The 69,697-nt window shown below is 35.6% G+C and overlaps 3 protein-coding genes across 4 annotated transcripts; 1 reads left to right on the top strand and 2 right to left on the bottom strand.

The window, feature by feature from the left end:
• Positions 1 to 11,672: 11,672 nt before the first annotated feature.
• LOC123535195 (cytochrome P450 4A24-like) lies at positions 11,673 to 28,763 on the top strand. The gene is made up of 12 exons (XM_053519003.1): positions 11,673 to 12,009; positions 14,590 to 14,794; positions 20,350 to 20,477; positions 21,660 to 21,784; positions 22,247 to 22,306; positions 22,916 to 23,039; positions 24,141 to 24,273; positions 25,206 to 25,329; positions 26,037 to 26,232; positions 27,691 to 27,773; positions 28,135 to 28,200; positions 28,522 to 28,763. The coding sequence occupies exons 1-12, from the start codon at positions 11,845 to 11,847 to the stop codon at positions 28,619 to 28,621; spliced, it is 1,509 nt and encodes a 502-aa protein (XP_053374978.1). The 5' UTR covers positions 11,673 to 11,844; the 3' UTR covers positions 28,622 to 28,763.
• A 912-nt stretch (positions 28,764 to 29,675) lies between these two features.
• On the bottom strand, positions 29,676 to 32,779 carry LOC123534513 (acanthoscurrin-2-like). The gene is made up of 4 exons (XM_053518909.1): positions 32,722 to 32,779; positions 31,050 to 31,265; positions 30,120 to 30,260; positions 29,676 to 29,823 (listed from the first exon to the last, which is right to left on the bottom strand). The coding sequence occupies exons 1-4, from the start codon at positions 32,777 to 32,779 to the stop codon at positions 29,813 to 29,815; spliced, it is 426 nt and encodes a 141-aa protein (XP_053374884.1). The 3' UTR covers positions 29,676 to 29,812.
• A 5,384-nt stretch (positions 32,780 to 38,163) lies between these two features.
• On the bottom strand, positions 38,164 to 68,148 carry LOC123533678 (zinc finger and BTB domain-containing protein 24-like). Of its 2 annotated transcripts, none has more exons than XM_045315437.2 (8): positions 68,028 to 68,148; positions 54,206 to 55,324; positions 52,779 to 52,988; positions 52,021 to 52,163; positions 48,151 to 48,224; positions 45,804 to 45,887; positions 44,762 to 44,856; positions 38,164 to 44,115 (listed from the first exon to the last, which is right to left on the bottom strand). In XM_045315437.2, the coding sequence occupies exons 2-8, from the start codon at positions 55,313 to 55,315 to the stop codon at positions 43,504 to 43,506; spliced, it is 2,328 nt and encodes a 775-aa protein (XP_045171372.2). In that variant the 5' UTR covers positions 55,316 to 55,324; positions 68,028 to 68,148; the 3' UTR covers positions 38,164 to 43,503. The 2 variants fall into 2 exon arrangements, with proteins under 2 accessions (XP_045171372.2, XP_045171373.2); XM_045315438.2 differs by having other exon boundaries at positions 68,054 to 68,133.
• Positions 68,149 to 69,697: the final 1,549 nt, after the last annotated feature.

Genomic DNA, 69,697 nt, shown 5'->3' with positions numbered 1-69,697 from the left:
CTCGGCCTCTGTCCTCTCAAACTCTATATGATTGCCCTGACTCCTGGATGCTCAGCGCCTATATGCTATTATATGTAGCATTCAACTACCATATAGGTATTATCCCCGATGCCTTGGCTGTACTTCGCCAATAATGCTGAACCGTCTATAAGCTGGAACTCTCCTACTATCTCAGTAGATTATCAAACTCTGGGTCTCTGTCTCAGCTTCCCGATGCTCAGCCTATATATGCTATCGCCTATAGCATTCAATTACCTTTAAGGTAAAGCTCCTATGCGCTGGCCCTATAGCTCGAAACCTTATCGAAATTCTGCTACTCTTCTTTAGTCTAAGAACTTCCAAAGTCTTCTTTTTAATAATTTATCCGCCCTGACAGGGTGACTGCAATAGTCTCCTTCTCAAGGTACTGGGATAAATTATTAGTTGAATCCTCGATGTGTCTTCTTCTACCGCTGGATACCGAATGAGCTCTCTATCATTCATCTACCTATTTATACCCCAGCAGACGTGCTATTTTTAGAACTTGTTTCTGATTGGTCCAAATTTATACATTGTGTCTTACAACGAGTACCTGCTCTATCAAATATCTGGTTCCCTTTAATTTTTGTATATGGTATAATGTGCGAAGCTGGGACCCAGTCATTCACATAATGAACCCAAATCAGCCACAAATGACCCAAATTCTATTAATTACAGCAATTCAACAATAATTATAGCAACGACAACATGGAAAGGGAGTCAATCACTATCTGTGCTTATGTGTTACGTTATCAATATATCAGATATACAAATTATTCTGACAATCTGCAAGCAAGAATTTTTTATCAGAACTCACTTGCTTTTTGATACTTTTTTACGTATCCACGTGTTTACAGCTAGTTATATAACGTGACAAGTGGCATTTAATGCTTCTGTGTCGTACTGATACTTTAACCAGACACCGGAGTTGAAAACCGAGACTCGGCACCACTAAGTCTGACAGTTTAACTGTGCAAGTGCGTACGCCGTCACACGTAATAATATCTTAAGTTTATCAGACTTTTTTCAGACTGTCTCATGTGTGGGTAGCAAAAACCGCACTTCGCGTACATTTTGAATGTTGCCTAAGTGCAATTTGTAGTTTATTATAACATATACATACTGTGGTCTTTGGTGATTTGAAACATTACAAGGATTTTTAAATACTTTATTGTAGTTTTTCTCTCCAAGTTTCAAGGAGCCGAAATATTTTTTCAATATAGTAGCGATAGAAGAATTATCTGAAAAAGACATTTTTGGTGGCGGGTTTACCCCGCTACAAAAGTTACAAGTGTATTTCTGACAATCGTATAGAATCTTTATTTTATTTCTAATCACATCAAAAGGATGTTCATGTGCTATACCAAATAGTCCCATTCATGAACATTGCGAATTATCAATGATCAAGCTGTTCTAATTTAACATGTATCCATTCACACTGCCCATTTAGATTATACAAGATCTATCAATGATTAGGTATTCCAGCAAATGCTTACATCACTGATTTCCAGCTGGCAATTTAGATAAGTTCATGTAAGGTCAGACAGAGTTCATCTCAGATTTGAGGCACATTTGTATTTGTTTCTCATACATGTATATTTATAGTTTGTCATTTGCTTTGTTACCAATAGATCAGGGATGTTATTAACAGCCCAATTTATAAGTGAGATATTTATAAAGAAAAGGTGCTGAATGCTAACACTAGTATTTCACAGTTTTCTTTTTGAATTGAATGTAAACTGTTTGCTGTCTTTGTTATGCTCCCCAAAGAGGAAACATATAGTCGCCGCTTCGTCTGTCCGTCATCCGTCTGTCTGTCCCGCAATTCTTGCCTGGAGTATTTCTAAGTAACCACTAGTTGGAATATAGCGAAACTTCATTGGAAGCTTCACTATCAAGCGGAGGTGCGCATGATTTTTCACAGAGTTAGTACCATTTAATTATTTAACAGTAGTATACTATAGTACAGTTTTGGTTCTCAGCAACTAATGGTTGGAATTTAGCTATACTTCATAGGAAGGTTTATCATCAAGAGGAGATGCACACATTATCTTCGTGTTCAGGTTGGCTAATTTTTACAAAGTTATTGCCCTTTGATTATTCAATTGTAGTATACTATAGTAGAATTCTTGTCCGGAGTATTTCCCAGCAACCAGAAGATGGAGTTTAGCCATACTTCATAGAATGATTTATCATAAAGTGAGGATATGCATATTGTCTTCATGTTCCAGTCGGGTCGGATGATCTTTTACCGAGAGATTGTCCTTTGATTATTCAACAGAATTATTTACTATTCTTGTTCAGCGTACTTCTCAGCATCCACTGTTTAGAATTCAGCCATACTTTATAGGAAGGTTCATCATCAAGAGGAGATGCGCATATTGTCTTCGTGTTCTTTTTTTCCAGCTTTGATGGTGGAGGAAGACCCCAGGTGCCCCTCCGTGCATTATTTCATCACGAGCGGGCACCTGTGTAGAACCACCGACCTTCCGTAAGCCAGCTGGGTGGCTTCCTCACATGAAGAATTCAACACCCCTAGTGAGGCTCGAACCCACATCGGTAAGGGGTAAGTGTTATGAAGGCAGCGACCTTAACCACTCGGCCACGGAGGACCCCCGTGTTTGTGTTCTGATTGGATTATTTTTCAAAGACTCATTGCCCTTTGATTCTTCAAAAGTACTATACTATAGTACAATTGTTGTACAGAATATTTCTTAGCAACCACTGGTTGGAATTTAGCAAAACTTCATAGGAAGCTTTACTATTAAGAGGAGATGCGCTTATTATCTTTGTGATTCAGTCGGATGATTTTTCACAGAGTTATTGCCCTTTGATTATCAACCATTATAACACGACCAGCAAATAACCTACATACACATAGAAGAAAATCAATCCACGGTTATTTTGCGATAGCACATGCGCGTGCAAAGGATTGTTTTGGCTGTTCCGTATACCGCCAAACCCCCGCGTGCAATTCGTTTTATGAATGAAAGTCACGTGACGTTTGTAAATACTAGCGTAAAAATCACGGTATCCTCGTACAACAACAACAACAAAGTTCGGCTGCAAAATGGAACAAACAACTAATCTGTTGCATAAGGGAACAATCTGAGAGATTCGCCGTAGTTTTGGGGACTGGGGGGTAATTGATGTAAGGTTTGATGGGCATGTTACAGAATATTTGTTGTAATCCTTAAGCCATGGGGAGAATACATGGAGGAAATTGCAACAGCCAAATCCAGGTGCGTAGCACAAAGGGTAGTTCATGTCGTAAAAAGTAGTTACACAGTTGTTTCAAGTATGTCGTGTTAGAATCGAAGTAACAAGTTCCCAAGTGTGATTTATCGTAGAATAACCCGAGTTTTTCGTCCTTATGCGACACAATATATCACTCAGGCCTACGGCATTCGTGATATATTCTTACGCATAAGAACTCAAAACAAGGGTAATTCTACGATAAACCACACTTGGGAACTTATTATTTCTTAATTAGTATACTATAGTACAATTTCTTGTGCAGAGTATTCCTCAGCAACCACTTTCTGGAAGGCATCAAAACTTCATGAGAAGCTTAAATCACGAAAGGAGATGCGCATATTGTCTTTATGCTCTAGTCGGAATATTTTTCACTGAGTTACTGCCTTTTTAGTATTGAACATAATATACTATAGTACAATGTCTTGTCCGGAGTATTCCCCAGCAACCACTGGCTGGAATGCATTGAAACTTCATCTTCATGATTCGTTCAGATGATTTTCACTGAGTTATTATGTCTCCCACCACACAGTGGTGTGGAAGACATATTGATTTACTCCAGTCTGTCTGTGTGTCTGTGTGTCTGTCTGTCTGTCTGTCACAAAGCTTGTCCGCACTCTAAGTCGAACATTTCTCATCCGATCTTCACCAAACTTCAACAAAATGTGTCTGCTAATAAGTGCTCGGCCATGTCGATAACTAGCCAAATCGGCCTAGGCACTTCGGAATTATGGCCCTTGAATTACCAAAAGCACTCAGATTTCTTGCGTAGTTTTGCCCCCAAACCGGCGCTTATACTACTAGTAGTATAGGCGTCCTTTTGATGTCAAGAAAGCGCATGCACATGTGGATTAAGTAAACAGTATATAAAGACTGACTTACTATTTAGATGATTAGGCAGTTGTGGGAGACATGCGCTTTTCTCAAAAGCATCTCTAGTTGCCCATTGATTATTCAACATAAGTAATCTATAGCGCCATCATCGTCAGTGAATTCCACTTTTGTTCTTTTAATATGTAATAATGCATATTTCGGGGAGCATCTTTCGGTTTTATAAAATTACATTTTGTACAAGTGACATGATCTATTTAATAGACAAAATGTAAATTAAGATGCCCTTTGCTTTATCCTACCTGTTAATGAAAGGCATTGAGGTACACAACAGAAAATAAATCTACCAAAACCCGCCACCACCAGACGTCTCAAGGCTTTGATTTGATCATGGCAGTCTTATAGAATAGAATACAGTAAGTGTATAAGCGTCCATGCAGGGTACATGGTTTTAATGATTAAAACCGCAACACTACTGACACGAACATGACCGCCCAAAAATAATTTGCAAAACATTGTACCATTTTCATACTTTACTTTATAACACTGAAATGCACAATGGGTTTTCAATCTTAGCTAAATGTCCTTCACGATATTTAAATGAGTAAATGTCACATTTCAATTAAATATCAAATTTAGATGTGATAACACTTAACACACGAGGGGTGTTCGAAAACTTTTGCAAATGACACGTTTTCTCCGAGCTATTAATTAAAAGTATAGTTACCTTCAAAATACTCCCCTTCAGCCATAAGAAACAGGTGAACTGCGGACACCAATGCACTTCTGGACCTATATCTCCTACCAGATGGGTGTTTTTTTTTTATTTTCGGAAAGAGGAAAAAATCGCACGGGGACGTACTTTTCCCATTTTTGTTCGCAATTTTTCAGAACCACATTCTTATAGAAGCTGCCAGACACACCCCTACCTATTGGATTAGCAATTTGCATGATTGGCCCACAATTTCTAAGAAAATGGCGTATAACACCTTCTTTGTTGTCAGTGTTTGTTTAGCAATACTTGGTCTTTTGGCATGTTTCAGAGTCCATATCCTGTTATCAACTTTCCGCTTGGGCTCCTAAAAATGGACCCATGTCTCATCACCAGTTATGACACTATCAAACACTTTTTTTCTGTTATTTTGGCTACTTCTTCAGCAGATGTTTTGCCATTTGCACCCTTGTACGTTTCTGCTCATCGGTGAGCAAATGGGGGATCCAGCGAGCACTTATCTTCCTAACCTTAAGAATTTTCTTCAGAATGCAGTGAACAGATGCTAAACCCGGGTTTGACATTTGTGCCAACTGTCTGACAGTGAAACGCGCATCTTTCTCAATGATGGACTTGATCTTATAAATGTTAGATTTGGTAACTGCAGACCTGGATCTTCCTGAATAAGGGGCATCTTTGACTGATTCCTGACCAGAATTGAAATTTGTAAATTATTGTATAAAAGTCGTGCTGAACGGTCTGAGAACACTTGTGCGAAATTTTGTTCTGTAATGCATTGAAATAATCTCACCACTGTTTTACTAGTATTTAATCACGTATCGAAACACATGGTAAGTAGCTCCTTAGCTCAGTAGGGAGAGCGTTGGTCTACGGATCGCGGGGTCGCGTGTTCGATCCTCGGGCGGGGCGTATGTTCTCCGTGACGATCTGATGGAAGACATTGTGTCTGAAATCATTCGTCTTCCACCTCTGATAATTCATGTGGGGAAGTTGGCAGTTACTTGCGGAAAACAGGTTTGTACTGTTACAGAATCCAGGAACACTGGTTAGGTTAACTGCCCGCCGTTACATGACTGAAGTACTGTTGAAAAATGGGGTTAAACCCAAAACAAACAAACAAACAAGCTCCTTTCGACATACTCATACAAACCCCGTGTTTATATTTAATTCAGCAATTACAATGAAACTGAATAGAAATAAAATTATCTCACCGCGCCTGCTAAGCTTATTATTTGACTGATTCAATACACATGACAAGTTGTACACATACAATTTCCGGTTTTTTATGAACGTGTTTGTCCGATAACTTTTGTCACATTTGGTGTTTCGTGTATTCTAGTTTACGAATATGTCGGATATTATGAGAAAATGGCTACATAAAGGGAAGTGCGGTATTAAAAGGCCGCCTTTAATAATTTTTTCCGGATCCAACGAAATTAAATAATCATGATGTACAATAAAAATGAAAACCCAGAGGAGAGTTTTTGTAATTTTCCATCAGAAATTGTGCATATGGATAAAATGCATGATAGCTTGCATGTATGTGAAAACATTGAAGCCAACACTTCTATAATTGTTTAAAAAAACTACTGTAACTCCAACACCTGGTGCAATTTTAGCTAAAAACTATTGTCAGCAGTGTGAGAATTTGGCTGAAAGTTTGAGTGTAGAGGATCATGTACAAATATCAAGTGATGAAATGAGAAGTGCAGTTAAAACATACACTGAGCTTGATACCATTGATTGTGATACAATAGTTAATGTCGAAAATGAAACAAACAAAAACAAACAGTCTGTGATTTGGTCAGGTCACGGTCACACTTAGAGGCCAAAGGTCAGATACAAGAATGACTTTGTCTTGAGCATTAATTTCTTCATGCATGGAGGGATTTTAATGTAACTTGGCAAAATTGATCACCATCATGAGACAGAGTGACATGCGCAAGAACCATGTCCCTAGGTCTAAGGTCAAGGTCGCACTTAGAGGTCAAAGCTCAAATATAAGAATGAAATTTTCTTGTATGGTCTTTCAGTAGGTTTCTACCTATTGTCTTTATATGCAGGTCACCCATGACATTCATTTTAGGTCAAGGTCAATAGGTCAAATGTTAAGGTCACTGTGACTTCTTTTAGTAAAATGCATATGAAAAGTGAACGATTCCACCTATTAACTTCAAAGTTCATTTTTAGGTCACCAATGACACTCATTTGAATGTCAAGGTCAATAGGTAAAATGTCAAGGTCACTGTGACATTTTTTATAAAAATGCATATGAAAGGTGAATGCTTCGACAAGCGCTCGACGGGCGTATTTTGTGACTATGGCACCCTTGCTTAACTTTGCTTTCCTTGTTGGATATTCATCAATGTCTTTTATCTTCACGTAAGTATACACAGGTATATAATAATCTGGTGCTAATTTTATGAATAAAGACGTTTAATCAGACCAAGAAATAGTGTCTATTACAAGATATTTGATGAGTGTATGTGTTTTTCAACAATTTTTCAGTCATATAAACGACGGTGTCTACCTGTAGCAGTGAGCACAATGCCCAACTTTATAGTGCTGCCTCACTGGAATATCACGCCGTAGACACGTGGCATGATACCCCACCCAGTCACATTATACTGACACCGGGCTGACCAGTCCTAGCACTATCCCCTTAATGCTGAGCGCCAAGCGAGGAAGCTGCTAGTACCATTTTTTACGTCTTTGGTATGACGCGGCCGGGGATCGAACCCACGACCTCCCGCACTCGAAGCGGACGCTCTACCACTAGGCTACCGAGGCGGTTTTATATTTTGATGAAACAATAATGTTTTGCCCGTAAGTCAAATTACGAGGTCATTTTTAAAGTAAACAATATTATGATAGCCCTGTTAAAATGTATTTATTACACTTACAGTAATGACCATTATAACTACTGGAATACATATTTGAAAATTTTTTGCGTGTTTTGGAAGAATATAGCTTTATAATGTACTTTAAATCATTAAACCTGAATTTTGTTTAAATCTAAAAGTTTTTTTAACTTATTGACATACAATTTTTAAAGGTATAGGCCTACTGTAAATATGTAAAGCAAAAAAAAAACAACAATATTTCGAAAGGAGAAAAATCATTTTGAGGACAAACTCAAATGTGAGAACAAATCCGGTTAATATATTCAGCGTGTATTCTTGCCAATATCCTTTCCGCGCCAGTAACGAAACAAAACATATTAGCGTCTGATGGCCCTTCCTGCGAACAAGTTGCTGTTCCTTAGAATCAACATTTATTAAACGAAATTCATTTTGAAACTAATAAGTTCTGAAATATCTAGGTCTGCAGCTCTCAAATACGGAAATATCTAACATCCGGGGCATATACTGACACTTTTAGACAACATCAAAAAGGACCTTTTGAACGATTTGATGAAGTTCCAAAAATCTCCATATACCCTTTTCTCCGTTACGGACCCCTGTGGGATTTTTGTTTATTCCGAGTTCAAATATTTTTTCGTAGATGAAAAGCTGCATGACATGTCGTGCTAAAGCCCATGTATTTTCAAATCGTTAGAAAGTTCTGAAAATTGACTCACCATTAGCAAAAAGAAAAAAAAAAGAAGTTCACGCGCATACATTTAGATCCCTGCGCGTGACCCCTGACTTTAGACCAATGAAAATGCGACTTTCGTTTTCAAGTTTAGCCTGTCTTTACTTCCGGAAAAAGCTGAAGGTCGTCTGACGTCACTTTCTGTGTTGTCAAAAACATACGTACTACTCTCGCACGGTATTTTCTAACATTCTAACTGACTCGGTTTGATTTCCAGTTAAGACGCGCGGACCGGTAAGAGAGCACTATGACGTCAGTTATGACGTCAAATTGCCACATGACGTCCGGTACATTACTCCTCGGGTAAATGAAGTCCAGCATAATATTTATTAAAACATATCAATGAGCATGTCAGAATGAAAACAATCAAGGCATTCTTGTAATTTATCGTCTAATTTACCACGGTTCATCGTTCAGATGCTTCAGTATTTAACCACGAGGGCGTTATGCATCGGAACTCTGAACCGTGGTAAATCAGACGATAAACCACTCGAAGGCCTTGATTATTTGTTAAATAACATGTTAAATGTTACTAATCGGGTAGTGAAACCATTATCCGTGACAAAATAGTTGTACTACTTTTGAATCGTATTGACTATAAGTATAGGTTATAGATCATTTATTGAAATTCTAATGCAATTAAGTTTGCCGAAACGGAGCGTAGCGTAGTGAAGGCAAAACTTAATGCGTTAGAAGTGCAATAAGTGTATCTATAACCTATTTATAGTTTAAACGCCCCATTTCATTTAACTGACAGGTAAAAGAAACAGAAAGCTCTCTCTCAAGTAAACTAAACCACGCCTTCTTCAGTCTCTTGGAATTCATTGAATAGTCTTATCTTCACTCATGATGGAGAAGTACATGTTTACCACAACTTTGTACAAAGTCATTTTAGTGCCAACCTTTCGCAAAACAGCGGTTGATCCAGTGCTGGAAAATTTTAATTTAGTTTAGATCTATATCATAAATACATAGTAGACGACTAAGTCTTATCGAGTAGTTTGTGGAATACAATTTATGTTCTTATTCAATTGAAATATAATATGCAAGTTTAACTCGTAATGATCTAACAGTACAATTTAAGCAACTACATGTATAAATAAAACAAGACAAAGTAGAATCTAAGTGCACCCTGGTTTATTTTTAGACCGGTAGAGATAGTGAAAGGTGCAGAAAGGTCAAACTTGAACTATGAAAGTACAGCTTGCATGAAAATGAAACTAAAAACATAATTTGTTATTTGAGCCGCGCCATGAGAAAACCAACATAGTGGGTTTGCGACCAGCATGGTTCCAGACGTCTGGTCAGGATCCATGCTGTTCGCTTTCAAAGCCTATTGGAATTAGAGAAACTGTTAGCGAACAGCATGGATCCTGACCAGACTGTGCGGATGCGCAGGCTGGTCTGGATCCATGCTGGTCGCAAACCCACTATGTTGGTTTTCTCATGGCACGGCTCATTTATCTATTTGGTCCGTTTATTACATAGACACATTATTTCTTGTATGCAGTCCCTGCTTTGGTAATTGCTCCGCCTCCTAGAATGTGGGAAATCCGTAGTAGGCGGAACAATGAATACTCATTAATTTTGAACTACTTCATGATTAAGTAGATCAGATTCTTCAGTTATGAAACAATATGAAAATAAGTTGGTTACTTTTTTGAAAATCCCTCGCTTGTCATTGGATAAAAACGATGTTTGAACTATAAAGAAAACTCTGATTTACCATGAAGTAAACCTGAATTACCAATAACAAGAAATATCTTTAAAAATGATGGTCGGCGAATTGTAATAAGAAAAGAAATTTATGAATTTTTTCATCTAACATTTTTCAAATTGCAAAACTAAACACCGCACTTTAACAATTTAGATATTTCTCTTTTAATTTTTCGCAAAGGTTTCGTAGGGTTGCAAACAGCAGTAGTTTAATGAAGATTCATGAAGCGGTTCATGAACGTGTTTATATTTTTAGCTAAATCGGTCCCTATCCTCATTTGTAACAAAATAGCAGAAGACCTTACGATATTGTTACACATCGAGTTTGATAAAAACCCATTACATTGTAATGGTTAATGCGAAGAAAGGCATATCTACTTTTAGCTATAGTGGTCCCTAATAGGGCCCAAGTTCTTATATAAATAAATTTGGAAGAGGACCTTATAATGATGCTCCAGACCAAGTATGACAAAGATCCACTAAGCTGTTCATGAGACGCTGTATAAAGGCAGGTATATTTCTAGTTTTAGCTCTAGCAGCCCCTAAAAGGGGTCAAACGTCCCAGCTGAACAAAGTTGGCTGCGGGCCTAATAAAGATTCTACAAATCAAGTTTGATTAGAATACATGAGAAAAAATCAATTAAAGGATTTTTTATTTATTATTTTTATTTATTTCTAAAATAGGCCAACTGATCCCGCTTTAACAAATAGCATATTCGCTATTCATGAATCTTTGGACAATGACGTCACACCTATAAAAAAGTGAAGGTCAAGCAAAACATACAATTGTAATTATTTCAATATTTCTGTTTCATAAGCAAAGTTTGACCGTAGTCATATCACATAGATAAACTGAATGCAGCGTATCATTTCAGTGTAATGAGACTCAGTCATTATATAGCATATATATAATAAAACAGATTTCAACTGAGTTCAATATTTGCATACCATACTAAGAAAAATATTCATATATAATAAATCACTTAAATAATTTATAACAAATATATCATAGCAAACAAGTATTCATTTTAATATGCAATCTGAATAAGTCACAAAAGCAAGAAACCTTTTCATATACAGACGACAATTGTAACAAGGAAAATCTTTTAAAAAGCACTTCTCTACATAAAAGACTCTTATCACACCCTTATTCATGTGATACGCAGACCGTATTCAGCTCTTTCTTTAACTTGATATACTGTATGTTGGTATTTGAACAGATTTTTATCATATTTATTAAACTTACTTATCATTTTGAGATATATCAATATTCTTGCTAAATATACTGAGCCAAAGTTAGCTTTAAAACTGTGAACAGCGTCGTTTAGGATAAACGCTTTATCTACATTTCACTCAGCGTAGCACAATCAATAGAGTGAAAGAAATTGATACTCTCGTCCAATCAGGCAGAGTGTTGCATAAATCTTCCATTTTGATAAATTATCTATAATGCGTTATCAAGTAGTTTGATTTGCAAACTGAAGTCACGTGGCATAGATAACGAAAACGAATTTAGACGGCGTCGCCGAAAAACATAATCGACTTTTCCGATGATGTTTTCGTTATCGTTCTTTATATAAATATGCTTGACCTAATTATATAATATGTATACTGTCTACCGTATTCAAGGTTTAAGTGTTTGCGTGTGATATATAAACACAGCTTACATCTCACCATTCAATAATTCTTCCTACAAAATGGAGCTAAACTGGAGCAGTTTAATGTTCTATGGTATTGTGATTTTTCTAGGATATATTTCAGTACAGGTTTTCAATTTACTCGTTAGTTTCAACAGAAAATATCGGGCACTTCGTAAACTACCCCAGCTACCCTCACACTGGCTCTACGGACATTCTCGAGAGGTAAATAAACTGTAGTTCTTTATTATAAATTAAGTAGCATTTCACATAACGTAAATACTAATTTTAATCCTCTGGGATAACGTGGCAGTTGAGCAGATATATATAAACACGTTATTAACCTTTACCCTGCTAAATTTCCAGACTGGACTGGTCCATCATTCAATTTGGGCAGTACCACTTACTTTTCAAAGGAGTGTTCACTGAAAATTTTCTGACTGAATAGCGAACAGTGCAGACTATGAGGCGTAAAAAAAAATTGTTTGTTTCCGGTATCCCGACCTACCCTAAATTTTTGGCCCAACCCTAAATGTTTTTATGGCCTTGGAGAATATTTTTTTCAACTTTTTAACAAAATGATGCAAAACTGCACTTTTTATGCGTTAAACATGGCCAGTGATGTTAGAAATCAACTTACTGATGCTCTAAAGGCATATCCCCCTTATCTGTAATCATTTTTTGACAAAAAAATAATTTCCGAAAAGTCTCCCTTAATAAAAAAAAAATTCCAAAAAAAAAAAATTTCCGACCTACCTACCCTAATTTTTTTGAGCATGTTACCGGAAACAAAGAATTTTTTTTAGGCCTTATGTGAAGTGTTATGTTACTATGATGGAGTAATAAATAGAACGTCAACGATTGTGCTCTAACTAAATTTAATGTGCTAAACTCGAGTGAGGCCTAGATAAAGCATGGATTACATTATATAGGTGAAGGGCATACAGCTCTTCCAGACTTGCTGGATCAGGTTTCTATATACATACTATTACATGAAGATAGTCGAACTAATCCGACGCATACAGTTTGTTTTATATTGTGACGGTCAAACTGTAACGTCGGGCCAAAACATGCATAAAAACGGGTGGAAATTGAGTTTTGTGAAATTTGCATTTTAACACCAAATTCGGACATTAAAAAGCAGCCATTCAGCGACAGTAAGCTTGTCTAGATGTGCCGAAATGCCAAATAGTAATAGTGATATGCAGTTATAGGGTCAATAAACTAAAGTACGATCTGGGTCAAATAAAATACATTACGGATCGTCAGGGATCATTTAGTGGAGAAATGTATAAATGCACCGTTCAATGTCGCTATCTATAGATGGCATATTAATACACGTGTTAATTTTCCCCATAAAATAATAATTATAATTACTGTTCATTATACAAATTCTTGTTTTATTAAATTAATGAAATGCACATGATGGCATAGACTAGCTCCTAGACTATGATATAGATTTGTTCTTTTTTACTTGTAAAATTGTGAATATAGCCAGTCTATATCCTATGTCCAATATCATGATAATATTACAATCAGTTCTCTGGGAAAATCTCTAAAATAGACCGGCATTTGTCACTATTACATAAAATAAAAGAAACATTACAAAAGTTGAAATGTTGTGACAAATTCTTTATTATTAGTCTAGTGACTAGTCTAATGATGGCAATATGCAAACCGTGATATAAATTAGTGCGGTTTTGATCATGTCGTGAATATATTCGAAAGTTGGTTTAAACATATTTTTATTCCCAAAAATATACAAAATTATATTGAAATACAAACATTATATGTACAGTAGATGAAAAGGATTAGAACGAAAGACAAGTCTTATAGAGTTCTTCTCCTTCGAAAGTTAAGTATGTAAAGTGTTAGTCTGTGTTCAGACCCAATTTTTTGTTCACATGAGATAAATCCTGAGGCTATTCAAATTTTGTATATGTACCTTTTCTTCTCAAACATTGGATCAGAGCCAAGAAAGACTGGTCAGAATATGTAAGAGTAATGATTGAATTTTTTTTTTAAAGATTATCTAGTCGGTACCCAGACTAGTAAAAAGTGTGTGGAGGGCATAAGCTCATGTAAACAGTAAAATTAACGACATGTAATCTGCAAATCCATGGATTGCATTTAAAAATAATGATTATTTCGCATGAACTCCGAAAATAAATAATCCATTTATTGTATTTACATTATATTTCCTTTCCATTTGTTAATAACTGTTTTATATAAAATACACATTTGTTGTATTTAACATTTTGAATCAGCTTCCCGGTCATTCCGTTCACCGGACAGAACAGCAGGAATGTTTCCATTGACTACACGTTGTCAAAACCGCACCACTTTATCATATAAGTTTAGATTGTTCATACAAAATGAACGTCGTGATTTTCAAAGGAACGGATAGAGAGAATGTAAATATGGGCCGTTCTACGTATACAACGTTTCCATTGTATCTCAAACTGAAATAAAATATTCTGAACTTCGTTTCACTACTTATATTTCTCATTCGTATGCAATATTTATTAAAGACAAACTCGATAGACAGAGATCTATCTACATTTTTGTATTTACATTTTATTGTTATTAAGCAAATGCAACGAAGAATTCAGTTTTCTGGCTACTTTTCATAGATTCCTCATTCGGAGTTAAACTTGTATCTGTATAAAATAAGCCTGATTTTTAGAAGTCTAATTTATTTAAATGTAACCCTTTTCACATGAAAAGATACAAAAAACTAGTAACTAATTCAGCTGATTCTACGCTATTTTTAGATTTACATGAACTTTTTTGTATTTTTTCCAGATAAATGCTGAGTCAACAAAATCATTTCTAGATGTTTCAACGCGTGCAATGGAAGAGCTGGATGCCAAAGTTTTCCTGTTGTGGTTTGGCTCGTTTCCTTTTGTACAGATTTGCCACCCAGACACATTTAGACAGGTCAACAATACGGTTTTAACAAAAGACACTAATATGGCCGGCGGATATCGTCTGCTGCGAGAGTTCATCGGTAAGTATTGATGTAGTTTAAAACATTGAAAAAGTTTTTTCACATGTAAAAAGTAAAAGATAAAGAAGGTTTTGTATCTTTTTCAAAATATGGATTCTTGGGAATTAATAGATGGTTAGTACTGTTGAAAAAAACCACTAAACACAAAACAAAAAAATAAATAAACTATATCACTATAACACCAAGTGCACCCTTGTTATCCGGATAATACGAAATGATGTGATAATTCCAAAATGCTACAATCCTGAGGAAATGTCAAACTTGGTATGGGCATTGTTTTTTCTTCAGTATTTTCTTATTACTCATTCTGATTGTTTAAAGTATTATAACTGATTCAACATGGTTTAGAGGCTGTACTATTTGCACTAAACAATTTGAATATGGGACATATTGTTCAGTATGGAGAGCCCCAAACAATTTGTACATTTTGCCTTTGAGGATGAGTTTGGCGATTCAATGCGTTGTCAACCTCATTTAATGGACTTTTGGTAATGAATACAATTTTGTATTATTCAGTTATTATACAAACAATGATATGAACATGTTTAAAAGTTTTTATTTTAGATCAAATAACCCTCATTGACAAATATATAAGCATATGTAGTAGTGGGTGGATACTGACCCAAGTGTTCATAGAAATTTCGAAGATAAAGCCCGAAATGCTATGAGGATAATAGCCAATATTGTAGTTTGAAGTTTTTGCATATGCTGTTCTAAAAGTACCGATTGTTGTATATTGAAGAAGTATACTCATAATATGTGGTAACTAATGGCTGTAGCATGCCAAAGGTAATGTTTTATACACATGGTCAGTACCAGATGTTCCTGAAACATTTTATCAAAAGGGAAAATGTCTATATCTTTGTAAAATTCTGTTTTAATCTTCTGCTAGATTTTGGTGAAAAATTTAACAAGCCAGAACAGGTAAATTTAACCTGAATCTAAATGTGCTGAGATTCCACAGGGGGAGGGGGAACACCCATATTTAGAAATTAAGTATGCTGGGGGTCTGTTAGCATTTCACGAGTGTGAAAATAATGGCACTTTAACAGGTCAGTTTTGCTGGAATATGTTGAATACTGCTGTGAATTCATAGAAGTACATTCCCTTAATCCCTTAACTGATAATAGTTTAATATTGTACTTAATAATTTAGCACACTTGTTAACTTTTCCATAAAAAGTTGTCCCCTACCAAAATTTCATCTGCAATACAAGACTCACATGCATTTCTATACTGAAATATAGAGTTGGTCCCAGTGTATAGGATAAGATCTACGTTCATTAACTTAACATTTGTGCAATATCCCCTTCCCTCTTCTTCTGTAAGTTCAATACATTAAGTTGGTGTTATGAATTGTAATTGAGATCATTTTTTTGCTTTGTTCCTTGGGCTATAATAACGATGGTATTCTGACTGCTGTTCAAAATCTGTGGTATGTTTTGTGATGTTGAAAATCCTCGGCATTTTTGAAGACAGTATAATATGTCTCGTAGATCTTGGTAGGTTGAAGACAACCTCCAGCCAAACTCCAAAAGCCATTTCTAAAGGAGCCAAAGATCTGTATAGGTTGACTGCCGGGTACCCCCACCAGCACTGAGCAAGCGCCAATATATGGCCATATCTTTTCGGCATTCTTTATCGGGTCTTTATCTAAAGTCATCATTCGGACTATCTCTGTAATTGTAAGAATCACATTCATGGAAAGAGAGTGATAAAATTTCTTTCCGATAACATATGAGGCAAAAACTCTTAATCTGCGATGGGTTTCATATGCTCTACTTATTAGGTTGCTGCGCCTGTTACCAGTATAACAAGAGCTGTCGGAGGACAGCAACGCTCGACTATTCAACAGCCTTGTCAACTGAATGAATACAAAAGTCGAAAAAGGGGCAACGTTTTGTTAAAATGGGAAAAAGTGTTATGGAACCTTCACAGTGCTTATCAGCTCATGACTAATACTCATGACTGAGTGTGTGAAGTTTCAATCCTTTCCCATTAGTGGATACCGTAAAACCAGCTTACATACAAAAACTTAAAACCAAAAACTGCTAAGTTGAAAAAGGGGCATAATTTTGAAAAAAATGCAAAATAGAGTTATGGGGCCTGCGAAATGCATGTCAAATCATGACAGTGAACAAGTGTGTGAAGTTTCAATCCATTCCCATTAGTGAGAACTGAGATACCAGCTTACATACAAAACCGTAACCAAGACATTTTTAAGTCGAAAAAAGAGACATGATTTTGTATAAAAGCAAAATAGAGTTATGGAACCTGTGCAGTTTAGGTCAATTTATCACAGTGCATAAGTGTGTGAAGTTTCAATCCATTCCCACAAGTGGTTACTGAGATACCAGCTTACATACAAAACCTTAACTAAATCGGGACGCCGACGCCGATGCATGGGTGAGTCCAATAGCTCTACTATTCTTTGAATAGTCGAGCTAAATATCGTTAACAAGTTCATATCATCATGTTGTTATAAACTCATTCACCAAAACATGTCTACACTCACACATAACTGGTCAATGTGTAATGGTATGTAAATGAAAGAAGTCAATGACGGCTATTATCCACTCCCAAAGACAACACATGTAGGGCATTATCCATGGTCATTTTCGGCTAGTGTCAATTTTTCACACAAGGATCAACATAAATGGTTTTGGCATAAAAACGGCAAATGTAAACAACATACTCTAAACTATGTCAGATAGTAAAATGGTAGAGCTGTATATACAGTGAATTACAAGCGTAAAAACCAATTCTAAATATTTTTTTATGAATTTTCAAACTAAACTTACATGGATTTTGTAAACTATTTAACATACTGTGTATTGTATTCACAAAAATAAAGTAAAATAGTTTGAGTTCCATGGAAACAAATCACAATTCGTTCTTTTTGCAACATCTGGTGGTTAATTATCAAGCCACAGCATCTTACCGAGACACCTGAAATTTTCAGAAGCGTTCATCTGTCATTTTGTAGCATTTTGGAATTATCACATCATTTCGTATTATCCGGATAACAAGGGTGAAGTGAGAACAATCCATTTAGTTGGTGCTAGACAACAGTGGCCAAGTTGCCATATTTTCAAAATGAAATAAATAAAACAATAACTTTATTATGAAGTAAACGAAGAATATGCTCTACTGTGCATTTCATCAATTTTATTCACCTAGTTTAATAAATTCCATATGGAAAGATACAAATGTAATATTCATTTTATCAAATGTTAGCTGTTTCTGCTGAAACATCAAAAGTTCTTCTTTCTTCCATATTGTAGACAAATTATCGACCAACACCTACTTAAACGATTTCGACGTCACTTTACCTTTATGGAACTAAAAGTCTAAAAATGATGAAGGAGGTAGACCTACTTTTTTGCCCAAGAAGATGGGCATATTAAAATCGCACTGTCCGTGTGTGTGCGTGTGAGTGTGTGTGTGCGCGCGCGCGCGTGTGTGTGTGTGTGCGTGCGTGTACGTGTGCGTGAATTCTTGTCCGGGCTGTAACTCTGCCATCCATAAAGGGATTTTGAAATAACTTGGCACAGATGTTCATCATAATGAGACAACGTGTCATGCGCAAGACCCAGATCCCTAGCTCCAAGGTCAAGGTCACACTTAGAGGTCAAAAGTTAACAGGGTCTGTTTTGTGTCCGGTCCATAACTCTGTCATCTATGAAGGGATTTTAAAATAACTTGGCAAACATGTTTACCATAATGAGAAGACGTGTCAACCGCAAGACCCAGATCCCTAGCTCCAAGGTCAAGGTCACACTTAGAGATCAAAGGTTAACAAGGTCTGATTCGTGTCCGGTCCATAACTCAGCCATTCATGAAGGGATTTTAAAATTACTTAGCATACATGTTTAACATAATGAGACGACGTGTCATGCGCAAGACCTATACCCCTAGCTCAAAGGTCAAGGTCAGACTTAGAAGTCAAATGTTACCATGGTCTGTTTCGTGTCCAGGTCATAACTCTACCATTCATCAAGGGATTTGGAAATTACTTGGCATAAATGTTCCCCATAATGGGACGACATGTCATGAGCCAGATCCAGACCCCTAGCTCTAAGGTTAATGTCAAACTTATAGGTTAATGGTTAACATGGTCTGTTTCTTGTCCGATCCATAACTCTGCCATCGATGAAGGGATTTTAAAATTATTTGGCATAAATGCTCTTGACATTTGTCACTAATAGTGACAGCTCATGTTTGTACAAAGTTAGGCATTGACTGATTTGTTTTTTGTTAGTGTAAAATGGCTTTATTCCAGCCCATGACGTCAGATGATAATTATGGTGACTGATTTCTGCCATGTCGTGTTGGCGTGATGGTGAGGCACAAACACGAAAACTCGACAAACGCCTTATTTGTTGAGTTTTTCCAGTTTTCGTGTTGGCGGGACAAAAACACGAAAACACGAAACAATCTACGAGAAAACTCGATATTTAGAGGGCGCCGACACAACCAATCTATCTGTGACGTTTTCGAGGGAATGAATATGTCATGTTGGTGCCCTTTATTTGTCGTGCTGCCGTGTTGTCGTTACTTTGCCCCGCCGACCCGAAAACTCGAAAACACGATAAATATTTTTTGTTTCTTTTTTTAGTCTGAACATATGATTTCTTGATTTTTGGAATACAAAATGAATATATTTGATACCTTTCAAAGGCCTGTTTCTAGCTTTAAAAAGGAATGTGACGTAGTTCTATATCGCGCCTGAAAGATGAAACAACTTGTATTTTAAATGCTTAAAATTATTTCCTGAATTGGAGGTTTAGTGAGAAATAAATCTATATATTTTATACATTAGAAATAATTAAACGGCTGTCTTACACAGTATTTGTAATAGTTCACTGACCATTTCCAAGGGAAAGTGACACAAGAATCGAAACATGGTTATACACTTATATCATCAATAATGGTATCAGGCTTTGTGACGCAGTATCCACCTCAGTGCTTACATAATCTAATAGCGAGCGTCAAAAATCAGCCAATGCCTGATAAATTAGTACAAAAAGTAGGTCAACCTCATTCATCTAACAATCTTTTTGCTTTATCACATAGTCATACTAACCTAGCAGACGTATTTAACACGTTGTGTATATATGTTATATTACAAAAACATTTAGATAAAATGTCCCAATCATGTGGATAGATACGTAAAATGTTCACATTTTGAAAATATAAGGTTTCCAAATCTAATATATTTTATCATTATCACCGTATATTCAAGTCTTTCGCGCTAGGTGGGCCATTTTCTTACTGTGTGCTATATTGAGTATCATATCAGTCCAGACCTCTTTGTGTGTAATTGTTGTGCGCATGTCTAATGGAAGACGCCAAAACCAAAACACGAAAAATCGACAAAAAAACATATTTGTCGTGTTTTCGTGTCGGCGGGGCGAAGTCAGCACGACATGGTAGAAATCAGCCACCATAGATAACATATGTTGCGGATATTAATACAAGCATGCTATATTTTAATTCATGTCTTAAAAGTGAAAAAATGTCTTAAGAAACAATTGTGCAAATATTTCCACACAGGTGAAGGTCTTCTGGGAAGTAACGGAAAGAAGTGGGAAAGAAACCGGAAACTACTTACGCCAGCCTTCCACTTTCACATATTGTCAGGATATGTTTCTGTAATGAATAAAGCCGTCGATACTCTTACGGTATGTGTTTAAGGATACACTAAGGAGTGAGTTGGTATTTTTTGGGACATTTTATGTTTTTCTTTCATATAAATGCATTATACTTTCCTCTATCAGATGCCAAAAAGTTCATATATAAAACCTTTATTTGACGAACTTGCAGGATAAACAGTTAACATTTCGCATGTGTTTACAATAACACCTTTCTGAAAAGAACAGCCAGGTTATAAACTTAGTGATGGTATTTTTAGATTATCAGCTTAGCGTTTGATTTCCTGAATCTAAAGTCCAGTCAACTAGAGGGAGCGTTAATGAATGTTATATGAAATTATATGGGTGATTTTCACCAGGTAATTATAACCGATGTTGATGGTATTTCTAGACTATCAGCTTAGCGTTTGATTTCTTGAATCTGAATTATAGTAATATGGCCGTCCGAAGCTCTATATATAATAGAGGGTGCGTTAATGGATGTTATATTGCTTTAGCGTAACTAAACTTATATGGATGATTTTCACCAGATAAATATAACCAATTTTGACTTGCATTCTTGGTCAAGAAGCCTTATTATTTGTAAATAAGTGAACTGTCAACGTATTAATGCATGAAATTGAAGAATGAAGTAGTCTGATTCGCCGGATGAAGGAGAAACCTTAGGACAAGCTTCTTATAATACATTTTCGTAGAAATTCACAACTTGGTGAAGTGTTTGAAGTAATTCAAATCCTTCATTTACGAAGGAAGTTACATAAAAACTGGCAGTCTGTTTCTTTGAAGAGTAGTCTGTTAAATTGTGTCACAGTTTTGTAATGATTTATCCTATTCTTGAATCATGTCAAGGAAGGAATCGGACACCTAAATTAGAGAAAATCTGTGACACAAACTTTGAGAGTTTATGGGTCTCCCATACATCACACAAAATTTTGGCCCATTTTAAGTACTGATGAGAGAGTTGAATCTGTTTGAAGATAATAATTCTGATGGATAAAATAGTACCATTGTATAGCTTAGTCTGGTATATTTGGAAATGAAGAATAAAACCATGTTAAAACAAGCGCCGCCCCCCCCCCCCCCCCCCCCCTCCCCCCACCCTCCACACACACACACTGCTTAGTGTGTCATTAAGTCGCGTAATTTTCGGCGCGCTTCAGATTTGTTTCATTTTGTTTACGTTCAAAATATATTTAGAATTAATTTCTTTAGGATAAGCTTGAAACGGCTGCAGCCAACGGAAAAAGCGTGGACGTATTCCCGTACATCTGTCGATCAGCTTTGGACGTCTTAGTTTCCTGTTCCCTGTCTTATGAAGGAAACTTTCAAGATAATCAGTAAGATCATTACTAACTTTGTGACTACATATCTTTTTCAATCAGCAATGAAAAGTATGCCTTTCTATCAACATTTTTCTATCCGTATGGCTAAATAGGTGGAGATTCTAGCTTGGATTGGTTGTGTCGGTAGATATTCTAGCTATCAGTGTAAAACTACCTGTTTCATTTCCTCTCAGTTCCAAAAACTGATACGTGTCCCACGATATGAACTAACTGAACACTTATAAAACCATTAAATTTAATTCACTATGGATAAATTCGAGTTATTTGTTGGTAGGAAAAAGCGGTTTTGCTAACAAAATAAGTCAGTAAATGAAATACTGTTTCAACTGCCATGCATGTACCTCCGCTCTTACGCCAATGAAACATTCTTAACAACAACCTAGGGAACAGATTCTAATTTTGTTAAAGGAATGCTAGACGTTAACATATCTTAAAAACCTTAAATTGCTTTTTCAGAAACTCGGAATACATAAATGCTGTCCAGAGAATTCTTGAAATTGAGTTCCATCGCTATACGTAAGTACAATTATCCATTTGCCAAATTTTACTTTTAATATTTCCACAATTTTATTGCCGTCCTTCGTATATATTATACAACGTGACAAGTGTGTTTTTCCCTTACTAGTAGTCTAGAAGCGAAGAAGAAGCCTATCCAATTAGCTCAATAGAGATAGAGCAGATTTACGGATTGAGGGCTCGTGAGTTCGATCTCGTGCAAGGTGTTAGTTCTCCGTGACGATTTGATAAAAGACGTTGTGCCCGAACTCATTTCGTCCTCCATTTCTGATTCTCTAACTGGCGGAGAACAGGCGAGTATTGGTACAGAATCCAGGAACACTAGTTAGTTTTACAAATGAATGAAACAGATATAACTGAACTTTCGTACTTAGTATATGCATTTGAACACCGTATCCATGTACCTCAAAATATACTGGACCGGAGTATGTGCATTTCAAGACTGTGTTTATGTAACCAAAATATACTGGCCCGGGGTATCGTCATGTATGAATCACATTGAAATTGGATGAATTGTGTCAGGTGACATGTTTAGACCAATGAAAATCAATATCTCAGTTTGATTATCTTGGACTTTTACTTGTATAATATATTATATTTTGCTTTTAGTAAACCATGGCAGCTGATAGACTTCCTCTTCTACCTGTCTCCCACAGGGCGGGAATTGAAACGACTGTGTAAAACTTCGAGGAGTTTCACTGAAACTATTATCAAAACAAGAAAAGAAGAACTAGTAAGTGTTAAGAGAACTTAACTCTGTGAAGAGTTCGAATATCAAGATCTGTATAACGCTGACCTACTTACAGTTCAATTGGAACATCAGTATCTGGTGTAATTAGTCTCCTGTCTGTTGAAAAGATAATTCGATCGGCTGGCTTATTTCTGGTGGCTATGTGTGTATTTAATTGTATGTACGAAAATACTATTGAAGTAGAAAAAAAATAATTCAGTTAAACACTAAATAACCTAGTGGAATAAAATTTTAAAGGGCAACAAAAGTCTGACCATGAGTTACTTTAAATGAAAGCCATGGATCATCTGGTCATTCGTTCGTAATTCTGGATTGGACCACTACTTAAAAAGTGTTAGAAGTTTGTGAATTAAGAAAATGTCTAACCATCGGCCATTTTATGTCTGTGACACTGTTGACATCTGCTTCATCATTTATTTAGCAAATACCCTGTAGGATTAATGTCTATAGTGTTGTAGTCTTAAATGAATGGCATGGTAACTTTTTAAACTTTTTCTTGCCAGAAAAAGTCGTGGCAGCCGCAGCATTAGCACCAGTAAAACATTTGTAACTATATGAATATATTAAAACCTCAAGATGGGCAACCTGTGGTTTTCCATTTTTTCATTTTATGTTTTCATGGAAATTAAAATGGCACCTGTTCCATTCAAATACTAAATTTTTCATACCTTTATCATTTTTAAAGCCTACATGACTTAAGAAGATATAACAAGACAACGTTGGTTCGCCCAAATAAGAAAAACGAACATGGTTTTTCTGTTCATCTATAGAAGAATACAGATTTACTTTTGAGGCTATATCATCAAGACAATTTCAGTTTACTATTTTCCAGGCATAATGTTAGAATGTCTAAGCTAAATGAGCCGCGTCATGAGAAAACCAACATAGCGCGTTTGCGACCAGCATGGATCCAGACTGTTCGCTTTCAAAGCCTACTGCAATGAGAGAAACCATTAGCGAACAACATGGATCCTGACCAGACTGCGCGGATGCGCAGACTGGTCTGGATCCATGCTGGTCGCAATTGCACCATGTTGGTTTTCTCATGGCGCGGCTAAAATGATCTTTACACACCTGTTGTAGAAGAAACAGCCGATTATACATGAAAAGAGACGCCTTGATTTTCTGGACATGCTCTTGACTGCACGTGATGAACAAGGCAACGGGCTGACGTTCGAAGAAATACACGACGAAGTTGATACCTTTACATTTGCGGGTAACATCTTTAAATTTATTCATAGAATTACCATGTAATGCAGGTAGTTTGAAGTTAAACATTTATCGGCGGCTTTGATTTATTTATAGAACTACTGTGTAATACAGCTAGTTTGAAGTTGAGCATTGAAAACTCGTATGATCGGCTGCGTTTTCTTTTAAAAATGTAGATTTTCCTATTGTATTTTTAAAACACAACAGTTTGAATCTGTTTGTTCAGTATTGTTTGCTTAATATCTGATCCGTCATTTTTTAAACCTACAAGCTAAACTTTATTCAATTGAAACGCAGCAAAACGTTTTTTCTTTCCCAGTTTTAATATATATATACACCATTTTTAGAGACTTGAATAACTTGGAATAGAAAACGTAGATGTAGGAAATCTAGTGTGTTTTCAGCTTCAAACAGATTTATCTTAACAATTGTTTAAGTTATTAATTTGCAACATTATCTGTTTTGATTGTAGTATATATAACATCATCTACTTTACATTTAGTAAATCTAACATCACCGACTTAAAAAGAAGGAAATATAAAATCACCTACATTACATGTAGCTAATCTAAGATCATCTATTTAAAACGAAGCAAATCTAAAACCATTTACTTAACATGTAGCAAATTTAAACATCACCTACCTAACATGTATAGCAAATATAGTATTATTTACTTAAAATGAAGCAAATCTAAGACCACCTGCTTAAAACGAAACAAATCGAAAACCTCTTACTTAACATGTAGCATGTTTAACATCACCTACCTAACATGTAGCAAATCTAGCATTACCTACTTAAAATGAAGCAAATCTAAAAACCACTTTCTCAACATGTAGCAAATTCAAAATCGCCAACTTAATATATATCAAATCTAGCATCACTTACTTAAATACAAAGCAAATCTAAGATCACCTACTTAAATGGACGAATGTATTTTAGGTCACGACACGACAGCATGTACGATCAGCTGGACAATCTATGCACTTGGATTACATCGCAAAGCTCAGGAACTGGTTTACCAAGATGTGTGTGATGTTCTTGGTGACGAAACCGATGTCAAAACGTAAATTTAAAACGTTCAATAACGTTATGGATTCTTTCTGCATAAAAGTGTCAGCTGGATGACTTCGTCACTTTACAAGGAAATCAATATCATTGCTAAAGATTTCACTCTTTACGATTTCTTTTCCTCATCGAACAGAATTGTAAATAAAGTTTCCCTTACTGATAAGAATATTTCATTATCGTTAAGGGTTTTTTTTATACCTTAACAGAAAATTACACTACCGTTAAGGGTTTTTTCATACCTTAACAGAAAATTACACTATCGTTAATGGTTTTTAACAGAATATTACTTTATCGTTAAGGGTTTTTTTTTTCATACCTAAACAGAATATTACATTATCGTTAAGAGTTTTTTTCATACCTTAACAGAATATTCCGTCATATGAACTGCTTTCTAACTTCATACAAAACAATGTCATGAATATTATAAGTATATAAAAGTCATTATTTACATGACGTAAATCGTTTTGTTAACTCGAGGAAGTTTCCAGTCCCAATCTGTGATTAGTTACCTCCCCTGACGGTAATATCAGACTGAAATGAAAGTGATAATTACGCCATGAGCAGCGGCTGGACTAGAAAGTTCCTTTCGCGACAAATTATACCTTATTATTGGGGACTTGAACAGCTCAAGAAGTTTTCATGCCTGCCACAAATATTTCATTCTGTTCACAGGACTTGATAAAGAACATTCCATTTTTACAGAGAACATTTGGGGAAGTTTTCATACCTGGTGCAGTTTATAAAAGAAGCCATGAGGTACTACAGTCCGGTCCCTGCATTTACAAGACGAAATGAACATCCTATTGAGATTGATGGATACGAAATACCAAGCGGAACTAGCATTAATGTGCATCAGTATCTAATTCATCACAACAAGAACGTATGGCAAGAACATAATGTGAGTAATTTTAGCGTTTAAAACTTCCATATTTAGTAGTTTAAAATGCTACTTTTGACACGGTCACACATTAAACCGGCATCCACCTAAAAACAGAAATACACCGAAATACACTTTCCGTAACCGGAATACTGCTGTATTATTTAAGTTAAGGGTATTTTTGAAAGCTTTTTTTTATATTTTTGACAATGTAATACAAGCATAGGGCAGTTCATCCTTCGTTAACGGTAGTCAGAGTGACTTTGGTCTGAAAGTATATTTATTCACCTGTTACACTCGGTCGTTAGGGACATGTGATTTCTAATACAGCCTATTAGTATCAATTTTACGAAGGATATATACATGCGGTATAACACTGGCTTACATCACTGGAAACCCGTGAGTTTCGTTTGTGTAGACAGTTAAATGGACTAGAGATTCAATTTGTGGAGCGCACCTGGGGTCGTATTGTTCAATCATTGAAATTTTAGAAGGTAAACATTCAGTTCAAGATATCGACGACTTAAAACGCATATAAATAGCAAGGATATCGACGACTTCAGACTTATTTTAATAGCATGTATATCAACGACTTTAGACTCATGCAAATAGCAAAGATATCGACGACTTAAAACTCATATTAATGACAAGGATATCTGCGACTGTAAACTCACATAAATTAAAAATATATTGACGACTTTAAACTCAAATGAATAGCAAGGGTATTGACGACTTTAAACTCGCACAAACATCAAAGATATCGACGACTTTTAAACTACTTTAATAGCAAGTGCATCAACGATTTCAAACTCGTACAAATAATATTGACGACTTAAAACTCATATTAATGACAAGGATATCTGCGACTGTAAACTCACATAAATTAAAAATATATTGACGACTTTAAACTCAAATGAATAGCAAGGATATCGACGACTTTAAACTCGCACACATATCAAACAACTTTAATAGCAAGTGCATCAACGACTTCAAACTCATACAAATAATATTGACGACTTTTAAACTCACACAAATAGAAAAGATATCAACGACTTTAAACTCAAATGATAATAAGGATACCGACGAGTTTAAACTTGGACGATAGCAAAGATATCGGCGATATTTAACTCGTGTAAATAACAAGTATATCGACGACTTTAAACTCATATGAATGTAAAGGTTATTGAAGACTTTAGGCTCAAACGAATATCAATGATTATTAAATATGAAGGAAATTAAGTAGCAAATGTAACATTTATATTGAACAATTAACGATTTGACTTTATTGTTTCAGGAATTTAGACCTGAACGGTTTGACTTTATTGTTTCAGGAATTTAGACCTGAACGATTTGACTTTATTGTTTCAGGAGTTTAGACCTGAACGGTTTGACTTTATTGTTTCAGGAGTTTAGACCTGAACGGTTTGACTTTATTGTTTCAGGAGTTTAGACCTGAACGATTTGATTGTATTGTTTCAGGAGTTTAGACCTGAACGGTTTGATGCGGATCACAGAGATGACAATGAAATTTATGGATTTTTGCCGTTCTCAGCAGGATCCAGGTTGGTAAATTTTATCACCTAATATCAAAATAAGCAACTTTGGTTAAAGTAATAAATGGCTGGGCCAAGGGGTACTGAAAAACTGATGAATAATAGCTGTCTTGTCATGTAAGTATTTTATATGGTATCATGTAAATTCAAAAGATCCTGGCATTTCCTTGGAAAGGAGGAATTTAAAGAGAAAGCCGTGCCTGTCTTGGGATAACACGAAACTTGTAGGGATTTGCTCGCTTATATGTACACAAGGTTTCCCACAGGTTAAAACATGTCAGTAAAGTCTTTCTTTCTCACTCGTGTCAAATGATACATTATAACGTTACGGCGATCTATCAGGCCTTCTTCTTTCTTTTCTACTTTTCAGAAATTGTATCGGACAGGTGTTTGCCATGAACGAAGTGAAAATAACGATCGCCAAGTTGGTACACAAGTAAGTTCCCTAATCCGGAATCAGCAAATTTAGCTCTTAAATATGAATTCATAAAGATTTGATTAAATGTATCACGAAAGTATGATAATATGTTATATTAGTTTAAAGTATCAGTGACATAATTGTATCGAGTTTTTAAAGATCAACAATCCTTGACTGACTATCACACACGTGTGTGCACGAACGCACTGTTATTCAACAATTCAACTAGCACTGAAACATGCGCAAAAAATAAGCAGCGATAAAGATAAATTCTTAGATTCTTTTCCCTTTTGTATACTATTTATGCAAAACATATAATTTTGTTCATTTTCACTGTAGGTTTGAGATTGTGAAAGACCCCGACCACGAGACGGACATTCGTCCTGAGATGGTAATGCGGCCATCCAATGGGATAAAAGTGTTTCTCAAGAAAAGATAAAACTAATACATAACGTTACAGTTTATTCAGTGTTTAAGACCCAGGCCATGAGACAGACAGTCGTCCCCAGTTTGTAATGCGACAATCAAATGGGATAAAAGTTTTTTTCTCAAAAAAAAAAAAAAATATATAATATATTATTCTGTGTTGCTACTTATTCATTAAATGACTTTCGTTTCCGTAAGGCGAGTCCAGGCTTTATTCTACGTTTTCCATGTAAATGGCGTGTTCCGTTTTATCAAATGTGCATAAATAAAGATGACGTCATGAAATTAGAACTATGACATTTGAAACGCCTTTGGAACGTCATGACGTCATCTTTATTTACGCTCGGTAGATGTCTGAGCGTCTTTAACGTAAGAATTTATTGATCATTATTTAAAATGAATAAGAAATAGTATCATTTTCAGTAGTTTGCAAAATGTCAGAATGGAGTATCTATATGACATTTTCTTTTTTTCTGATTGAACCGGGTTTGAAAATAAATGAGCCCCATGTGGTTCTGGGACGATCTCTGTATGAAAAGAATTGGAACCACTGCCTTACCCTTGTATGATCGTAAGAGGCGACTGATAGGGTCTTAACACTTGGTTTTGCAGTAACTGTGATTCCAGCAGGTAATCAAATTTTGATTCCAAACCTCATGTTTTTATTTCGATGTAAATGAGATGTGGAACCAAAATTTGTAGTCCTGTTTGGCGCCATACAACCTATACTGTGTTGGTGCGCCGTAAAACCCAAATAAATAAATAAATTGAAAATAAATGAAAGAGGTCCGGAAACACGTGTAATACAGTATTAGATATCAACATAGTCCGAATGCGGAATTTGTTTTCTACTTCTAAAACACATGTCCTGTTTTACAGAATTTATATAGGTCAATATTAAACTTAATATCAGGCACATATCATACAATATCACAGAATATATGAGCTCGATTTGAACATGACATAGGCCTATATGAGATCGCTGCCGACAAACTCCAACAGTGTTGCTCCCCCTTATATATAGTAGAAGTTCATACGCTGTTAATAAAATCCAGAAAGATGAAATGCTATTTGCATATTATCTATTTAACATTTTCGCAACAATTAATCAATAAATTATGATACAGATATAAAGTGTGTATAACTCCCTTGTCTACGTCCGTTTAATTAAGTGCCATTTATAGTGCGCAGTGCGATATTCGTCTTAATACATTTCTGAAAATAAAAAGAAGAAATTCTTGTAATGTTCCGACTGGTTTCTCTGCAGCATTACGTATCGATAAATTAAATCTAGTCTATGCATGTATGTACATTTTAGATTTAAATGTTGTTGTTTTTTTTCCGTTACTTCAACGAGTCGGTCTTCCCTTTTCTATAAAAGTTTAATTTCAAAAACAAATTGTTAACAGTATTCAAGCTTATTACACTAATTTAAAAACTAAAATAATCAACAATTTAATTTTGTTACCATATTTACAGTAGTTCTCAAATTAGTATAATAAAACACGTACTCCATGATCTCCTCCTGGCTCCCAGGATCCCGCCCATACCGACAACTCGGCGAGGTCTTCTAGCAAACCCAGCAAGACCTGCTGATACCCGCCCTCCTCTAAATTTTCCAAACTGTCCACGTCCGCTGCCAAGAATGCCACCTACAAAGAGAAAGAAATAAACGTTTAGTGTTCAAACTCATACGGTCACTTTCCGGCTTTACTTGAGGAAGATATATCCCCGGTGCGCCTGCTGTCCTTGTTTGATTTTAGTTCAGTTGTAAGTCACACTGACACGAATCGCCCAGCTTTTGGTGGTGGAAGAAGAACTTCCTACGGACTTTGACCAGCACCTTCTATCGATTTAAATGAAACGGTCTGATCCTGTCAGAGACTTTTAGCACCGAAGTTAAGAGTTCAGTCAGGGTCAGTGACCTTTACCACCAGGCCACGGAATTGTAGAAAAGCTTATATCTACACAGTATTTCGCTAATGCAAGAGGCGGAACAAAATAAAGGTCACTTGAATATCCTTAACAAAGTTTGTATGCAATTACCCGGAAACTGAAACTATGCTTGTTTTTATTAATAATAAATGCATCTTGTATTAAGTCATATTAAGTCGATTGCTAATTCCATATCTTTCACAGCAAAAACAACGTAAAAGAATTGACAAGACACAATACGCCGTCCTATTGGGAAATATGCATATTCTGTTATCGCTAAAAAATTTATAATGATAAGCACTTTTACAAAATGTGTCCCAAAACAGTCCAAAAACGTTTCATGGATTTTATTTTTACACTTTTTCAGTTTTTTAATTAATATACATGGAACCATTCAATATTGAAAAATCGTTTAAGGAATACAACTTCACATTTTAAATGAAATTTACAATGGCAATTACCTCTAAAGTCACAATTACGGAAATAAAACAACAATGATAGCTTACCACTGATGCCTCGCTGTATTCCACCAATACCTCCCCCGATTCTTGGGCTACCTGCATACTTGTGGCTCATACCGAACCCCGAGTCCATCATTCCACCCCCTAAGATACCGCCGGAGAGACTTTCACCAATCCCACGATTAAACTCACCGCCACCGACGTAAGGTCCCACTTCGTGCATAATCGTTTCATCACCTCCACGTTCTAAAAAGTCGCCATCTGAAAATAACACAGTAAAAACTGAAATGTGAGACGTCACAAAAAAGGTCCCTTTTGCTTGGGATATGTTACGAAAGAGTGTACTTTTCTTTCGAGGTTAAAAAGTAACCAAAAAAGTCATCAACATTCTGTTAATAACGTATCGAATTTAGGCAAGTATTTTCTAGATTTTTTCTTATCATCATTTGTTAAATATCCAAAATAAAATTAACAAACGATTCTACAAACTATGGGATGCTTTTTTTCTAATCATTGTAATTGCTTATTTTTTAGTACAACCACTACAGTTTGGCAATTTACAAAACTGGGCGAAAAATATAAAATTCAGTACCAAATATCAGCAAAAACGTAGAATGTATTCCATAGACATTATATTAGAAATTTGCAGAATAATTGTTCTAAGATTATTTAGGATAATATACGCGTTAAGGGTTATTATACTAAAACTTTTAATTTCAGTCCGCACTGGCTATGTGTTTACAAATCGTCGCGTCCCACCAGGCTTCCCCTCGGATTCTTACTTCATACATTAAATTGTAACATGATAATTGTTATCCCTACACTAAAAATACTGTTTTCAATGTTCTTACTTCAGAAAAGTTCCGGAGTCATCAAACCCATTGTCGGTGTAACTTCTTTCAAACCGACCATTTATAAAGGTACCTGAAATACAAAAAAGAACTCGCATTTTAGTAGTACTAACACACAGAGGTTAGGAATACAACACACAATCTAAACTCCGTTCAGTTGTTTCAATGAGACAGTATCGACACTTCCGGTGACAAAATTTAATGTTCGAAAACTGGAGAAATTACTCATGATTCTTTCTGCAAATCAAATTCATGTACGTATATAATAAGCAATTTTCTGCAAAAAAGTCTTTTTTAAGCAGAAAATTGCTCACTATATATGTATATGAATTTAATTATTATAAAGGCACAAACAGAGGGCTGTCGCTCAGAAGTAGAGCGTCAAAGGGCAAGGTTATTGTTTTTGTCGCGGTTAACGGTTTACAACGTAAAACGCATTTCGTATAAAGACGTGATTCTTAAAATTTCGACGTCAAAAAGACTGCAGGGTCTAGTCAGAATAATATCAGTTCATCATCCATGCAGACATACGAACAGATTGACATGCTTATAGAAGCACTACTTGTCAAGCGATTGTAATCAAGGAGAAAAATAAATCTGTTAATATCTTTCGAATTTATATCGATGCAGGAATGCCACAGAAAAGTCACTTCATTGCAACATGTTAACGGTTTTTTTTCTTCTTCTCTTTATCGACAAGAAAATAAGAAATACAGTCATGAAAATATGAATGTTGAAATTATGACGATTCTAAATGAACAAATTCAGCAAAAAAAAACTGAATAAGATAAACGTACGCTTCTTTTTCACCAGACAAGTAATGATTTCGTTTCGTATATGGGTAATAAAGACAATACATAACATACCTTTGACCATTACCAAGCAAGCTAAGACTGTTACCGTGACAACAAAATGAAACGCCATCGTCTTCCCTTGAAACTCTTAACTACCTTAGGGTATCTGCAAGTAAAAATAAACATTATCAGAATTCGCTTGCTTTTTATGCTTTACTTTTTTTTACGTAATCACGTGACATGTGTGACATTAACTTCTGAATCGTATTGACACATTAACCAGTCACCGGAGTTGAAAACCGAACCTCGGCACCACTAAGTCTGGCAGTTTAACTGTGCTAATGCGTACACCGTCACACGTAACAAGATCTCAGGGTTATCAGATTTTTTTTTCAGACTGTCGGGCCTGAGGGGTGTGGATAGCAAAAACCACACTTCGCGTACATTTTGAATCAGGTTGACTAAGTGCAATTTATAGTTTATTATAACGTGTACAAATTGCACGAAAATGTTGTCTTTTTGAATTTTGAAACATTACAAGGATTTTAATTGCTTTATTGTAGTTTTTCTGTCCAAATTTTAAGGAGCCAGTATACTTTTTCAATATGTTAGACAAAGAAGATTAATACAATCTGAATATAAGAAAACGGCATCATGGAAGTCCTATGAAATAGAATACAATAATAGTGACCAAAGACGGGGAAAAATACAACAAAGTATAAGTAAATAAACAAAACAATTAATTCAACAAAGAAGATATTTTGATGTTAATTTATCAATACATTTTTTGATAAATGGATGAAGATACAGACGTGCTACAAAAATTTACATATTTCATTAACGTAAAACCTTAGAGAAAAACGATATATACCTTGTAACTATTCCAGTCCTGAAGTTTTTACTCTGAATGAGTATTCAGCTCCATGTCTTATATACCGGCGTTACTGAATGTGCAATGGCCGTACTGTTGCTCATAATGACATAAACAAACAAGTAAACATGTAAAATTACATGACATGCGATTACAAAAAAACAATTAGCGTGCATGCAGGGTACATGATTTTAATGATTAAAACCGTAACACTACTGACACGAACATGTCCTACGGTTGTCAAGGGTATACTAAGGTGGCGTGCACTTGGGTATATACATGATTATCACATAATATGTGACATTATAATGATATCGATGAAAAACATAAAATTGTTTTTGTCCATTCAAGGAGACAAGTCTTCTCATATCCTGTTTGTTAGGTCTAAGCGTGTTTTTTTGTTTTTGTTTTTTTTTTTACTTATTTATATGTAAAAAAAATATCAGTTTTTGCCTGCCAACTAGTTTCCTATATTACTGAAAACGGCACACATGTAAAACTAAATTTCACATGTTCATAGATTAAAGTCTCTTCGGAGAACTATATTATATAAAAAGATCATTTTCTAACTGATGCTCCGTTCCGCAAGGCAAAGTCCTCCAGTTGATATTGGTGCATGCTGAAAAAAAATCCTCGCGTAGTGTTTCTGTGATTGACAAACCCCGACCTCTCCCGCGTTTTGTGTTTTGTTTGTTTTCTTTTTATCTAACAAGAAACGAACATCAAAAGAAGATATTTAAACCAAAAACACTCCGCCATCAAAAATGATGAAAGTAATTGAGAGACCTTCAGTCTTTATTATTAACAGGTGTGTAAGAGTTCTTTTTAACAGTTGACTAATGCCCTGGACAAGCCCAAATATAAACGGTCTTATATAATTTTGTTAACTACTGTACACTTCTTTCGACAAATAAGGAGAAAATACGTCGTTATTACGCATTTTACCCTTCTAAATATAAATTAAAGTGTTCTTACGACAAATTTTTTTACACCATATGCAAAATCGTCCTTCCCTTTTTATAAAATGTATGGTTTGTAAAATGTTTCTTTAAAAGTTTTATAATTCACTGATCCATGCTGTTAAACGGTTTTCAGTTCACCACTGAGAAAAACAACATGCAGTTACTCTGAAAATTATTTCTAATGCCATATAATAAGACACTTATTCAGACCTCGGGCTAATAGTTTCAATTTTTGACGGTCAAGCCATTCAATATGTTTATAATAATCATGATCTTGATTATGCTTCGAACGCTAAGTTTCAATAATCGCCAATTAAAAGGGAGACAACACATGATGTCTTCATCTTCAAAAAAATTTCCTTTATTTGTGATTAGGCAGGGTTTTAATGGCGTTACTGTAATGAAATTGTGTCAAATACTCAATCGGCTACTAGTCTTGTCGAGAAGTCACATTCCTCTACCAGAATAAGTTCTTGATGCAATAGCATCCATATTTTAAGATATATCAAACAAAATTAAGATGGTCTGCATAATTATTTTCTATACTAGCCTTTTCAGTAATTACTGATTACAAATTAATGGACCTGTATATTCTTTACCCGGTAAATTATCTGCCATCTATAATTCAGGTTTCATGAACAAATCTCATGTACTTTTAAATTCAAAGCAGGACCAACCTTTTGTCACTGAAGGACGGACTCACGGAACGAGAAACTGCCAGGCAAATCAAAATGAAAAGAGGTACGTATTCTTTATATCGCAGAAAAAATACTTCAAATACCTCTGGATCAGTATTCTGTGACTGTTAGACAGATCGATGAACCGACAAACAATCAAAAGACAAGATAATATGATGTAGAAATGTATATTATTTTTTATTTTCCTTCTGGCTCAGTGTCTAAGTGTCTATGAAAAACGTTTAATTAAAACAAGAGGGCCATGAAGGCCCTGTATCGCTCACCTGATCTATTGACCTAAAGATCATCAAGATTAACATTCTGACCAAGTTTCATTAAGATATGGTCATAAATGTGGCCTCTAAAGTGTTAACTAGCTTTTCCTTTGATTTGACCCGGTGACCTAGTTTTTGACCCCACATGACCCAGATACAACCTTGACCTAAAGATCATCAAGATTAACATTCTGACTAAGTTTCATGAAGTTGAAATCATAAGCTTTTCCTTTGATTTGACCTGGTAACCTAGTTTTTGATCCCAGATGACCCAATATCAAACTCGTCCAAGATTTTATTAAGGGTAACATTCTGACTAAGTTTCATTAAGATTGGGCCAAAATTGTGACCTCTAGACTGTTAACAAGCTTTTCCTTTGATTTGACCTAGTGACCTAGTTTTTGACCCAACCTGACCAAGATTTGAAAGTGACCTATAGATTATCAAGTTTAACATTCTGACCAAGTTTTATTAAGATATGATCATAAATGTGGCCTCTACAATGATAACTAGCTTTTCCTCTGATTTGACCTGGTGACCTAGTTTTTGATCCTACCTGATTCAAACTGGACCTTGAGATCATCAAGATTAACATTCAGACCAAGTTTCATGAAGATATGGTCATAAATGTGGCCTCTACAGTGTTAACAAGCTTTTCCTTTGATTTGACCAAGTGACCTAGTTTTTGACCCCAGATGACCCAATATCGAATTCGTCCAAGATTTTAGTGAGGGTAACATTCTGACAAAGTTTCATTAAGATAGGGCCAAGATTGTAACCTCTAGTGTTAACAAGCTTTTTCTTTGATTTGACCTGGTGACCTAGTTTTTGATCCCAGATAACCCAATATCAAACTCGTCCAAGATTTTATTGAGGGTAACATTCTGACCAAGTTTCATTAAGATCGGGTCAAAATTGTGACCTCTCGAGTGTTAACAAGTTTTTCCTTTGATTTGGCCTGGTGGCCTAGGTTTTGACCCCCAGATGACCCAATATCGAACTCGTCCAAGATTTTACTGAGGGTAACATTCTGACCAAGTTTCATAAAGATTAGGCCAAAATTATGACCTCTAGAGTGTTAACAAGCTATTCCTTCGATTTGACCTGGTGACCTAGTTTTTGATCCCAATGACCCAATATGTAATTCGTCCAAGATTTTATTGAGAGTAACATTCTGACAAAGTTTCATTAGGATTGGGCCAAAATTGTGACCTCTAGAGTGTTAACAGTCAAATTGTTGACGACGACGGGTGAATGACTGACGGACAACGGACACAGGGCGATCACAAAAGCTTTGTGGGACAAGATCAAAAAGATGATCTATATCATAATTTTAACATGTCCGAAACATTGCGGAATGCTACTAATTTCACTTGGGTAATAATTGCATTTTACTCGGTCTTTATCATATACTCCTTGTGTAAAATCTCAAACTTTAAACTAAAATCAAAGTATTAAATCCACATAATATTTCAGTGAAACGTACTTCAAAGTTTTGTAGTTTGTTGCATCACCTTGTGGCATGCGCAGTCAAAAATCTAATTTGTTTTCTTAAATAGTGTGATATTCATTTCAAAGTCACTATGTTCATTGTGAAAATACTTTGTTTTACCCAAGTGGAAACTGGCAGGTACTTGAAAATACCGCTCTCCGATTGGTCAGTTAGAACTCCTGATGTCATGATAAAGTTATGAATTTTCAGTGGGCATGTAGGATTCCTTCGTAGAGTTGAAGGTCCAGGCGCTGGCTCTATCTCCTTAGATATAGAAACAATCGAAGTAGTGAATGGTAATTTCTGTACAATTACGTATTCTTGTGTGTGGCGTTTCTGGCATTCTTTGGACAATAATGTAGTTCATATGAGCAACTGGCTTTCTATTTCATACCGGAAAATGCCGAAATCACATACGGGGAATATGTTACCGCACGGAAACTACCGAATGCAGTTTCTGCTCCACCGCCTTAAGGAAACAGACCTGACAACCTCCGCGAATAAATACATATCCACATGGTACTTCGGCATTCACTAGCAATTAATACAAGTATGAGAATAGGACTAGGAAATGAGAACACAAATAGAGAATACTACTTTACAGTAAATTAGGACATACACAAAATACAAAGAATACTCGACTGAATGGAAACAGTACATCACCATTATGGGTTTCTTACCTTAAACGCACTGACCTCCAGATCGTTCGACAATAAAAACAAAGACTTTATTGTTAAGAATGCTTTGAAACTTAATTACTGACAGACTATATCTTACGGAAACACATGAGAAATAGATGTTTTTACTCATTTTTATGATGAAAATCGAAAAGCCTTCGTAACGCTTTACTCGAAGTTAACATCTAAATTATAAATATGTATATTTAACGTGCATTAAACACTAAATCCTCCATAGGGCTATTGGTAGCGACAGCGGAAAACTTCTTTATTGCCACGGCGGTCCGGGTTCGATTCCCGACGGGGTCATCTTTTTCTTGATTTGGCATTTTTTTTAAATGGTTTAGAAACAAAAACTCATTTTCTAATGTTCATAATATGACCAAACTTCAATATAAAAGAAAATTATTTTTTCTGCCAAAATCTGGAGGTCAGTGCCTTTAAACCTTGCTCTGGCATATCACAACCATTTTATGTACAAGTCCTCATCACAGTTACTACTATAAGTGTCTTTTAAAGGAAGAATTTGCATGATTGCTTCTAAGAATGAAAAATAACACTCAAAAGTTACGATCTTTTTATATTCATTTGCATACTGAATATTGTAAATAACTAACAAATTCAGTTATTTGTAACATTTCATTCACTTAAACATTATCATTTTTCAAAAGCAGCTGACAAAAAATAAATTTTAAAGCAACAATGTATACCATTTCTAAAACATAAAATGTAAAAAGATTAAAATCATACAAGTTTAAATTAATTTTAAAACAAGAGGGTCATGATGACCCTATATCGCTCACCTGTTAAACTTGGCCTTGGAATCATCAAGATGACCCAGTTTCAAACTTGGCCTAAAGATCATCAAGATAAACATTTTGTGCAAGTCTGTATCAAATCAAACCATAAATGAAACCTCAATATGGCTGAAATGGCCAGAATAGAAAACTTTGCCTCTTTCAGGGGCAGTAAATCTAGAATCTGTGATGGAATCTAGCCAGTTTTTGAAAGGAACCAAGATCTTACTCAGAGTTCAGTTGAGTGTAAGTATGGTTAAAATCAAATGTAAAATGTCACTTCTATCGTGTTCACAAGGTAAAAATTAACAAATTTTGGCCTTTTCAGGGGCCGTAACCTATGATTGGATCTGATGGATTCATCATGGAATCCAAGATCTATTGTTGTTAAAGATATTTTGCAAGTTTGTATCAAATCAAACCATAATAAAGTCTCTATATGGCTGCAAAAGCCAAAATAAATTTTTTTGGCCCTTTAAGGGCCATAACTCTGGAACCCGTGAAGGGATCTGGTCAGTTTTCGAAAGGAACTGAGATATTACGCCAATACAAGTTATGTGCAAGTTTGATTAAAATCGGTTGCAAAATGTGGTCTCTATTGTCTTCACAAGAAATTGCGGACGGATGACAGACGGACGGACCACGGGCAATCACAAAAGCTCAACCTGTGACAGGTGAGCTAAAAATAAAAGGAAGCTGAATGTTTTTTATAACACCTGAAAACCAGAACAATAAAATGTAGAACCTCTTTAACAAGAACAGGGTCAATAAAACACACCTTTCTAACAGTACAAAGTTGAGATGTGTACTGTAAAAGTACATAAATGTGAAGGATTTCAGTCACTATTTCAACAAGTTCATATAAAGGTGTAAATTTTCAAGAACATTGCAATATTCATGCAATTTTGCTGCATACACTCAAAATGAACTTGTAAAATAGGAGTTTGAAAAATACAGATTTACAAGCAGTAAGCAATAGCATTTAATTCTTAGCAGCCTCCAGTTACTAATACTGAGGTCATATACATTTTCATGAACATATACACATTTTGAAACTTCCACATCTCCGTTACACCAACAGTTTATATTCCAACACCGATCTTTAAACAAAAAACTTTACCCTTGAACATACAGTTTTGTATATACCTTATACCGTTTTATATATTCTACTTAAAAAAGAAAATGAATTGTATCAAAAACTATTTCTTTCTGTCCAGCAGAAGTTTTGAAATGGCACGTAAAGTTCATATGAATGATAATAATTTTTAAAGGAATTCTATTCAAAATACAGAATGTATCAAAATATTATGTAATATCTGTAACTTGGCATGCATCAGAAATATTTGCCAATTCTATTGTAGTGTAGATCAAATCATAAATTTATTTAATGCAAATCACATTTTCAAGCTACCAATGCCGGTAAAACAAATCATAGTGTTCAAAGTTCCATTCTGCTTTACATTTTATGTTAAAAATAGTTGAAGGAGAATATGCAGAATTGTACAGCTAGAAAAGTGCTACTTTCAACATTGCAAATGAACATATTCTGTTCAAGCCATAAAGGGAGGTAATATAAAAGAATGAATTCAATAATACTTTCTACTACCATAATCAAATTTGTCAACAATATATACGAGATAACTACTACCAAAAATAAGAAATAACAAGAGATCACCATTGAGCCATTTTTGAATGTTCAAAATTTCAAAACTAGCTAAAGGTCAAAATCAAGGTCAAATTTCATTTCGGTACACAACACTGTGCATGTGGTCCATGCATGTGGTCCAAATTTGACAGCTGTAAGCTTGAGAAATGTGAAAGTAGGTCACTAGATCAATTTCAAGGTCAACGTTCATTTCGGTACAAAAACTATTCATGTGCTTCAAATTTGGAGGCTGTAGCTTGAGAAATGTGAAAGTAGGTCACTAGGTCAATCTCAAGATCAAAGTTAATTTCGGTACACAAAACTATGCATGTGGTCCAAATCTGAAGGCTGTAGCTTGAGAAATGTAAAAGTAGGTCACTAGGTCAAAATCAAGGTCAAATTTCATTTCATAACACAAAACTATGCATGTGGTCCAAATTTGAAGCCTGTACCTTCAAAAATGTGGAAGTAGGTCACTAGGTCAATGTCAAGGTCAAAGTTTGTTTCAGTACACAAACCTATGCATGTGGTCCAAATTTGAAGGCTGTAGCTACAGAAATGTGAAAGTAGGTCACTAGGTCAAGATCAAGGTCAACTCATGTCAAGGTTCATCTTGCCACTCAAAACTATACATGTGGTCCAAATTTGAATGTTGTACATTGTAGGTTATGGACAAGAAGATTTTAAAAGTTTTTCCCTATATAAGTCTATATGAACTATGTGACCCCCGGGGTGGGGCCATATTTGACCCTAGGGGGATAATTTGAATAAATTTGGTAGAGAACCACTAGATGATGTTACATTACAAATATCAAAGCCCTAGGCTTTGTGGTTTGGACAAGAAGATTTTCAAAGTTTTTCCCTATATAAGTCTATGTAAACCATGTGACCCCGAGGGCGGGGCCATATTTGACCCTTGGGGAATAATTTGAACAATCTTAGTTGAGGACAACTAGATGATGTCACATACAAAATATCAAAGCCTTAGGCCCTGTGGTTTTGGACAAGAGGTTTTTTAAAGTTTTTCCATATATAAATCTGGTTAAACCATGTGACCCCCGGGGCGGGGCCATATTTGACCCCAGGGAAATAATTTGAATAATCTTGGTAGAGGACCACTAGATGATGCTACATACCAAATATCAAAGCCCTAGGCCCTGTGGTTTTGGACAAGAAGATTTTCAAAGTTTTTCCCTATATAAATCTATATAAATTATAAAAAGGGCCATAACTCACTCAAAAATTGTTGAACCAGTCTGATTTTCAGGGGGACATAACTAGGGTAGCAATACATCTTTCTGACAAAGTTTGGTCAAAATCCCCCTAGTAGTTTCTGAGGAGATGCGTTAACGAGATATTGTCAACTGACGGACGGAAGGACGACGGACCACGGATGCAGAGTGATTTGAATAGCCCACCATCTGATGATGGTGGGCTAAAAAGACAATAATTTAGTTAATACACAACAAAAACTGGCAGTAAAATTGTGACCAAAGTCATTATTGCCCTTTTCACATTTACAAGTACAACACTGAAATGGAAAGGCTGTTTTACTGTGTTTTGTTTCTTATAACAGTTAAACTGATCTGAAAATTTAAATGACTTGTCTCTAGATTAATGCAAAATATATTCTATGAACACACAAGTACAAAAAAACTCAAATAAAGATATTCATCATGCTTGCTTTAGAGTAAATCATCATTCACTGGTGCATGTGGGCTGACTCGAGCAATTCATGTGGTCTCCAGAAGTTTTACTTATAGTTTCAATGTCTGGATCCCTTGAAACCCTGGATAACTCAAGCATTTTGCTTATCTCCTTGCACCTTGAGCGATTTGTGTTTTACTATACCACTAAAGTTCTTTTTTCCTTTTTTCATATCACAATTTTATACTTTGACAAATACAGTAAAGACTAGTTGTATAAACAAGAGTGTATTTCAAGCCAGTTTTGCGTCAAACTGCCTTGATCACACAGTTTTTCATTATTTACATTATAAAATTTCTGGCAATAGAGGGTTTCCACCATGATCAAATTAACAAAAATTTAACTTCACAGAACAGTCCCTTAAAATTCATCAAGTATCATTTTCAGTGAACTAACAAATTAAAAATATATAATCAACAACAACTGTGTACAAATAAATACTTCAAATGAAAATAAAAAACTGAAGTTACATATTTTATTTTAAAGGCAAGTATACTTTGAGCAAAATTGATTTTTGTCACCAAGCAAACTTTTTCATAATGTAAATAAGGTAGAGCAAAGCTGATGATGACACCGAAATAATGTTCTTTATAATAGCTTTAATACACAGGAGCTTACATTTAACTTTTTTAAGCAAAATAGCCAATATATCCTACAGATGAACCTTCCTTAGTGGCCACCAGTATTTAGCAGCCTCTCGGCTAACTTTCCTGATCATATTTTATTTTGTTCTAAATTAAACTTCTCTCACACTTAAGCAACCACCTACCTTAAGCGGTACTTGTCTTCAGAAGCCAGATTATGACCCTCTTATGACTGACTGCTTACTACAGGGTGGACTATATCTTATAATAATTAAAGAGAATTTTTGAAAATTAACTCCCCTCTCAAAAGTCCAAAAATTCTATTCCAAAAGAATGTATTTTATTAACATTCTGCTGGTGAATGAATGAATTCTCTAACAAAACACACATCCTGCATGTCAGTTCAATTGGACAGAGTACCCAGTCAACAAAACTTTGGTAATATATAATACAGGCAATTTTTCTCCCTAAAAAAGTTTAATGCAGATTCTCTGCTACAATGTACTTGATGCTAGTATGCATGCATCTGTAATTTTACACTTAGTCTAATACTATAAGGTTAACATTGAGCAGTACACTATGGCAATATATTTGGAGGAGTACCCATCTGAAACACATATTGGACAAGCAGATAGGATATATACCAGTCAAACTATATCCCCTATTGAGAGGATAATTGCATCTTTTTTCCTTAATCATGTTAACAGATAAAAGAAAAACACAGTAGTTCTCATTGTATCTGATGGCAATGCATCTGTGTTATATTTATATTTAACACAATTTTCATTTTTAACCCAAATACAAGATAAACATCTAAATTATAGTGTAAATTGGATTCTATGAAGATATGCTTATTCAACAAGTGACTTTTATACACTACCATTACTTTATCGTCCAAATATAGTAGTCCAAATATAGTATCATAGCCTATCATATAAATAACCAAAAATATACTAATACTAAGAGGACCTCACAAACTCAAAACACTGTTCACTGCACAGCTGGTGAAGATAAGGCAATGGATTATATGCAGCACACAGTGCGATATTGTAAAAGTACTTGAGCTATGTTAGAGCATCGGTTCAAGCCCAGACAAGAAAGCGTTTGGACCCAAACAGACAGGCTGAATGATTACTATTGGATTTCTGCCTAATAGCAGATCTCTGATTAGTATTTATTCTGCATATTAAACATTTCTGCACTTCCTATATTATACAGAGAAGTTGTGTCCGCTGGATTAATCCCTGAAAGTCGTAGGTCTTGGGCAGCGGTAATATCTCCATGAATATATACATAATTCGACAGGGGAGGTAAATCATGAATAATTGTCTCCATTTTAGACGTATCTGTCTGATCACTAACTACAGTTGGAATTGTGTGTTTACTTAAATCTGAGTCCGGAAGGTTGGTTGTATCAACACGATATCCTTTGTGTCGCTTTGACTTTTTTATATTGGAATACGTGTTATCGGCTGATTCTTTCACTTTGTAGTCTGCATATGTCAGATTATTTGCGTTTGATGACATATCTGCTTCCTGACCTATTTCTTTGTCAATTGTCGGAACTTGCTGGAGCGCTTTCCTCTCCTTTGCCGTTGCAACAAGTCGACCATCTTTGGTGATAACATCGCCTGAGTCGAAGTTCGAATATTTCATTTTTAAATTGACAGTATGTTTGGTGACCACAACAAGGTCGTGTACAGTACGTATATGTTTGTCAACGTTCCCCTTCACTCCAGTCCTGTACTGACATACAGGGCAGGCATATGGCTTGAAATCCTGTAACAAGAATCATTTAGTTCTCTACTGTACTATATCCTCAATTCAAAACAAAGTGTAGTTAACAAGCCCAAAGAAATTTCAGCTGGATCGGATGTATCATTACACATCATGATTATCAATATAAGTTCTGCATAAGCTTACGTTTTGAAAATATTTCAGTGGTGTTAAAAGTTAAAGTTAAAATTAAACATTACAGCATGGTATTTATGAACTTTCTACCAAGAGCTTGCAGTTAATGGTTTTTAATAAATGAACATTAACAAAAATGTAATGAAACAATTTTAAATGGAGAATCTACTTAAAACAAAATTAAACCATTTAAACAATTTTGCAGCCAAAGATTTGCAAAGCTCTGCCTTATAATGCATTTTATCAACAGATATCCAATATAACAATCTATATGTAATAATGGAGGTCTTTTTAGAATTCAGTTAATCATGAACAACTGTAAGGTATTGCAAATTACATGCATACATCAGTTATGTAAACTTAGCATTTTTTGTGATGGCAGTGTTTCATGTTTTTCAAACGTTGACATTTTACTCCTACAAATATTCCTGGTAATAGCATCAATTTAAGCTGGCTATTTAAGTTTGCAAATACACTGTCCTTATGAACTTTGCTTACTTAAACGAGTACTAACCTTATGTGTATGCATAAGTTTGATATGTTTATCTAGACCTATTGTATCTGTACACGCGTAGGCACAACCTTCAAATGTACACTTGTATTTCTTCTCTGAAATGTAACGTAATAAATCAAATACTTGATGTTTGTTTTTCCAATTTAGGTTTAACACAGTTTCTCAGCAAGCACTTCAGGATCATTTTTTTTGTTTTCTGCTGCAATGTAGAATTTTAATAAAACATTGTATACAAAAATGCCACTTTGTGATTTATGTAAACTAAATATCTTCAATTCTTAACTTATCATCAAGGTTCCACCATCCTTATTTCATTGAAAAAATGTCATGAACTACATGTTTTTCAGCTTAGAACTTTTCTTTGCTCTATTCAACCAACAAAACTTAATGCTGGTAAATCTTTTGACCAATAAATTTGTAGTTAATAATTTGTTGCCGTAACATTGAGTTGCCCTGGCCTGCTCAAAGATAGCAACGAGTGTGAATAAGCCCTGATTCTTACCATGAAATATCATTTGCTTTTCAGGACATTTTTTGTTGTATTTTTGATGAATTTAAGTTCACAACAACACAATCAGAAGTCATATGATGACTTTCTAGCTTTTGATAGTGGCTGAAGACCCCAAGTACATTTCCATGCTTCGTTTCAGACACCGGCAAGCAGCTGGGTAGAACCACCAACTTTCTGCTGAACGGCTTTCTCATATTAACCCTTATCATACTGGACATGATTGATTCTGCCTTTGTGACCAGTGCAGATCATGATCAGCCTGCACATCTGTGCAGTCTGATCAAGATCTGTACTGTTTGCATTTCAGTTAGTATCTTTTTGGCAAACACCTCTTTAACAGATAATGGTACTGTCCAAAATTGAAAGATGGACAAGTTCATTTTAGAAATTTAGCAGGGTCAGGGTTAAAGAATTATACAACCAGTGCAAGGTTTCAAACCCACAGGGGTAAGGGTCAAATGATATATAGCCAGAGATGTTAACCAATCGACTGAGAAAGGAATACATGCACTTATACATGGGAAAACTAACCTCCGTGAAAACTAATATGTCTCCTTAATTCACTCTTCGTACTGCAGCCTTTCGAACATATCGGACAGATGAAATTCTTTATCCCTGAAAAAAAAAACACTCTTAAAATAGCTGGAAGAAAATAAATCATAAATCTTTATTTTTCAGATGTCTGGTTCCATACTGAAAAAGAAGTTTTATGGTTGGAATTTATCTTCTGTACTGTGTTAAGTTATTACAAAGTTTAACTGAATTTCTGTGTGTCATGAAGAACTGTAAAAAAGATCTCACACCTTAGAAAGGTTTCTTTTTTTGTAATAACTTAAAACAATTAAAGTTACATTTTACTCGTATTATACGTTATTTCATTAAGTTGACTGCTCACCGTAAATCTCTCGAAAATGCAATAATTGGTCGCTGAATTTCATCACAGAAGGAAAGTTCAGAGTCAAATTTCACAAAGCAACAGAGTACTATGATTCCTGAAACATCTGATTGACAGAATTCTGAGCATACATTTAAAATGACTAATGGTTAAGCTGGAATCCAAGACTGGTCTAATATCAAAGTTTTATTACAAGTCAAAACTTTTCTTTTTTTTTCACGCAAGAATTATTCAATGAGGGACTTGATAATATGTATCAGGTTTTCATTAAAATGAACCACAAAAGAAACTTGTATTCCCACACAAATACATACTACAAAATCATTAATATTTGTGGACCACTTTTGTGGATTTCATGGCTCCGTTCAATGCGTGAAATAAACAGTTAGCCTGCTGGCGGCAAGAGTTTCTGGCTTTGCGACCAATGCAGACCAAGATCTGCCTGCACGGACGTGCATGCTGATCATGGTCTGCATTGTTCGCTATTCAGTCAGAAAATTTTCATTGAACACCCCTTCGAACAAGAGGGCAAAAATGGCCCTGGGTCGCTCACCTGAGAAACACATAATAACAGTGTTAACATGTTTCCCAGATGATCTATATTTGAACTTGGCCTAGATTTCACCAAGGCAATCATTCTGACTAAATTTTATGAATATCCAGTGTAAAATGCAGCCCCTATTGTGTACACAAGGTTTTTTTTTCAATTTTGCCGGGTGACCTAGTTTTTGACCCTAGATGACCCATATTCAAACTCGGCCTTGATTTCATCAAAACAAACATGCTGATCAAATTTCATGAAGAGCCAGAGTAAAATGCATACACAAGGTTTTTCTTTGATTTGACCTAGAGACCTAGTTCTTCACCCAAAATAACCCATATTCCAACTTGACCTAGATTTCATCAAGGCAATCATTCTGACCACAATTCATTAAGACCAATTGAAAAATACAGCCTCTATCGCATACACAAGGTTTTTCTTTGATTTGATTTAGTGACCTAGTTTTTGACTCAAGATGACTCATTTTGGAACTTGGCCTAGATTTCATCAAGGTAATCATTCTGATAAAAGTTCATGAAGATCAGTTGAAAAATACACCCTCTATTGCATACACAAGGTTTTTCTTTGATTTGACCTAGTGACCTAGTTTTTTGAGCCCAGATGACCCATATTCGAAATCCTCCTGGATTCATCAGAACAATCATTCTGACTAAATTTTATGAATATCCAGTGTGAAATGCAGCCCCTATTGCGTACACAAGTTTTTTTTTTCAATTTGACCAGGTGACCTAGTTTTTTGAACCAAGATGACCCACATTCAAACCTTACCTAGATTTCATCCAGACATTCTTATCAAATTTCATGAAGATTTGGTGTAAAATGCAGTCCCTATTTCATACATAAGCTTTTTCTTTGATATGACCTAGTGACTTAATTTTTGACCCATGATAACTCATATTTGAACTTGACCTAGATTTCATCAAGGCAATCATTCTGACCAAAATTCATGAAGATCAATTGAAAAATACAGCCTCTATCACATACACAAGGTTTTTCTTTGATTTGACCTAGTGACCTAGTTTTTGATCCCAGATGACCCATTTTCGAACTTGGCCTAGATTTCATCAAGGTTATCATTCTGACAAAATTTCATGAAGATCAGTTGAAAAATACAGCCTCTATCGCATACACAAGCTAAATGTTGACAGACGACAGACGCCTGACATGGAGCGATCACAAAAACTCACTAAAAATAAATGGTATTACCCAAATTGAATGTCGGACTAGTCCATTTTAGTAATTTAGCAGGGTAAAGGTTAAATTCCAACAAACCAGTAAATTTCCAATTCAGTTAATGTTCAAATGTTGAAATGAACGAATACATATCCCAACAAAATACAAATATAATTGTTTCAGCAAAAAGCATGAATTTTCGTGCCAACAAAATAAAATGATTTCATAGTATAAGCAGAAGTTCCTACCATCGTGGCGTTCCCTGTGCTGTTTTAGCTGTTGGGACTTCATAGTACTGAACCCACAAATATCACATACGTACCTGCATAGAACGCATGCACAAGATCACATATATGTAAGTCATATTAAGTATTAAAGCAATTTATTCACAGCTGAACTCAAAATTTTCAAGAATACCAATCAATTTATACTTGCAGTATAACTCTTAGAAAATAATAGCTGAAGTGAAAACCCATACAATCTAGACAATGTCATACTACAAAATATGGTGTGGTGTTGGGGTGAAGCCTGGAATGATATTTTGTAGTGATTTTGTACTCTAATATTTGGATTCTGTTCAAAATTTAAAAGCCATATTTATTGACCTTTCAAAACATGGGCTTCTTTTATTAAAAATCTGGGATAATTTGAAAAATATGAATGCTCAACCATGAAAACAAATGGTCAATTCAACAAAGTTAAACTTTTCAAACCATTTCTTGACAATTTCCTTTTTCACCGAATCTGTGAATAAATGGCTTTAATAAAAGTTAAACATATTGTCATAGACTCTATTCAAGATGTCAAACCTACCTACATGTGTGTGTTTATTTTCAGAAGAAATGTAAAATTTTCATTAACAAGAGATCACAGAGTGATCTTGGCGCCCACCAATGTGCCATTTTTGAGTGTTCCAAATTTCAAGACTTACTGACTAGCTCAAGGTCAAATTTCATTTCCGTACACAACACTGTGCATGTGGTCCAAATTCAAAAGCTGTAGCTTGAGAAATGTGAAAGTAGGTCACTAGATCAATTTCAAGGACAAAGTTCTTTGTACACAAAACTATGCATGTGCATCAAGTTTGAAGGCTGTAGTTTGTGAAATTTGAAAGTAGGTCACTAGGTCAATCTTAAGGTCACAGTTTATTTTGGTACAAAAAACTATGCATATGGTCCAAATTTGAAGGCTGTAGCTTGAGAAATGTGAAAGAAGGTCACTAGGTCAATGTCCAATTTTGTTTTGGTACACAATCCTATGCATGTGGTCTAAATTTGAAGCCTGTAGCTACAGAAATGTGAAAGTAGGTCACTAGGTCAATCTTAAGATCAAAGTTCATTTCGGTAAACAAAACTAAGCAAGTGGTCCAAATTTGAAGGCTGTAGCTCGAGAAATGTGAAAGTAGGTCACTAGGTCAAAATCAAGGTCAAATTTTATTTCAGAACACAGAACTATGCATGTGGTCCAAATTTGAAGCCTGTACCTTCACAAATGTGAAAGTAGGTCACTAGGTCAATGTAAAGGTCAAAGTTTGTTCTGTACACAAAACTATGCAAGTGGTCCAAATTTGAAGGCTGTAGCTCAAGAAATGTGAAAGTAGGTCACTAGGTCAAAATCAATGTCAAATTTTTTTCGGAACACAGAACTATGCATGTGGTCCAAATTTGAAGCCTGTACCTTCAAACATGTGAAAGTAGGTCACTAGGTCAGTCAAGTTAAGTTTTTCATGCTCAAATAGCCGTGTCCAATTGAAGCGTACTACAGAATTGAAGTAGGTCATAGGTCAATCAAGGTCAAATTTCATTTCGGACACAAACTATGCACGTGGTCCAAATTTGAAGGCTGTAGCTACAGAAATGTGAAAGTAGGTCACTAGGTCAAAATCAAGGTCAAATTTCATTTCGGAACACAAAACTATGCACGTGGTCCAAATTTGAAGGCTGTAGCTTGAGAAATGTGAAAGTAGGTCACTAGGTCAAAATCAAGGTCAAATTTCATTTCGGAACACAAAACTATGCACGTGGTCAAAATTTGAAGCCTGTACCTTCAAAAATGTGAAAGTAGGTCACTAGGTCAAGGTCAAAGTTTTTTCAGTGCTCAAAACTATGCACGTGGTCCAAATTTGAAGGCTGTAGCTACAGAAATGTGAAAGTAGGTCACTAGGTCAATACCAAGGTCAACTCATGTCAAGGTTCATCTTGCCACTCAAAACCATACATATGGTCCAAATTTGAATATTGTAGGTTACTGACAAGAAGATTTTAAAAGCTTTTCCCTATATAAGTCTATATGAACCATGTGACCCCCAGGGCGGGGCCTTATTTGACCCTAGGGGAAAATTTGACCAAACTTGGTAGAGAACCACTAGATGATGCTACATAACAAATATCAAAGCCCTAGGTTTTGTGGTTTGGGCAAGGAGATATTCAAAGTTTTTCCCTATATAAGTCTCTATAAACCATGTATCCCCCGGGGCGGGGCCATATTTGACCCTAGGGGGATAATTTGAAAAATCTTAGTAGAAGACCACTAGATGATGTCACATACAAAATATCAAAGCCCTAGGCCCTATGGTTTTGAACAAGAGGTTTTTTAAAGTTTTTCCCTATATAAGTCTATATAAACCATGTGACCCCCGGGGCGGGGCCATATTAGACCCCGGGGAAATAATTTGAATCATCTTGGTAGAGGACCACTAGATGATGCTTCATACCAAATATCAAAGCCCTAGGCTCTGTGGTTTTGGACAAGAAGATTTTCAAAGTTTTTCCCTATATAAATCTATGTAAATTATAGAAATAAACAAAGGGCCATAACTCACTAAAAAATTGTTGAACCAGTCTGATTTTCAGAGGGACACAACTAGAGTACCAATACATCATTCTGACAAAGTTTGGTCAAAATGCCCCTGGTAGTTTCTGTGGAGATGCGATAACGAGAAATTGTTAACGGAAGGACGGACGGACGGAGGTCGGACCACGGACGCAGAGTGATTTGAATAGCCCACCATCTGATGATGGTGGGCTAAAAAAATGCAAAAGGCTGAAGTCATAAAAATGTAAAACTTGTTATTTAGTCTCTTGACTTCATTTACTCCAGTATTAAGCAAAATGCTGAAGTTACAATTTTCGTATGTTTGCTTTTTTACATTTTCTTTTGCCCACAAACTGTGGTTTAACATTTTATCAAATGCTCAAATTAGACAACAGTACAGTAGGTTCAGCATTTTGAATGGTAACCATGGATACGTGTCATTAAGCTTACATTACATAATATAGGTAAATGAATCTTTGTCAATACTGTTGTGGCGAACCATGTCTTGCCTGTTCTTAGTCATAAAGCCACATTTATCACAGTGGAATCTGTGAAAAAGTTACAAAAGAAATCTGAAGTTCAAATTATCGTCAGATTGTTTTATATGAATTTGATACCATTTTTGAACAGTACAAGTACTTCAGCTATATTGTGCAGTAAGTAAATCTAATCATTATCACTAGATTTCACACAAGAACTGGCTTTTTCTCTGTAAGTCACTGTACTAGTTGATGACTGCTTTAAGGCTTTTCTTGATCAGCATCATACCATACATTGATACTACTGTAGATTTGGCAAGATTCGAATCTTTTCAATTTGGTGATTATGCTTTGTAGCTGCTTATTATTTAATAGGAATTTACTAAAGTTTTGAATCTATGACGCTTTGATTAAGAAAACAAAACTTTGTGCATATTACCCAAGGTACAGTATCACATGCATTATATATATCTTACAGTCGGGCAAAAGATATCTGGACACTGTTGTTCGAAACTTTAACAGGCTATTAAGCTAACGGTTGATTAACTTTTAGGGTTATATTTCTACATTAAAGAAGACTTAGAATAGTAAATTTATGGGTTAAGGATTATGGACGCTAAAAGGTTTTTTTAGATATTAATTCAAAACATACTGTTTCCCAAAAAGACTAATTTCGAATCAAAATTTAACATCTGTTTAAAGTTCTGAACAACTGTGTCCTGTATGCTTCATCCTTCACTGTGCCAGGTTAAGATTTTTTATAATACATGTAGTTACCTGGCAGACTGCATTACTGTATTCAAACCAGAAGTAGTTCAAACTTACATTTTATAGTTATCAGGCAGTTGCTGTCCATGAACCTTAAACAAATGCCAGGCGAGATCAGCCTTCTGTAGGAATTTCTCTGAACACATGTGACACATCTCTGTCCACGATGACTCTCCCATGTGGTAACGCTTTACATGAACCTAAAACGATTGAAAAACTAAATAACATGAAAATGGGATGTAAGCAAGTGAAAATGGGATGTAAGCAAAATGCTAGAAAAGATGAAATTTCAAACTGTATTCACAAATGCAAGATTTCCAAATGTGTACGAGGTGTCAAAATTCCTTACATTGCAATTTTTACTAGTCAGACACACTTTTGTGTTCATAAACCTTTAGTAAATTGTATACATGTATAACACTCTCCTTTAGCTGGCCACTTAATTTCTTTGGACTTCTTAGCAGATCTATTCATTTTCCTATAAATAGGGAATTATTTTACATACACATTTATTCACTGAAATCTCATCATCTGAATTTGCAATTCTGGTATCAAATATCTGATGTAAATTTCTGCTGGGTTCAAACCAGTCACCTCCTCACATCAACCACCTTTAGTTCTTAATGATGTTTTAGCTTGACAGTGAAGTAAGCCTGAAACTTATGTGAATGACTTCTTGGTTGGCCTTATTCGTCTGTGTGAAATACCAGTATAAGTATCTCAAAATGGGGTAATATTAAAGCCCTAGTTGTGTTTGAACAAAAACATTTTGCACCTTTAAAAAAAAAAAAAAAAGAGTACATGTACATACTCACCTGAAGCCCGCTTTGCTGGTTAAAGCTTTCCCCACAGTGATCACATTTCCATGACTTTGAGCCCGTATGAATGTTCAGATGTGTTGCAAGAATGTTGGGTAACTTAAAAGCTTTACCGCAAAATTCACAGATATGGGGACGTGCGTTACCATGGCGACTTTTCATATGCATGTCCAGATTGTGTGGATTAGCAGCTACATAGTTACAGCCCTAAAATTGTAAATTGATCTTAATGTTAATTATGTACTGTATTTATTTATTTTATTGGGTAAAGAGTTGCACTGACATAATGAGGGTAGCATGTCAACTTTTCCTGCTTTAATTTGAGGAGGAAGACACCAGATGCATCCGCTGGCATAGGCAGGCACCTGGGTAAAACCACCGACATTCCATAAGCCAGATAAATGGCTTCCTCACATGAAGAATTCTACACCCTAAACGCGGTTTTTGATCCAATATCAGTGAGAGGCAAGAGATTTAAAGCAATATCAAACATTTCCAGGTGACCAAAATTTCGCGAAATTGATGGTCTAGTAAAATGAGGTTTAATCTTCATGTATGCCATAAGTTTTTCCCATAAAAATAATTACAGTCCACATTTCCCAAGGATTGTTACGTAACATATAAAAACCCAAATTTAGTGAAAAATATTCCCTTGCTAATAATTCAGATTTTAGAGTTTTGTTCTCAAATCTGTCTTTTATTGTACATGACACTTAGTCAAATGAAAAGGTAAAATTTATTTTTTTTCTTAATCATACCAAATTTGAAACTTGTCAAAATTTCATGAAACAAAAATGTAAACCAACTCCGAGATACATTTTTTTATTTAGCCTATGAAGTATTATGAAAACAGCCCTTTTTTATTCTTTGGGCATAAGAGGACCATTTCGTTTTCGCGACTAAAAAAATCTTAATAAGACCTGCAACGCTTAGACCCATAATTCCCAAAAAAAGGTAAATAAAAAAAAGCTGGAATATTAGGGAGTAAAAACTTCAGGATAATAAATAGGTAGCCACTGACCCTTGCAGTCTGAACAAGCATATAACAAAATCACCAAATCTAGAATGTTAGCACACATATCTGTGAAAGTTGCTTTTGTCAACAAGATGAATAGAACATGGCATTAATTACTACACACATGTACACAACTTGTTGAAAAAACTACTAGTAAAATGACTACACACTACCAGTATAACGTTAAAATCTACACTTAATTCCTAGTAAATGTTACATGTTAATGTTTACAGCAAAATCAAATGACGCTACCTTTTTTTAAGTGTACCATTTTTAAAATGAAGATACAAGACTTTCATTTAAATAAATGTTTTAAACTTTATACTTTCGAACCAAAAATGTATGAAATGAAATTTACTTTTTTTAAAAAGTAATACAAATTTACATAATCTGTGAGTTTTTAACTTGCCTGAACCTCACATGGGCTAACAGTGAATGTTATATTCTTGAAATCTATTGGTGTTCCATGCTTGCTATACTCGTGAAAAATTTGTCGTTTCTTGCTAGTTAACGTCTTCGAACACATTGAACAAGGAAACGGTTTTCTTCTCCTTCTCTTCTTTGGTTTTCCTTCTGTTATTCCCTCTTTTTTCTTTCTTCCTCTTTTCTTTAGTACCCTTCCATCTTTATCTATTCTCTTTATTTTTTCATCTGCAGCGTCAGCATCTGGATTATCCTCAACAATGTTACTATCATAATCATCAGTGTCACTATCATCTTCTATATCATCTTCATCATTTTCATCTTCAATGATTTCTTTCTGCACTTTTTCCGACTCAGAATCATCTCTTTCTATCTTTACAACAGTTTCATTATCAACTGCAGACACTTCAGTATCCATGTCAGTTTTCTTTCCATTTCCCTCCGACTTCACAGGGTTAGGTTCGTCTCTGACAATCTCAGCCGCTTTTGCTTTCTTAGTATTTACTTCTTTCTTTGGTAGTGCTTTTCTTTGTCTTGGTTTGTAAGCTTTTCTGGTTCTTTGAGGTTTAGCAGTTTCTGTTTTCTTTGCTTTTATTGGGTGATCAGCTAAACTGTCTGCTTGTTTAGAAGCTGTCTTACGTTTTTTCCTTACAGGCGTTTCATTTATCACATCTTGCATTGTTTCATTTATGATTGTATCAGTTTGTACATCAATGTCTTTACGTCTCTGATTTCCAAACTCTATGTAAAAATTGCATGCGTCCACTGCAGCCTGAAGATGCAATTCATCACATATTTCCATAATATTTTCTACTGTATCTTTACATACCTTTAACTTACTAGAGTATAGAAATTCTATGACTGTCTGTAACAAACTCTCGTCAAGATGACACAAATCAATATGGCATTCTCCGTTTTCAGATTTCTTTATACGCTGGTCAAAGTATGGGCTAGCAGCTTGTAGGACAAGTCTATGGACTGCCATTGTGCTGTTCTGACATGCAATTGTGACATCGCAAAACATTTTTTCTTGACGTAAAGTATTCATCTGTTCCAGCAGATGTGCTGAATAAGCAGCAACTTCAAGGACATCCATGTCTATTACCTGAAATGTAAGACAAGAAATAAATGCGTTTGTTTTTTATTTAATTTTTAATACAAAGAGTTAATTAATCTCTGTAGATTTTGTGGAATTACCGAGAGAAGCTAAAGCACAAAGGCTTCTAGATCAGTAAGTAAAACTAATGATGAAAGAATATCAATCAATTGTTTTATGCATCGCACAGGGCCAGGCAATTTAAATGGGATTCAGTTGCTTGACACGGTTGAAAGCATGATGGTGCAGTTGTGACAAATTATAGGTGGATATCAGAGGGGTATCCCCTTGCAATACTCTGGAGATTTTTAAAGAAGTAACATAAATGACACTACATGTATTCATGGTCTTTTAATTCTTTTAATAAACTTTTCATCTTACACCTCTACCCAGAATAACTTTCATTTTTTTTTTTTGCAGTTTACCGTTCTTTTTATATTTCATTTTTGAGAAAAATGTGCAGACACGGGCCTACAGTCCAAATAATAGGACGTGGGCCGGGCGCTCCGCCCTTCTAAATCTCTCTAGATACAACACTACAGAGTCTAGGGATTTATGGAGGTTGTTCCTAATCCCCGTACCGTACCAGTACCGTACATCTATCTTCGGGAACACTCGGTTTTGTACGGAGAATGGCGGAAATGTACGGAAGCTGAAGTCTATTTTTAGAAATATATTTCGCGGTTGTTGTTATTTACGTATATCAAAAGTATAAAATACAAATTTTTATAGCTCTCTGTGTATAATAAAATAAATCATGAAATATAGTTTTTATAGCTCCTTGTGTATAATAAAATAAATCATGAAATATAGTTAATATATTAATTAAATGATCAAACGGCATATAAATTTCTTAATTTGGGGTTTTTTACGTGTTCTGCTGTTGGTTGTTTTTTTTTTTGTTGTTGTTGTTGTTTTTTGCTTTTAAAAAAAAAATTTATTATTACTTTTTTTTGTCTTAATTTCGTAGTCGTAGTCGTAGGTATTGATATTTATTAGAACTTTTAACATTCATATGAAATTTATGGTATAAAACGTACGATAGTAAGTTATATCTATGTGTGTAACATGAAGCAATAATAAGTAATTATATTTCAATGTGATGAATGATTAATACAAAGATACAAAGATTTTTACTTAGGATTTTTGTTTCACTTGATTTTATTCTAATTAATTTCTCATTTATTTTCAGAATTAGGCTCTTACGTTACATTTTAACAGAGGAAGGACACGAAAGGGTAGGGTGTAGAAATGACATGTAACTTTATTGTGTTCAACATGTTGATAATTAACATTTGAAATTCCTCGAGATAAAACTACAGATTGTTCTATTCTTCTTCTTCTCCCTATTATTACTATTTTACGAAACCCCGGGGCCATAAACAGATATTTAAGATATTTGGAATTACTTAAGGGATTTAATAAAGATATATGATTTTATTATGTTTTGCATTTCATCTTCAAGCCGTAATGGTAACATCAACAGAATGTTTTACTAGTATATCTAATTCAGTTTGAAAATGATCCATAAAGTTTATATGCTGAAAGGAATGAAAGAGCCTTTCTCTAGTAGTTTTTACTAATATCTCAATGGCGTAATCAGGGGGTGGGGTGTGACGGGTGTGATAGCACCCCCCTTTTTCTTCGGCAAAGCTTGCATTCAGTTTCATTACACCAAAATACCCTTGAATGTCCATTCTTTGATTTTTCAGCTTGCTACGCTCGCTAACTAACATATGTTTACTACTATTGACGCTGTAACCTTTATATAATGTCTGTCTATATCTTAAAAGATCAACAGATTGAGCCCCGGCAGTTTTTTACAAATTTTTACCTAACGTTTCAATGTTGAATCTGGCGATTTTACAGAAGGTTGGATGTATCTATCAATACAGAGGACTGTATTACAACCATCATATGTTTAGATTGATCGGCTATAATTGACAGATTTGCCAACCTTCATCTAAAACAAGAGCTGTCTCCATAGGATGACACATGCCCCCGATGGCACTTTGAATTATTAGTTATGGCCGATGTTAGAGTTTAGGACCTTTGACCTACGGAGCTGGGTCTTGCGCGCGACACGTCATCTTACTGTGCCACACATTCGTGCATAGTTATTATAAAATCCATGCATGAATGACAAAGATATGGACCGGACATGCCCATCAATGCACTATCATGAAAAATGACCTTTAACGTCTAAGTGTGACCTTGACCTTTGAGCTACGGACCTGGGTCTTGCGCGCGACACATCATCTTACTGTGGTACACATTCACGCCAAGTTATTTGAAAATCCATCCATGGATGACAAAGATATGGACCGGACACGCCCATCAATGCACTATCCTTTAATGTCTAAGTGTGACCTTGACCTTTGAGCTACGGACCTGGGTCTTGCCATGACACGTCGTCTTACTGTGGTACACATTCATGCCAAGTTATTTGAAAATCCATCCATCGATGACAAAGATATGGACCGACACGCCCATCAATGCACTATCCTTTAACGTCTAAGTGTGACCTTGACCTTGAGCTACGGACCTGGGTCTTGCGCATGACACGTCATCTTACTGTGGTACACAATCATGCCAAGTTATTTGAAAATCCATCCATCGATGACAAAGATATGGACCGGACACGAAAATTACGGACAGACTGACAGACCGACAGACTGACAGACGGTTCAAAAACTATATGCCTCCCTTCGGGGGCATAAAAACTCGAGCTCAAAAGTCTTATTTACTAAAAGTACGAAAAGACTAGTGAATATGCCTTAGTTGCAGATATGACAAATGCATAACTGTATAAGTGTTTGTTTTTATTATGCACATTGTATGAGTTGATCTAGCCTTATATGGAATTATTCTAACACAAGTAATTCTGTATTTTTTACATGAACTGCATATGAAATCAAATTTTGTACCTGTACCTTTTCCTTTCAGTACATTTTTAATTATACTAGATATACTGTAAAAAATACAACGTCACGGAACAGCTGCTAAAAACAGAAAATTTATTTTGTCATGCGTTTTTTCGAACACCAAGACGACATTTCCGTTCACAGACATAGAATTTCCAGTGCTTTCGTGAATTCAGATTAGATTTGAATTGACCGAAAAGCGTATTTTAACTCCCATTTCATTCCTTTCTATAGCTACCTAATTCATATTTATTTGACCCAGGCGCCATAATTCCTTATGGATTTGGGGCATTGCAGAAGGCTACAGACTTCGGCGTATATGTTCACATTATATACGAGCTTCATTTTTGTACAGGCTCTAGGAGAAACCGGGAAAAATCCACGGGTATGGACGCTGAGCGGAGATTTTACGGAAATCATGTCATTTCTGTGCAGTTGCCGTGCAGTCTCCGCAAGCTTTCCATGGAAATCATACAGTGCCCGTACTGCTTGCATGCATGCAGAGTCTGCACGGAGAAGATGCGGTGACGGTACAAGCATGGACGGCAGTCTAGGTGATTAAAACATTCTGGGGTCAGTCTCCCACAATCTCCTGAAACATAGTTGGCTCAATTCTGAGGTAAGCTTAGAAGTCCCCATGGGATTCACTCATCCGGGAATTCCTGCATCAGGGTGTTGTGGTGTCCCAAAGTGACCCGTCTCAGCAGCAAAGGCTTCAAATACACCTTCCTCTTCCTGTGCCTCTGTCAGGCCTGCAGTTCTTCAAGGACAACCAGGCTTGTAATCATCTGCTCTCTTCACCTGACCTGCCTCAACTGCAACCATAGGTATGCGACTCTGAGTCTTAGTGATACTATCATTTCTCTGAATAGACAAATAATGGAAACATTTCTTTTGGGCAACATGTCAACGAAAAATCGTGCGCTGGCAGTATGATCAGCGAAAGGCCTCCTAAAGATGCCTGTGCGGTAACTGTGCAATGCCATATGCGACACGTCTACGAGCTACAGGATTTCAATTTTTCTAATTTGTATAACTTTTCACTAAACAAATTGTTGGGGCTGCGGAATCCGTGAATCCGTACGAAAATCGAAATGCCGCTTTCAGTATGGAAAGGAGGTTAAGGGCAGTCTACGGGCTCCGCAGATGTGAACTTGGCGTTACTTGCCAAATATTCTTAGCCTTTCTTTACATATACATGGAAATATTCTTTGTATCAAAAAGTATGAGTTTTAGAAAGCTCAGAGAATTACTTTTATGCGAAAATGATTATGTATAGTTAAATACCTTTTCACAATAGTGGAATGAAATAGAATCTATAAAAAATGACAGTTTCAGTTTACATTAATTTTCTAATATATATATGGTGCAATGTAATCTTTGTTTTATAAACAACAATGACCTTTTCTATGCTCATCGCATCTGTCATTATTTTTTTGAAAAATAGTGTATCTTTCTTGACATTACTTTTGTATTTATATCATTCTCTTGACTTATTGAACTGAACTTTAAAGACGTTATGAACTATTCATAGAAAACAAACAAACAAAACGAGTCACATACCTACCCATCAGCAAGCTTTCAAATATGTACGCCAAACCGCATGAAATGACTTCTTGATTTTAAAAAAAAAAATCTGGGAGAGGCCCACCATACCCCCACCTGCTGGAGGGGAACCCACACCCACACTTACCCCCCATTCGTCGTTTCAAGTAAGCAAAAATGAAAATTGTCAGAATCTTGAAATTTTATCCACAATGATTTTTTTCGCTAGACTTTATAGGCAGCACATTTAAAATTTGGAAGTAGAAACAGCATGCTTCTTAAATTTAATGCCATTTGTACGATATATAAAATCACATAGAAACGCGGTGACAGCCGTTCGATTAAAATTGTAATTGTATCGCTGAATGGAAAATGGACACCATACTTGTTTTCCTGAGAATTTCATCCATTTTACCGTGCATGTAGATAATCAATCAATTATATTTCTTTGCATTGTAGAAAATTAAATTACGAATAGTGATTTCTTTTCATCCTTCTTACCTATTGTTGGTCCTGAAATATGGTCAGATATATCAAACAAAATCTTAAAAATATAAGTGAATCAAAGATGGTAATTTTTTTTTAATACGCAGATCTATATAGTATATGCGTTTGCTAAAAGGCTATTTTTTTGCAACTATATAATCAAATCAATGCATAATTTTATAATTCTTCCATATGAAAGTTCTCTGTTGTAATAACCTTATTGTGTTTACATGTTATTATATGGCATGGCCAATCAGGGTTTTCCCTTGGGTTTTTTTAATTTGGGAGTCCATGGACTCCCATGGCTGCTAATTTAAGGGTCCCTAATAATTTTTGGGGGTCCACAAATTACTGATCTTGAAAATGGACATTATTACTATAATAATTTAACCTAAAACCGAATGAACTTGTAATTTTTTAATTTAGATAGCAGCTGATTCAATATTTCAGAATGGTATCATTCAAAATGACATGAACTTCTCAATTCAGACCGATAACAAAAGGTGTGATAGTCTTTTTGTTACGATCAAATAGCAAGTAATAACCAGCAATTAACCTGTCACCTTGTGTCAATTATGTTGTTCACAGTTTGATCTCGGTTAAAGATAATACTTGATCCTTAATTAGTATAATAATTTTTGTGATTTACCGGTATTAATATTTCTTTCATCAAAATACTTTTAGATTTATATGAAATTAATTTTGTTTGAAAGAAAAATAAACCATTCTATCTTTTACGGAACATAACGGCAATCTTAGATTTTAGCGGTGACAGTTAGCGCAAAGAGTAGTTTCCCTTTACCAAAATGGCGAACATCGGTAACAAAGTTGTTTTGAAGTTGGCAAATCGTCTATACCTGCGTATATTGCGCACCCACGATTCGGGGATGGTCCCAGGGGTAAAAAATCTGCGCATTATACATGGGTATCTGCGCAAAGAAGGCTTCGGTGCATTGAAGTTTTGTGACCGATTTTGCAGGTCCAGTGGACGCAGAGGCACTAAAAAATGCGGGTTCAAAGCAGTAAAAGTGCGTCAGGGATGCAGAAAACCTGCGTCCGGGAAAACCCTGCCAATTATATTGCACTATATTAATGGCATTATTAAAGAATAACCACAATATATATTTCTAAAAATAGACTGCGGTTTCCGTACATTAACGCCATTGTCCGTATAAAACCGAGTGTTCCCGATTATGACTGTACGGTACGGGGATTAGGAACAACCTTTATGGATAAGTATTTGATAACGGGTGATAACTTTTGAAAATCTGACTGTCACCAACCAATAGGATGCTTTGGGACCACATGATAACTTTTGACTGCTGCTGTCCCGTCACGTCCAAACTTATTCTGCATGTTTCTGTTTGAAAATTCCCAATGAAGTCAGTTGTGAACGTTTTCTGGTACATGTACAATGTATTTGTAACAATTACATCTCTGATAATTAACTTACCGGTATGTTGACATTAAAGCATAAAATTGCCTTGCTGACATTTTTTTAATGTTTATTTTGTGTTTTGTTTCTGAAATCGAGTGTCATCGGCAGTCCGCTGTGTATTGAAACCGGTGTCAGGGTAGATTTCTCCTTGCACCTTTTTACACATATTTCCGAAGATTTTAGTCTCTTTTTAAAATTGTGAGTTATATTCAACCCTTTGAAGTTTCTACATGAATATTAATGTTTAATTTAATGGAGCAAGTAATTTTGACCAGTATTTTATGACCTTTTTGGATTTTTAAAGTCTTCGTTTCAATGTTAACCGGTTAAAACCGCCCCGGTCAATACTCCCTGAAGTGGTCAATACTGGTCAATTAATCAATACTGACTGTTAAGATATTTTGCAAAGTTTATGAACAATTAAATAATGACTGTTTAGGGGCATTTGGGGCTTGATTATGGTGAATGCAGGCATTATCATTTAGTTAAAGCAACCTAATCAGTACTCCTAAATTGGTTAGAAGTGGTTGATTGGTCAATATTGGATGAATTTTTACTGGTCATTGAACATTTTCTGTTAGATCAAAGATTACAAAGATATATTATTTTTCTACAAAAATAGCACAGTAAGTGGAAAAACTACTAATTTAACTGAACTTAATTTGCAGAAAGTATTAAACTGTAGCAGTAAGTGTTTGATTCACAAGTAATAAATCTATTTTTACTGTTATAAATAATTCAATGAAAAATTGCTGTGAACACCTGGACCTTTTCATGGAAGTGGTTTGTGTTTTGATAGCTATTGTCACATTGCCTAATTGACACCATGTCTTACAATATACAATATGTTGCTGGCCTGTTTATCTCCACAGTCACTAATTTAGCTGTCATGATCATTAATCCCACTGTACAATTCTCAATGATTGAACATGATAACTTTATTTTGAAAATAATTAATGCAATCAAAGTATAGACCAGTATTGACCACTACATGTACTGATCAGGTATATTGTGTGGGACCAAAATTTGTATTGACCAGCACTGTCCATTTCAATGAGTGTAATTGATAGTAATAAAATCTTTAATTAATTTAAAATAAAGGCTACTGTAAGAAGATAAAAGCATTGAATAAACTAGTATTGACTAATCTTAAGTATATTGTCCAAAATGGAGCCTGAACAGGGCACATTGACAAGGACCAAAATTGAATCGGCCAGTATTGACCACTATACTTTTTAATGAACAAAATTTTATATTATTCAAATTGCTTTATTATTTAATTTATTTTTATATTACTATTACAGCCTACGATAAGCTGTGATTGTACATTATGTAAAAGTGTTGAATAAACCAGTATTGACCAACTAAAAGTGACCATAGTATTGAATCGACCAGTATTGACCGGTATTGACCAGTATTGACCGGTTTTAACCAGTATTGACCACCGGCCCGGTCAATACTCATATTGACTGGCTTTTTGCCAACATTGCTTCGTTTTTCTTACAGTAAAATGCAGACAGGGGTAAGGCTTAGAGGGATGACAACTATCAAATAACAGATCATAAAACAAGAGCTGTCACTATTGGTGACAAATGCCCCCGAAGCCTGCCCAAGAATGCTGCTGTTTTATGCGCAAAAAAATCACACATCATTTCGTGATCTTGACCTAAGAGGCCCAGGTAATAAACATGACACACCTTCTCAATATGGTTATTATAACATTTGTGTCAAATTATTTTCAAATCCCTTAATAAATGGAAGAGCTATGGACCAGACAAGAAACAACTTTGGCTTTTAAGTATGACCCTGACCTTGGAGCTAGACCATACAAAACAGACCATGTTAACCTTTGACCTCTAAGTGTGACCTTGACCGTGGAGCTAGGGGTCTGGGTCTTGCGCATGACACATCACCTCATTATGGTGAACATTTTATTTCAAAATCCGTTTAGGGATGGAAGAGTTACAGCCCGGACAAGAATTTACACGTACGGATGGACAGTGTGATTTTAATAATTATGCCCGCCTTGGGGGAATAATAAATCATCGCGATAAACCAAATAAGTAAGGCCTACATTGCCTATATACATGTAGGAAGCTATGCCAATGTCTGCACTGATCAGATTATCAGTGTTTGTATTCTATTCTTGACACACTTGGCAAGTAGCAGCACATGTATGTTTTCACAAGGTCTGGGGTTTGAGCCCCAGTAGGGCCTCTCAGGGTTTACTATAGTACTTCACAAATTATCACAGTACAATCTTGGGCAAAACACAACTGAGGGAAGGTGTAAAGCGCAGACCACAAAGCGAAAGAGGAGTGCAGACCAGTTTTAGAATTCTTTAGGGGATGGATAATGCAGACCACAAAGAATATATATATTAATTATTATCCTGTTTTCTCATATTCTCGGGGGCCTAAGGGGTAGTTTTTATTCCCAGTAACAGATTTACCATTTCATAAACAGCATTTGGGTGTTTTTTTGTAGAAAATTCACTTGTCTTTCAGATGGAGTCAAAAAATATTACTGAAATTATCCCAGGGGTTCCATTTGACCCGGGACCCCGGGTCCGGACCCGGGAGATTTTCAAAAGACGCTCAAAGGACCCGGCATGATAATTGCCTGTGCGTCACTCGGGACCCGGAAACATTTTCCTTTGATAATCCTTCCTCTTATCAGTCATTTCCTACAGTAAAACTATGTCCACGATAAACATGTGTATTCAAAATAAACACTCGCAGTCATGCCCTTTGATCTTCTGCTAAATCCCGCCCTTTATCCTGTGGACATGCCACGCTGATTTTTCTTTATCAGCAAGTTACGTCACGGTCAGTGCACATAGGTAATGAGAATCAACAAAGTGTTAACATTAATTGATAAAGCGTTACCCGTATTGAGCCAGCATACTGTCCAAAAAGGCGCCAATTATTAAATTATCGTAATTAAGCGACCAGCTGATTACCGAGCATGTGAAAAGTGTCCTGCAAGATTTCTTCATGCAAACTTTAAATTAGACCATTGTTTAATGATCGTACCCTAATTTCAACAAGAAAATCCACAAATTTAAATGAATTTGGAAAGCAAAAATAAGTTTAGAATGTCCGTTCACGATTCTAATAACACCCGATGACATATGCAATTTTTCCAAAATTCACTAAAAAAACTGACTTTCATGCAATTTTTAATGAAAAGTAGCTTCATTATTTGAGGAACTATCTCAGGTTTACCTTAGTGGACCAAGTTAACTGGGCAAAAACAACATTTCAGACGACATTCCGAAAGTGTACCAGTATCCTGATAGTACGTTTTGGATTCATTTTTACAGAGTGTTTTAGCACTTTTCTGCTAACAAATAAAAATATTGAAGAAAAACCTCATCAAATTAAAATGAATTTTGATAAATATTAATTTACAATATGAGATTATATGACCTGAAACAGAAATTGTTATTATTCTGTAACATGTTCTTGGTTTTAGTAGCTATTAATTACATAGTATTATTATATAAGAAAATATAGTAAATTGTATAGATGTGTTGGGGCAGGACTCTTGTATTTTGAAAAAGGACCCTTCAAAATTTGGACCCAAGGGTCCTGGGACTCTTGGGTTTTCAGGTCTAGTGGAACCCCTGTATCCCATTTAATTATTTTGTTCCTGTATTTGATACCACCTTCACCCGCAGAAATGGACCAAGAGTGTCTCGTATTCCCGTGGATTTAGATTTGACTTTTCATCACAAATAAGTTGTAGAATTTAAAACATTAAAATTACCATTGTGTTATAAAAAAGATATATTCTGTTGTAAATACATCAAGAAATACTACAATTAATTGCATAATCAATAATTTATGGCAAACTTGCTAACACCACCTGAAAAAAATAAGGATTTTTTTGAAAACTGAGTAAAATACTGATAGTTTCGTCAATATGCATTCAAATCTCTTGAAATTTTCAGTGTGTCAGTTTTGTACCATTCCTGTCTAGAAAATAACAAACATTAAATTATTGGCAGTGGCTAGAGAACCGGAATCGGTTCCCTAGACAGCGAACTTATTCGTACGGAACCGGTTCTCTAACCAAAATACTGTGCATAGGCTAGGGAACTGGAATTTTATATCACTGCCGAAATCCACTCTGTTTCTATAAGTAAGTATCATGCATATTATTATCTTAATTAATTTTTACCATTCCTTTCAATTTATCTGCGTTAACTGCCTCCAAAAGTGTACTCGCGACATACCGTGTCCGCCATATTAATTGGAATGATGTAAACTAATATGAAATAAATGCGTGAAAACTACTCTGCCGTTTTTAAATGTTATTTGTTTTGAACATGTACAATGTTTAAATAATTTTTTTTTAAATAGTATTAATTTGTATTTGCGTCATTACATGTTTATAGATGTACAAACTACATTTGTAATTTAATTGCCATTAAAACTTCTTGCAGATTATCTGATCACTTCATGCAGGGCCTCCGCTGCCGATCGCCAATGTCGCCATTTGCGATAATTTTAAGAATTTGGCGCTAAATTTTGCGAACTGGCGAAAAAAGTGGCGCATAGTTTTTTTCCTCGGCATTTGTTTTTTCCGTAGTGATATAAGCGGCCCAAGAATTGGTTCCCGATACACGTGTTTACCTAGACGCTGGTAGTGAATAAAATCGATAACCAGTCTAGGCGGTGTATTTGACAATTCGACTATTGAAGTTGATTGACACTTTGAGAAGATAATTGCGTAATAATGTGTGAATTGAAGATTAATCAGTAATCAAAACATCTGCCAGCTTGTATGTTTGACCTCTGCCGAGAATTCACCAAAATTAACGCCGATTACGGTGTACTTTATGTGTTGCGATTTTTTACAAAAAAAAGATTGTCATGTTTGTGGCATGCAGTTGTATGACTGCCGAATTTTAAATAAGTACGAAAGATACATTTAATTTGTTACTTTTTTGCAAGATAATTTTTGATTCCTCAGTTTTCATAAAAGATTTTAACGATGGATCCGAAAATTAAAACACATCGGCCTCAATTTGCTTCCTGGACCTGGTTAATTTCTTTGAAATTGAAATGTTCAGAAACTGGAAGATATCACTTGCTACCGTGGCTTCTTAAAAATCATTAGAAGAGTGTTCAACTCGACCTTTTAGAATAGAAAAAAATCCGAATTTTCCTTTCCGAAAATAAATGAGTCATGAAATATTGGTAATTCTGACATGGATAGACTGAAATATTGGTAATTCTGACATGGATAGATACGATTCTTAAATTAGAGAATGATTTGTGTCATTTTTTATCCAACTACAAATTGAATTTACTTCTACAATAAAGTAATACACCTTCAAAAGTTGTTATTATTCCTAATGAAATTATTTACAATATTTTATTTCTCTATGCACACTATGACAGCCAACTAAAAGAAATAAAAGTGGCTCAGAACTTAAAATTTGGCTCAAAAATGGCTCTAAAGTGGCTCCAACTTTTTCAAATTGGCGAAAAGGTTGGCGACAAGTATGAAAAACCCAGAGGAGGCCCTGCTTCATGTACTGGTTTGTAACACCTCGGCATTACACGATCAAAGATATGTGATCAATACTAATTAAGTTTAAATTTCAAGTTTATTTCGGCTTGCTCCAATGCCGACGATTTCCGCATTCATTAGTACAAGAAACAAAGTGAATTTCGACAGCTTTATCAAGTTTATGCATAGAAATAAAATTCCTTAGCCTATGCATGGTAATTTGGCTAGAGAACCGGTTCCGGCCGAATAAGTTCGCTGTCTTGGGAACCGATTCCGGTTCTCTAGCCACTGCCTAAATTATTTGACAACTTGAAGGCAGAAAACGCGAATATGAGAAACCCTGAGAATACGAGAAACAGGGATACTAGGTATTGGAAAGACAGGAAAACCCAGACCACAAAGAATGTGTGAAATTGGAAATAGCTGTTACGACACTTGTGTTTAATATTCTTTGTGGTCTGCATTTTGCAGATCCCATATTATGCTATATAACTCTATGATACTGGCCTGCACTCCCCTTTTCCTATGTAGTCTGTGTTTTACCCTTGTGACAACTGACTCTGTAAAGTAGTAACTTGCTCAAAACTACCCTGCTCCCCCCTCCTCCCCACTTCATCAGGCTCAAACACTACCTATGTACACACCTGGAATTACACTGCACAAAATTTCAATTTCTTGAAAAAAATGAAGGCCAGCGACCCAGATTTGAAATGCGAATAACAGTAAAATTCTGCCATAACTGATGTCATGACGCAGAAATTAGATAATAATAACGATCATATATTACAATAATAACCTGAAATTTGTTCTCGAAATGCGTACTTTACTGTAATACTGCAGAGAAAATAACATTCAGCCAGCCGCCATCTTTTTTACGATGACAATAGGTGTTGCAGTGTTTTACTGTTCGGATGCTTAGTCCTTCTATGGAATAACTAATTTACCGTAGACGCTTTACGGTCTCTCTCTAATTTTATTTACCGTCGCTTTGTGAAACAATTAAAATTAGCTCTGTAGAGCGACCCTATTTTAAGAACAGTTAAAACCAATTATACCTTACAGGCCCGGTTCCAGAAATATTTGACTGGGGGTCGGGGGAGCACCAGTCTAGAACAAAGACGTCACCACCAAGGCGCATTTACCGTAGACGCTTTACGGTCTCTCTCGAATTTTATTTAACGTCGCTTTGTGAAACAATTAAAATTAGCTCTTTTAAGAACAGTTAAAACCAATTATACCTTACAGGCCCGGTTCGAGAAATATTTGACTGGGGGTCGGGGAGCACCAGTCTAGAACAAAGACGTCACCGCCAAGGCGCACAACGCTGAGAGCAGGTATAGGTCAGGGGGGTCTCCCCTTGGAAATTTTAGAAATACAGATATGAAATGATGGCCTCTGGTGCATTTACTGGTGTGGTGGTGGGGTTCTCCCTTCGTTTTAGGGAGGTCAGGGGGCTCTCCCATTGGAAATGTTTGAGATACAGTCATGAAATGGTGGCCTCTGGTGCATATTTTAGGTCTAGAGTTTGAGGTAATTGAGGTGTTATTCCCCTCTTGGTGGGGGGTGGGGGTTGGGAAGGAGGTCAGGGGGCACTATCCCTGGACAATTTTGAAATACAGGTCTGAAATGGTGGCCTCTGGTGCGTTTCTGGGTCTAAATTTTGAGAAAATATTACAATTCCTCAGTCAAAATAGTAGGATGCATCTTTGATGAGTAATTATGTCACATTCTCAGTCAACTGGGAGGGAACGAGGCCCCCTCAGCCCGGCCCTGGATCCGGGCCTGCCTTACCCCAAGCTATTTGCTGGTACCAATTTACAGCTGGGTCGACTGAGCTAGGCAATCGTGATAATTAAAGTGTGATAAATTATGTTCTATTGATGGTAAAAAAGGTGCATTTTTAAAACCTGCTGAAATTGTAACAACACCCGTTTTATGACCGTCAGCCAAATACATCAGATAGAAATGGTACAGCGAAGGGCAGCACGTTTTGTCACAAACAGATACAGAAATACCAGCAGTGTGACAGACATGTTACAATATCTAGAATGGGACTCCCTGGAAACTAGACGGCAAAAAGCCCAACTAACATTATTGTATAAGATTGTAAATGAACTAGTGGATATACCATCAGCCACATATCTTAGACCAGTAACCTCCAGGACACGAGCAGCACATAAGCATAAGTTCCAGCAGTACTCTCCATCTAGTGACTGCTTCAAGTACAGTTTCTTCCCAAGGACCATTCCCATTTGGAACAGACTCCCAGCCAGCGTCGCTGAGGCTCCTGGTATCCTTCAAGAGGGAGCTGTCGTCCCAACCCTTCTAGGGGATCTGATGCCTTACTACTTCACTTCCAAATGACGAGTGAGCTGTGTCGGCGGACCTTGTTCCTGGTAGCGCCACGCAAGCCGAATGGTTTCTCTGGTGGGGTGTAGTGGTTTGGACACTGCTTTATCTTTCTCT

This window comes from Mercenaria mercenaria, chromosome 12 (assembly GCF_021730395.1).
Source record: "Mercenaria mercenaria strain notata chromosome 12, MADL_Memer_1, whole genome shotgun sequence".
NCBI classification, from domain to species: domain Eukaryota; kingdom Metazoa; phylum Mollusca; class Bivalvia; order Venerida; family Veneridae; genus Mercenaria; species Mercenaria mercenaria.
The sequence above is the reverse complement of the archived record's forward strand: the minus strand, read 5'-3'. Positions and strand labels throughout refer to the sequence as shown.

Coding starts and splice junctions, on each gene's coding strand:
- LOC123535195 (XM_053519003.1), top strand. CDS start 11,845: ATGGAGCTAAACTGGAGCAGTTTAATGTTCTATGGTATTGTGATTTTT. Junction 14,795..20,349: donor TCTGCTGCGAGAGTTCATCG/GTAAGTATTGAT, acceptor ATTTCCACACAG/GTGAAGGTCTTCTGGGAAGT. Junction 20,478..21,659: donor AAGCCGTCGATACTCTTACG/GTATGTGTTTAA, acceptor TAATTTCTTTAG/GATAAGCTTGAAACGGCTGC.
- LOC123534513 (XM_053518909.1), bottom strand. CDS start 32,779: ATGGCGTTTCATTTTGTTGTCACGGTAACAGTCTTAGCTTGCTTGGTA. Junction 31,266..32,721: donor TTGCTTGGTAATGGTCAAAG/GTATGTTATGTA, acceptor TGTTATTTTCAG/ATGGCGACTTTTTAGAACGT. Junction 30,261..31,049: donor AATACAGCGAGGCATCAGTG/GTAAGCTATCAT, acceptor TTCTCTTTGTAG/GTGGCATTCTTGGCAGCGGA.
- LOC123533678 (XM_045315438.2), bottom strand. CDS start 68,083: ATGTTATTTTCTCTGCAGTATTACAGTAAA. Junction 55,325..68,053: donor CTCTGCAGTATTACAGTAAA/GTACGCATTTCG, acceptor CTTACATTTCAG/GTAATAGACATGGATGTCCT. Junction 52,164..52,778: donor ACCAGCAAAGCGGGCTTCAG/GTGAGTATGTAC, acceptor CAATCGTTTTAG/GTTCATGTAAAGCGTTACCA.